At 40.2% G+C, this 64806-nt stretch overlaps 2 protein-coding genes across 2 annotated transcripts; one reads left to right on the top strand and one right to left on the bottom strand.

The window, feature by feature from the left end:
* Positions 1 to 9306: 9306 nt before the first annotated feature.
* On the bottom strand, positions 9307 to 49135 carry ehd4 (EH-domain containing 4). The gene is made up of 8 exons (XM_024800044.2): positions 48636 to 49135; positions 42533 to 42709; positions 39544 to 39641; positions 24516 to 24682; positions 24289 to 24422; positions 23615 to 23726; positions 15865 to 16029; positions 9307 to 12559 (listed from the first exon to the last, which is right to left on the bottom strand). Exons 1-8 carry the CDS (start codon positions 48863 to 48865, stop codon positions 12002 to 12004), a joined length of 1641 nt encoding a protein of 546 aa, XP_024655812.2. The 5' UTR covers positions 48866 to 49135; the 3' UTR covers positions 9307 to 12001.
* A 1759-nt stretch (positions 49136 to 50894) lies between these two features.
* g2e3 (G2/M-phase specific E3 ubiquitin protein ligase) lies at positions 50895 to 64240 on the top strand. The gene is made up of 17 exons (XM_076877561.1): positions 50895 to 51078; positions 52610 to 52678; positions 53013 to 53110; positions 53538 to 53639; positions 54315 to 54439; positions 56428 to 56596; positions 57411 to 57517; positions 57640 to 57756; positions 58773 to 58897; positions 59081 to 59174; positions 59247 to 59417; positions 59506 to 59660; positions 59757 to 59941; positions 60038 to 60210; positions 61337 to 61376; positions 61622 to 61793; positions 61985 to 64240. The coding sequence occupies exons 2-17, from the start codon at positions 52627 to 52629 to the stop codon at positions 62281 to 62283; spliced, it is 2184 nt and encodes a 727-aa protein (XP_076733676.1). The 5' UTR covers positions 50895 to 51078; positions 52610 to 52626; the 3' UTR covers positions 62284 to 64240.
* Positions 64241 to 64806: the final 566 nt, after the last annotated feature.

Raw genomic sequence — 64806 nt, 5'->3', positions numbered from 1 at the left:
TCACCCCTGTAGTAGATCTCGTCGTGGGTCAGCAGAGTGAAGAGAAGGGAGCTCAACACACATCCTTGGGGAGCCCCCGTATTCCGTGTTCTTGGGCTGGAGGTGTTGCTGTTGACCCGTACTGTCTGCTGTCTTCCTGTCAAGAAATCTAGCAGCCCGTTATACAGCAAGGTGCTGATCCCCAGCAGATCCAGTTTGTGAATGAGTTGCTGGGGAATGATGGTGTTGAATGCTGAACTGAAGTCTATGAACAGCACTCTGACATATGAGTCTCTAGTGTTCAGATGTGTGAGGGCTGAGTGAGGGGCAGTTGAAATTCCATCATCGGTTGAGCGTTTTGACTGGTATGCGAACTGAAATGGATCCAGGTTGGGGGAAAGCAATAATTTGATTTGATGCATGACTAACCGTTCAAAGCACTTAACTTAATAATGATGGAGGTGAGTTTGACAGGACGGTAGTCCTTAAAGCAGGAGATAGATGACTTCTTGGGTTCAGTAATGATGGTGGAGGGATCTCCACACACTGTCTGGGGATTGTGTCACCACGGTCTGTAGAGTGGGCTTGTAGTCTGTGATGGTTTGTATTCCTTGCCACTGCCTCCAAGTATCTCTGCTGTCGCTGAAGCTTTGCTGTAGCTGATGCCACGTGACAGGTTTGCCCTTGCTGTTCTTAGACTCACCTAATTCCCGGCTCTGAAGGCTGCATTTTTCAACTTTAGGAGCATTTAAACCTGACCTGTGAGCCATGGTTTCTGATTGGCCCAGACAGTGATAGTCCTGGTCTCTGTGACATCATCGATGCATTTTGGGATGTAGGCAGTGACAGTTTCTGTATATTCCTGAAAGTCTGTGGTGTTGTCGTGTGTGGCGGCCTGTGGTGGAAAAGCAGTGCCTCTGAGGACCCTTCTGGCCACACCTGTACCTGCTTACGAACTGGTTTGGTGACTTTGACCAGGGGCCTGTGGGAACCCATGGCACACCTAGATTTCTGCCTGTACTGACCCTTATGCAAAATAGGTGGAATTAAGACAGTTCCAAAAGCAAACACAACTGATCAGTGCTGAGAGTGGTCCTGTTGCTGAGGTTGGGATGATCCTGTAATCTCTTATGAACGACCTCCAACGCTTCTATGACTGGGATGCAAGTGAAGACAGATGTAACATCTCTCTCTCACTGTACATGTACTGTTTATAAAATTAGGGAAACATAACCTGCACAAACAAAATAATTTGCAGGACAAATGTTTGACATCAATTTTGTTCGATTTGAAGAAGGTAGGGGGGGCAACTTCACTCACGGGTGTTTATAAGGTTGGGGAAACCTGCAGTCAGCTGAGACTGAAGAAGTCACTTGGATGAGTGACGAAACGTTTCTCCAACTGAAAATGTCCAGATGAACAGAATCAACCTTTTGGGATTTACTTACCTGGATGATTAAGCACGCATCAAGACGTTATTTTATTAAACATTTTAAAATGTTAGCAGCACAAACAAACATTTTTGCAGCACAAACCAGCACAAACGTTTGACATCCATTTTGTTTGATTCCATTAATATGGGGGGGCTGGTTGACCTCTAGAAATTTTTGTTAATATCTTTAAAATAATAACGGCACAAACAAAAATTTCTGCAGCACAAACCAGCACAAACGTAGCACAAACGTTTGATACCACTTTTGTTGGATTTGGGTAATGTGGGGGGGCTGGTTGACCTTTTGACCTTTACATTTTCATTAATATCTTTAAAACAGAAGCAGCACAAACGAAAATTTTAGCAGCACAAACCAGCACAAACGTAGCACAGTTGATTGACACCCATTTTTTTGATTTAATTAATGTGGGGGGGCTGGTTGACCTCTGATGACCTCTAGAAATTGTTATTAATATCTTTAAAATGATAGCAGCACAAACGAAAATCTTTGCAGCACAAACCAGCACAAACGTAGCACAAACGTTTGATACCACTTTTGTTGGATTTGGGTAATGTGGGGGGGCTGGTTGACCTTTACATTTTCATTAATATCTTTAAAACAGAAGCAGCACAAACGCTAATTTTACCTGCACAAACCAGCACAAACGTAGCACTAAAAAAGTAGACCATTTTGGCCCGTTTTGGAGCAGTCTGGGGGGATGGTGACCTTTGAATGACCTATAAAATAAAGTTTAATATCTCGGAAACCGTAGCAGCACAAACGCTAATTTTACCTGCACAAACCAGCACAAACGTAGCACTAAAAAAGTAGACCATTTTGGCCCGTTTTGGAGCAGTCTGGGGGGATGGTGACCTTTGAATGACCTATAAAATAAAGTTTAATATCTCGGAAACCGTAGCAGCACAAACGCTAATTTTACCTGCACAAATCTGCACAAACGTAGCACTAACCGCTCCGCCTATTTGCCTTTACGTTTCAAGTGGGTGGGGGGTCAGCTTCACTCTGCTCTTTTAGCTTTATGTGCCGATTGAAAGCCTATACCCGCGCACACGTGCGCGCGCGAACAGTCGCACGCACATGCGCGCACACAAATTACAATGAAACAGCCCGATACAGTCAATACAATTATGGAAATTTTAGAAATTCATTAAAAATCATCCTGAGTAGTTGAGGTCCAACTTTCAACACATTCCTCCTCCGGGACACCTACTGTACCTGTGTGCCAAGTTTCAGCCAGATTTACTGTAGAATTCCTCAGAAATTAAAGTGTACTTGTAGCCAATCTAATACAGTCAATACAATTGGATTCTCTCAATATTCAAAAATTCATTAAAAATCATCCTGAGTAGTTGAGGTCCAACTTTCAACACATCCCTCCTCTGGGACACCTACTGTACCTGTGTGCCAAGTTTCAGCCAGATTTACTGTAGAATTCCTCAGAAATTAATGGAAACGTTTATTCAATCTAATACAGTCAGTACAATAGAATTATGTCAATTTTCAGAAATTCATTAAAAATCATCCTGAGTAGTTGATGTCCAACTTTCAACACATCCCTCCTCTGGGACACCTACTGTACCTGTGTGCCAAGTTTCATCCAGATTTACTGTAGAATTCCTCAGAAATTAAAGGAAACTTATATTCAATTCAATACAGTCAATACAATAGAATTATGTCAATTTTCAAAAATTCATTAAAAATCACCCTGAGTAGTTGAGGTCCAACTTTCAACACATCCCTCCTCTGGGACACCTACTGTACCTGTGTGCCAAGTTTCATCAAGATTTACTGTAGAATTCCTCAGAAATTAAAGGAAACATTTATTCAATCTAATACAGCCAATACAATAGAATTATGTCAATTTTCAAAAATTCATTAAAAATCATCCTGAGTAGTTGAGGTCCAACTTTCAACAGATTCCTTCTCTGGGACACCTACTGTACCTGTGTGCCAAGTTTCATCCAGATTTACTGTAGAATTCCTCAGAAATTAATGGAAACGTCTATTCAATCCAATACAGTCAATACACTACAATTATGTCAATTTTCAAAATTCATTAAAAATCATCCTGAGTAGTTGAGGTCCAACTTTCAACACATCCCTCCTCTGGGACACCTACTGTACCTGTGTGCCAAGTTTCATCCAGATTTACTGTAAAATTACTCAGAAATTAAAGGACATTTATATGCAATTCAATACAGCCAATACACTACAATTATGGAAATTTCAAAAATTCATTAAAAATCATCCATAATAGTTGAGGTCCAACTTTCAACACTTTCTTACTCTGGGCGTCCTACCGTACCTCTGGGCCAAGTTACATCTCAATTCACTGTAATCTTTATCAAAAATTGAAAGAACAATTATATGTCAATGCTGGATGTGTGTCCTTTCAAAGTGACACTAAATAACAGAACTCAGGCACATCAGGGAATAATCCAAAAGGCGGATTTATTAAACAAAAACAACATACAAAATATCTCTAACCCATACTACATAACCTAAAAAGAAACAAAGGGACACTTAGAAGCACAAGGAAACAATACTGAAAGGGCAAGAGACACAGCCCAAACATAATCCACAACTAAAACGCCAAAAGAACAAGTCATCCCACAAAGCAGACGGGTCTTGCCTGGATCTGGTGTCAAGCCGGCACTGCTGGATGACTTCTGGCATGGTAAGATGGCACTGTTTATGTGATGGCATGCCAACATTTGGCCTGATTGGGTGAATGTGACATGTTGTATAGAGCACTTTAAGTAATATGGGTGAGTAAAAAAGTGCTGTATAAGAATCAGTCCATTCACTGTCTGAACAGAGTTTCGTCATGTTACTTTTGCACTATTATGTTCCAGCACATGTTGTTATTACATGGCTTACATGGCTAAGGTACACATTAGGCTGACATCTGGGGCCAGAGCTGAAACTGTTCTGGGCCAGCACAGGGCCAGCAGTGTGTCTGCAACTGGCCTTGTGCTGGCTCATGTGTGGGCCACCTCTGGTAAACCAGATCTGGGCCACCATAGGGCCGTCATTCTTTGCGGTACGCAGGCCATGTGTAAGCACATTGTGTAGGACAGATCCAGGCCATACCAATTTTGCTATGTGGGAGGAATTATGTAAAAATAGAAACATCATAAAAATGAAAATGAACATAAAGTAAAATGTACTGAAAAGAACATCAGTATGGCCATCATTATTTGCTTGGAAAGTCTAAAGTTCCATGGCTTTGAACAGCCAGAGAACGCAATGCCCAGCTTAGAGTGACTAAAAGTAACTTCTTTTAACATTCTGTCATTCTGCCTCCATATCAAACATCCACTAAAAATAGTCATTTGAAAAAAAATATTCGCCACTTTTCATCAGTTTGGGTTCCTCTGTTTATAGCAATTTTTAGAAAAGAACCCAATACCTTTGTCACTATACAGTTGTACAGTGAGATACAGAGCATCTCCTACTCATTGCAAACATGCTGGGAGGGTGGCTCTATCCGCCTTAGTGCAGCTGCTGTACCATACTGTGATGCAGTAAGTTAGTAGGCTCTCAATGGGCGAGTGGTGGAAGGGTGAGATGTAGTCCACAAAGAGCATTCTGGCGTAGCTCTGCCGCTGTTCTAGGTGACTCAGCACCGAGTGGAGGGTGATGGCATCTTCTGTGAATCTGTTTGCACGGTATGCAAACTGGTGGGGGTCGAATTCTGGGGGGAGGTAATCCTTGGTGTGCTGAAGGACTAGTCTCTCAAAGCATTTCATGATTACCGGTGTGAGGGCCACAGGGCAATAATAGTTCAGGCTGGTGATGGGAGACTTCTTTGGTACTGGGATGATTGTGGCTGATTTTAGACAGGATGGGATGGCTGCTTCATCCAGTGAGAGGTTGAAGATTCTGGTGGAGATGAGGGTGAGCTGGTGGGCACATGGTCTTAGCACTTTACCACGTATTCCGTCTGGACCGGCCGCCTTCCTGGGGTTCACTGCTAGGAAGACACATCTGACATCGTGCTCCGTTACAGTGAATGGAGCGGTGCAGGAACCAGGTGAGGATGAGGATGGGAGCAGGGCTGAGGCAGATGAATGCTGCTGTTGTGGTGTTTCAAAGCGGGCGAAGAAGCTGTTTATTTCCTCTGCTAGCTGCACACTCAGGTTTTCTGTTTTCACAGTTCTGCCTCTGTGGTTTATGATGTCTATTATTCCATGCCATGTGTTGTTGCTGGACAGGTGGGACCCCTTTTCAGGTCAGCTCGAGCAGACCTGTACAGAGCTCTGTCAACAGACCTACAGGGAGTGCAGAATTATTAGGCAAGTTGTATTTTTGAGGAATAATGTTATTATTGAACAACAACCATGTTCTCAATGAACCCAAAAAACTCATTAATATCAAAGCTGAATGTTTTTGGAAGTAGTTTTTAGTTTTAGCTATTTTAGGGGGATATCTGTGTGTGCAGGTGACTACTACTGTGCATAATTATTAGGAAACTTAACAAAAAACAAATATATACCCATTTCAATTATTTATTTTTACCAGTGACACCAATATAACATCTCCACATTCACAAATATACATTTCTGACATTCAAAAACAAAACAAAAACAAATCAGCGACCAATATAGCCACCTTTCTTTGCAAGGACACTCAAAAGCCTGCCATCCATGGCTTCTGTCAGTGTTTTGATCTGTTCACCATCAACATTGCGTGCAGCAGCAACCACAGCCTCCCAGACACTGTTCAGAGAGGTGTACTGTTTTCCCTCCTTTGTAAATCTCACATTTGATGATGGACCACAGGTTCTCAATGGGGTTCAGATCAGGTGAACAAGGTGGCCATGTCATTAGTTTTTCTTCTTTTATACCCTTTCTTGCCAGCCACGCTGTGGAGTACTTGGACGCGTGTGATGGAGCATTGTCCTGCATGAAAATCAAGTTTTTCTTGAAGGATGCAGACTTCTTCCTGTACCACTGCTTGAAGAAGGTGTCTTCCAGGAACTGGCAGTGGGACTGGGAGTTGAGCTTGACTCCATCCTCAACCCAAAAAGGCCCCACAAGCTCATCTTTGATGATACCAGCCCAAACCAGTACTCCATCTCCACCTTGCTGGCGTCTGAGTCAGACTGGAGCTCTCTGCCCTTTGCCAATCCAGCCACGGGCCCATCCATCTGGCCCATCAAGACTCACTCTCATTTCATCAGTCCATAAAACCTTAGAAAAACCAGTCTTGAGATATTTCTTGGCCCAGTCTTGATGTTTTAGCTTGTGTGTCTTGTTCAGTGGTGGTCGTCTTTCAGCCTTTCTTGAACTGAACATAAGTTCCCTGCAATTTCTGAAGAATATTACAGTAAATCTGGCTGAAACTTGGCCCAGACGTACAGCAGGTTTCCCAGAGGAGGGATGTGTTGAAAGTTGGACCTCAACTATTATGGATGATTTTTAATGAATTTCTGAAATTTCCATAATTGTAGTGTATTGGCTGTATTGTATTGCATATAAATGTCCTTTAATTTCTGAGTAATTTTACAGTGAATCTGGATGAAACTTGGCACACAGGTACAGTAGGTGTCCCAGAGGAGGGATGTGGTGAAAGTTGGACCTCAACTACTCAGGATGACTTTTAATGAATTTTTGAAAATTGACATAATTGTAGTGTATTGACTGTATTGGATTGAATAGACGTTTCCATTAATTTCTGAGGAATTCTACAGTAAATCTGGATGAAACTTGGCACACAGGTACAGTAGGTGTCCCAGAGGAGGGATGTGTTGAAAGTTTTACCTCATCTACTCAGGATGATTTTTAATGAATTTTTGAAAATTGACATAATTCTATTGTATTGGCTGATTGCGTTGAATATAAGTTTCCTTTAATTTCTGAGGAATTCTACAGTGAATCTGGATGAAACTTGGCACACAGGTACAGTAGGTGTCCCAGAGGAGGAATGTGTTGAAAATTGGACCTCAACTACTCAGGATGATTTTTCATGAATTTTTGAAAATTGACATAATTATATTGTATTGGCTGACTGCAGTGGATACAAGTACCCTTTAATTTCTGAGGAATTCTACAGTGAATCTGGCTGAAACTTGGCACACAGGTACAGTAGGTGTCCCAGAGGAGGGATGTGTTGAAAGTTGGACATCAACTACTCAGGATGACTTTTAATGAATTTTTGAAATAAACATAATTGTAGTGTATTGACTGTATTGCACTGAATATGAGTTTACTGTGATTTCTGAGTAATATTACAGTAAATCTGGGTAAAACCTGGCCCAGAGGTAAAGTAGGTGTCCGAGAAGAGGATTGTGTTGAAAGCTTGGCATCAACTTTTAAGAATGATTTTTAATGAATTTTTGAATATGCAACCAGACTGTCACGATGGCTGTATTGGGCTGTTCCATTGTAATTTGTGTGTGCACGTGTGCGCGAGTCTAGGCTTTCAATCAGCACATAAAGCGAAAAGGCGCTACCGTAAAGACTGGTGTAAAAGCGCAAGGAAATTTATGCGGCGGATAGGAGGCGGCTGGCTTGACCGCGGCTCACAAATGGCGGCTCACAAATGACGGCTCACTTTACCGCGGTGATAGAGCGGCTGTGGCATGCGGGACCTGTCCTGGTCTGGATAGCATGTGGAGCTTCGCTAGCAACCCGGCATTTCATCTCCGACAAAGTTATCCCCGAGAGAAGTAAAGCAAGTGTGTAAGTCCATCTCTGAATGTTTGTAAAGCATTCCTGCGTTAAGCTTACCAAACGATATATGCCTCTTCTTCTGCCTCTTCTCGCTGCTACTTCAATCATGAAACTGCTTAACGATCAGCTGATCGGCTTTTCTGTCGCGAGTCCGTCTCTCTAGTTTGCTTTTGGCCCACTTTGCACCAGAAAGAGGAAACCATCGGCTGAACAACAGCAGCACATTTAAGCTTGATCAGCTGTTGTTAGAATGTATTTAATATTACTTTCTACTCGAGGATCTTTTTCTACGTAGCTGACGGCTGGTAACTGTGCAGGGGCGGATCTAGCAAAGTTTAGCCAGGGGGGCCGATAGGGCATTAACAGGGAAAAGGGGGCACAAAGACATACTTTTCTTTCTTATTCTCATTTAAAATGTCGAGCTTTTAATAAATAATTATCCGAATCTTACACCCAAAGTTTTAATTTGATGTAAAATGAATAGAAGTCAATTACTGTATATAGTGACTATTAAGTCTAATATATATACCCTAGTAAGCTATAGTACTTTTTCCTTTGGGAAGGTACCATCTGTGCAGTCTGCAATTTTGTTGAAGAAAGATGTTGAATCTATTTAATATTTCTTGAAAAATAATTGATTTCTGTGCATTTTTTTTCACACTGCATCAAATTAAGGTTGATTACGTTGATTAAGCATCATGAGGTGGAGCGTGAGGGGTGGTTCCCTATTTTTTATTTATTTATTTTTGTTGTTGCTGGGAGTTGGAACCCTATTAGTTAGGTTGCTTAATATTTACGCTAAGTACTCTTTAAAATACCAGAATAGGGAGGATGGTGTAGGTTTAAGTTTATTAGATTGATCAGTATTGCTGAACTATGAAATTTTTTTTTTTTTTTTTGCATACAGGTATAACAGAATAGCTTTAGTGTAGTTGTTGTTTTAAACTTGAGTATGAACTTATACAAAATGCAGCAAGATATTTAAAAAAAAACAGTTTTGTTGATTAAAAAACATTATATCGGATTCATATCGGTATCGGCAGATATCCAAATTTATGGTATCGGTATCGGACATAAAAAAAGTGGTATCGTGCCATCTCTATTATATAGACAAACAAACTCCAAACAGAAAAAATAACTGTCTGAGAAATGTGGTTATAATAAAGTCCCAAAAAACAAAACACTGGAACCTTGAGTACATGTACTGAATAAACTTTATTAATTTTATTCATTTCCAGCTCTGCTAACAGGATGAGAGGTGGAAATGCATTAGAACAACACTGGAACAACATTATTACAAAATACATCCGGCTGAAAAAGAAAAAAAAAAAACTTTTACATTCAGGTAAATGGAAGTTTGACCTTTTCACTACATGTACAGCTGGACGGATAAAATCATACAGAAAACATAACATGATTCATACATGTTTCACTTTTATAGACAGGGACAGAGAGTGACTGCAGATGTGCCCTTTTGCTTGGAAGATTGAAAGCCTTTGTGTGGCTGCTGAGCAAAAACAGTACATGACACTTATTAATCTAGCAATTCCACCAGTCTTTGCCCCAATAACAGACAGAAAAGACAAAAGCTGTGCTATGCAGGAATTATTATTACCCTCATTAAGTAGGTGGAACCTGTTGCTGTTTGTTCATCTGCACAAAAGAAGGTTTGCAGAAAAAAAAAAAACAAGTTGAACTTCATGAAACTTGGTGGAGAGATGGAATTAAGGGCATTAAGGTTTGACTTTTTAGAAAAATATCTACATTTTTTAAATTATTTATTCCTATTATTACTGAAATAACATGGTTCAGTTTTGGGAAAGAAATCGGATGTCTACATTTTAAAAAAACTACAGAAAATCTCCACAGTAGTTTAAGTCACATCTAAGGAAACCGTCATCTTCCTCAAACTTTAACTAAAGAACTTTTTTGCCTATTGTGACAACTCCTTCCACCCCACCTCCTCCTCCTTTTAAGGGCACTGAACCTTACACTTAACTTACATTATATGATAACCCTGAATTAGATAAGCAGATGAAAATGGATGTTAAAAACAGTATTAGTAACATATGAATATAATTTATTGTAGACGGGCTTGGAAATTAAATGCACTGACAGTTGCATGTTAAAAGCACTGATGTGCAGCAGACCTCCTGTAAAAACCTCAAGGATAACCACAGTCCTGTCATAGGAACAGAGGCCTTTAAACACAACTTAAAAACAGCAACATGGTGACAATGTCAAATTAAAAGAATGTATTCTGACAAACTAAAAGCCTTTGAAATGAAAAGGCACTGATATGGAACGTCTTCCCTTTACATCTGCTGTGGTTTTAAAGGTATAATTCATTTATATATATCAGAAAGTACAATTTCAGACATTTATTTAACCATAAAAACCGCATGAGTTACCTTCTCCCACTTATCTTATCTGTTAAAAATCCTCTATAATTTTATCTAATTGTTTTTCAAACCAATAGTTGGAAGTCACTGCTAATTTTGTTGCTGGGTTTTTAGGTTTGGGTTATGTTGTTGAGTGTTTTATGTCTCAGGTGGGATGCAAAAATGTGTTGCGATATCTTATTTTGTTCTGATGTAATCTCATTTGAAATTTGACATTTAAAAAAAGAAAAGAAGAAAGAAATAACAAGACAACGAACCTATTTCCTGCAAACTCTGTTTCCTGTTTAAAATTTTTCTTTGAATGGTGATGTTAAGACCAGATGCTGAAGTTTTCAGTCTTGCTATTATAAGATCAGAGGTCATGGCTCTCCTCCTGTCCTTTTCATTTTACAATGTCAGGAAACAGAATCAATTGAGCACATACTGACAACTGCATTTCAGGACACTGTCTATCCCTGTGAGCAAATTAGCACTGAGCTGCAGACTATGACCTCTGACCTCACTGTGAGGCCTACATGGAGTGGGAATAAAGTTATGTTACAGCTTCTGATTGCAATACATACTATGTCAGCTTTTACTCCCCAGCTTTAGTTTGTTGTGATGCTGCTGGAGCCATTGCGATTGTGTAAAATGTTAGATTTTATTAATTTTTATTTCATTAACTTATTTTATTTATTTATTTATTTTTTGCATAATGTCATCATCAAGACACATCTTTGGTATTTTTTATCTAAAAGCGTTTAAAGACGAAGTTTCCATAGTGCTACAAATGTTTTTAACAGAATAGAGATTTGCTACAGCCTGGACTGCCAGGTGTTTCAGTCAGTTTAGCAGTGTTTTTCTGTGAAGGAGAATAACTGTCATTGTTGTGTAACTGTGAAGACCTTTTAGGATAAAGCCGGAACAGCTTAAAGGATGGGGAAAAATCCAGAAAGATATTATGAACACCAGCAAGTATGCATTTAAACTTGCATCTAAAGTTTTGTGCAAGTGATGTCCTTTGAAATATGTTGCAGTAAAATGAATAAACTGCACCCTAGCACTAACTGTTACCTTCGGATAGTCGGTTTTCAAGGTTAAACATGAATATATGAATATGAACTTGCCATCCTTCAGAAATTAAAGTGAATGGTGAAACCAGAATTAGGCAAATGTGGCTATATTATACAAGAACTTTGTCACTTTTCTTCTTTAATGCAATTAAATCAGCTGAAATGCTCATTATGTAAAATATTATCAAAATAAAAGTGCTTTGTTTGACTGCTGCCTGAAAATGTCAAGCATTATTGGGCTCTAATGCATCGTCTTAGTGAATGTATCCAACAAAACCTTACCCTTTGACCTTGTGTAGCATTAGGTGGCCCATTTGTTCTCCTGTTTGTTCAACGAGCAGCAGCAGACACGTTCACCTGTGATGGTTCTTTACATTTTTACACCTCTTCTCTGCTCAGTCTCTCTTCAGCAGCTTGCTTGGCGTCCTGTGAGCACTCTAGTCCTCAATATGATTGTACAAGGCATCTGCAGTAGGGTTTTTGCGGTGGGATGGGGGCACCAGGTGGTTGGGGAGCTCAGTGGGCAGCTCGTAGCCCTCCAGTTTGATCTTGATGAGATGCTGAGCGAGGGCAAACTCCTCGTCGTCCAGCATGCCATCCTGGTCGCAGTCGGCCAGCTTCCAGATCTTCCCTAGCACAGTGTTGGGCAGCCGAGAGTTCATCATCTCTTTCTTGGCATTGACGCCAGTTATCTTGCCGTTGATAGGCATCAGAGTGTAGAAGATCTCATCGTAACGGTGCTTGTCCCGGCTGACAATCCAATCTTCAGCGTCAGCCCCAGCACTGATCCCCTCACCGTAGCCCTGACCAAAGGGCCCATCCTGGGAGCCCTCAAAGGCACCACCTGACACCATGGCAGGAGGCTGCTTGGCCTCCTCCTCCCGGATCATCGCCATAAGAACAGCAATCTTTGAGGCTAACATTTTATCCACCTTCTCAATCAGCTTCACCTTCAGAGATGGGAACTTACTGAAGTCATAGTGCTGCAGCATGTCCTGGAGGAGAAGAAGAGACACAGGTTAACGTCTGCTAACTACTTTTACAGCTCACACTCAGAGAAACAACTACAACGATGACAGATAATGAAGCCTTTAAAATTGTGGTATATTTTTGGATGAGGTACTTGAACACATTATCATAACATGGTGGCTTGCTCTTTCTGCTCCAGCTTGCAGCTTTCAAAAGGAATGCAAGCTGGACTCTTTTCTGCAAGGCTTTACTATGCACATTTTCTTTTTTTGCCACAAACCTCAACACAAGATTACAGCAAACTGATATTTGCATGTGGGATTAATGTTAGTCACTAAACTTTTGACCCCCTCCCCCGCCAGTCTGCCATTTATTCCAGATTTTATCGATTGCTTAAACACAAATTTCTGAAATTATATCTCATATTGCCAAAACAGTAAACACAAATCATCTCACTCAATTTCCCAAACATAGTATTGTACAATATTGAACAATCTACACTCAAAACCATTCACTCTTGCTGAAAAATCAAACTTTGCCCACAGACAGCACACACAAGGCCTCAAAAACACACACACAACAACATAGTCGTACACATTGGTGCAATAAATGTAAAACAATATTCCCAAAACTGGTAAGTTATGTTGCTTGTGGTTCTTCCCCTCAAAAACCTTTTCACATGATGAACACAAAAAAATGCAACCAATGTATATACAGTGGCACATTTTTATTCATGTACCATACAGTACAACACACACCAAAAACATTAGTCCACCTCAGCATCCTGTCTGTGGTCTGGGTCAGGCCAGGGTCAGGTTCCCTGTAGTGCAGCTGGAACATATGTTGTCTCAGACCATCAAGAAAAGCAAGGAGCTATAGTGTTATAGGGTCCTAGAATGGCATGCTGGTGGAGTATCCCTCGTTGGCTGATGGCTGCGCACAGAGTGACATTCCCTCCATGCTGACCAGGGACATTTACAATAGCCCGATAGCCAATTATGTTCCTCCACCTCCTCCTTGCTGGTGTCCTAGACCTCCTTCTCCTCCTCCTTGACCTCTTCCTATGCATGTCTTTGGATCCATTGTTTCAAACCTGAGTGAGCTGACTTTGGCCCTTTTGACTATCCATCAAAGTTTCTGATTGGTGTGTGATGCATTTTGACTCCTAGTGTTTCCACTTTGTTAACTGTGTGCTGATTGAGCTAAAGCTGTGCTTATGTGAGTTAACATTATTGACTGCTTTCTTGGGGCGTCTATCGCGTTCGGTGTGAACACACCGGAAGTGACCACATGGTGTCAGCACTGACAAATGTAGGGATTTGTGTGTAGAGTTTTGCAGTAACAGTCCACCACATCTGACTCATATGGTAAAGCAGGGGCATAGTGTTTATAGTTCAGGGAAATGGGTGTGCTTTTTAGAAAGTGGCATTATGGTTTTGAAATTTGGGTTCAAACTGAGGTTTAGATGTTGTTTACCTTTCTTGTTTTGTGTGCTTATTTCTTGACTTAGTGAGTTTGCTGTCATCAATGTAGTTTATTTTAAATCACCACCCAAAACACTGGGATTCCTTTTGTTTTGAGCATTACACCTGTTGTTGACTATACATAAAAATGGTCAGAGATTCTCACAGTGAAGTAAAGCAGACGAACCTTAAACCTGAATTTGTTTTACTGGCCAGCAGGGGTCACCTGATCTCCTAGTTACAGGGTCGTGCTTCACTTATGGTTGGTAAGTAACTACCATATGAGTAATGGATTGATTCTTATTTAATGCTTTTCTATACTACTCTTGAGCACTCACAGCAACTTTGGCCAGGATCAAACCACCAACGTTCTGATTAGTAGAGGGCCTGCTCTACCCCCCTGAGCCACAGCCATTCACAGTCCTTTTACATTTTAATGAGATCCAAGCCTCACTAATGATATATATTTTATTCAGAAGCAAAATAACCACAGCCCAATAAAAAGGCCTAAATGGGCCTTACTAACACGCTGACAGCACGATTGCACATTGGTTGGATTTTCAGAGAGGTAAGTGTGTTTTAGCAATTTTCTGTACAAAAATCTATGAATTTTACACATTTTTGAATGACATGTAAAAGTTTCACTTAACATAATAGGACATTTTTCTGGAATTCTAATTACTAGTACCATATTATGCCTTCATTTTAATTACTGGTGTCGCTGCTTAAAGAAAACTATTTGTAAAATAACTACAGGCTCTTTTTCAGGACATCTCACCAGGGAAGTGAAAAATCTCAAACATTTTCTCTGACAATAATCCAATAAAAACAAAGTTTCGCTGAGGGAAACACACACACACACTTGCTGTGCAGCATCTCTCTATCGGCCCAGCAGAGCAGCTGCAGTTCAGTTCATTCTGTCCCAGCAGCTAAAACCTTCCCTGACGTCAGGAAAACAGTTCTTCTTCTTCAGATCACACGTTGTTCCGCATGATGACATGATGCAATGCTATAATCATTTGTTTATCATTTAAATTCAGGTTTTCTTTTACTAAACAACGATTTTCCTGTATTTGCATAAACAGGGACAGGGATTATATTAAACCCAGTGCTCCAGGTCTATCAGCCAGTGTCCAAGAGTGCATTTGCAAACTCTGCCACTCTAAAGGAGACATACACTTCAGAATGACAATTCCACCGAGTGGGCAAGAAGTATAGCACTACTATTCCTATGTGATGCTTCCTATTTGTCAAATTAAAACACAATTTTCTAGAGTCAGGGAAGAATAATTATTTGATCCACTACTGAATTTTTAAATTTGTTCACTTACAAAGAAGTATAAGGAGTCATGTTTTGCTTCAGAATCAAATACTTATTTCACTCAGTGACATGCAAACCAATTCATGACTTTTAAGTAATGCGCTTTTCTTTTCTGTATATTTGCCATTCTGTCTCTCTCCTTTAAAATAAAACTGCTATAAAAAATTAGAAGACTGCTCATTTCTTTGGAAGTGAGCAAACTGTCAAATTCAACAGGGAATTAAATCATTTCCCGTACGGTACGAGCGGCTTCTGTTTCAAGAAACTGTTACTGTGATATGACTGTGATACAAAAAACTATTCTAAAATTGGCAGTTACAGTTACATTGTCTCTTTTTGTTGTGTTAAAAGTGATTAACAGACTTTATCTGGGTTGAGTAAAAATATTCTCAGGATATCCAGGTCCAAAGTGTGTGTGTGTGTGTGTGTGTGTGTGTGTGTGTGTGTGTGTGTGTGCGTGTGTTCTAATAACCAGCAGGAGATGACTCCTGTCTAATTGCACAGAGGTCTTTGGGAACTGCTGGCTACTGTGTTGGCTTTTACGTACCTGCATCTTAGTGACATTGGGGAAGTCTCCAGGGCTGATGTGGTGCTCTCTCTGTAGGATGGTGTAGATCTCCGGGAGTCTCTGGATCAGTTCGTCCTTCTTCTTTTCCCGTCCAAACAGAGATGGCATCTCTTTCTTCAGGTAGCTGATAATGTAGGCATGCACCTGCAAGCAGGAAAGCAATGGAGATCATAAGCATTTTAAAATGCCGTGGAGGGGACACAGATCTAAATTCTGTGCCTTAAAACTTAAAGTTTCTTTTAATGGCAGCTTTGGCAGCTTTTTTCCTTTGAGACATTTGAGATTGCATTGAAAGAAGAGGAATGAAACTAAAAGTGTTGCATCAGAAAGCTGATTGAAACTGATCACAAAAGTTCATTCAGCTCATTAAATCTTAAAAAAAGCCAAAATTCAGGACAAGTGAGGAAGCAAACAGAGAAGAAGTCTGAGTACATGGCAACGCTTAACTGAGACAAAACCGAAGTTATTTATGACTGATCCCCTTTAACTCTTCTGTGTTACCAGTGTAACACACAGCACGGCACAGAAGACACTACCCTGATAGATCCTCAAAAGGAAAAGGTCACAGCCCTCCCGCTGCCAGAGCTCCGTTCAATAACAGCACTGTTTACACAGAGTTTCCTTAATCACACCACCAACACAGGAAGTCTGCTATCTGGGCTACAGGTTACCATGGAGGTCAAGGAAGCTCATACTCTCATGTGTTTAGGTTAATAAAATGAGATTTGAAAATTCAAACAATCAGAAATTGTGAGATGACATCTCACAAATTTAACTTTAATCATTTGTATTTAAGTAAAGAAAAACAAATAATCTTTACATGGAACAACCACAACGTCGACATTTTGTCAACATAAAAACAAAGAATATTTCACAAAATATTCTTTGTTTAAATCTTTAAATATGATTTTATTATGGAATGAAATGGATAATGCAGAAATCTCAGGCTGTTTCCTCTTGCTGGAATAAAAATATAGCTTGAAGTCTGGGTGTTGAGACTTTGGATGAGAGAGAAACAGGAAACTATGAGATGCTGGGTCAGAGGGGAACTTATGGTGACTGATGGATTAGAAGAGGAGAAGAAACAGGAGGAGAAAGGAGGAATGTAGGAGTGCAGGAGGATCATCGGTTACACAGGCAAAGGCATAATGATGGTGGAAGGAAGGGAGGAGTAACACAGTGAGGGAATGAGGTCATGGGATTTCTGAGGGCAAAGTGCCAGAGTACATGAGTGCCATTTATTAAAAGTTACAGAGGAAGGAAAAACAAAACTAAAAAGACTCCTTGGCATGTTTCTGGGTGCTGAACATAACTACATGTGTGAGAAAACAGCTTAGATTCATTTCATTTTCAAATGTACAAAAAAAACCCCAAACACAAAACTGTCATTTGTAACTGTAACAAAAACATCTACAAATCCCATTATTTCCTTTGCATCAGTGGCTTAACGTTATCACACCACAAACATCACATCGCAGTGTTTCCACTAGAAAGCACTTGTCATATGTTAGTAGAGAGCAGCCAAATCCTTTGTTTAGCTGATAATTGAAATATGCACCATAACAAAGTTGCTAAACCTCACAGGATTGTGTCATTTCAAGAACTTTTGCAGCTAAACACACATCTGTGCTTGGTGTGGATCGCTCACTCAGGACAGATTCCAGCTCATTGTATAACAACACAACAGACCTGATACAGCTGCTGGATGTGCCTCACTATTAAGTTTTCACAGCAGCCTTCGCAATTTCCCACATAAATACCTTATGAAAAAAGAAGCAACCACGGAGGAAGAGGCTGTGACTTCACACTGAATCTCCTGAGATGATAGACGATCAAATCAACTTGAGCGTCATTGTACAACATTACGAAACATTACAGAGATTAATAATATTAATATGATTGATGTTATTAACCTGCTTCTCTTTGCTTGCTCAAAAATATAGTGGTACCTGAAGTACTTGATCTTTGTTATACTTCAAATTAGAGATGGACCGATCCGATATTACGTATCGGTATCGGTCCGATACTGACCTAAATTACTGGATCGGATATCGGAGAAAAATAAAAAATGTAATCCGATCCATTAAATATCACGAAAGCACCTCGCAAAACTTGCAACACGCCGTAACTCACCTCAGAACGTTAGCAGTCGAGCAGTATGCATCACGTGATAGAGCGGCTGTGGCATGCCGGACCTGTGGTCTGGATAGCATGTGGAGCTTCGCTAGCAACCTGGCATTTCATCTCCGACAAAGTTATCCCCGAGAGAAGTAAAGCAAGTGTGTAAGTCCATCTCTGAATGTTTGTAAAGCATTCCCACGTTAAGCTTAACAAGCGACTGCCTCTCGCTCTCCGGCTGCTACTTCAATCGTGAAACTGCTTAAATGATCAGCTGATCGGCTTTTCTGTCGCGAGTCCGTGTCTCTTGTTTGTTTTTGGCCCACTTTGCACCAGAAAGAGGAAACCAGCGGCTGAACAACAGCAGAACGTTTAAGCTTGATAAGCTGTTGTTAGAATTTATTTAATATTTCTTTCTACACCAGGATCTTTTTCTACGTAGCTGACGCTGGTAACTGTGCAGGGGCGGATCTAGCAAAGTTTAGCCAGGGGGGCCGATAGGGCATGAACAGGGAAAAGGGGGCACAAAGACATACTTTTCTTTCTTATTCTCATTTAAAATGTCGAGCTTTTAATAAATAATTATCTGACACCCAAAGTTTTAATTTGATGTAAAATGAATAGAAGTCAATTACTGTATATAGTGACTATTAAGTCTAATATATACCCTAGTAAGCTATAGTACTTTTTACTTTGGGAAGGTACCATCTGTGCAGTCTGCAATTTTGTTGAAGAAAGATGTTGAATCTATTTAATATTTCTTGAAAAATAATTGATTTCTGTGCATTTTTTTTCACACTGCATCAAATTAAGGTTGATTACGTCGATTAAGCATCATGAGGTGGCGCATGAGGGGTGGTTCCTTATTTTTTATTTATTTCTTTTTGTTGTTGCTGGGAGTTGGAACCCTATTAGTTAGGTTGCTTAATATTTACGCTAAGTACTCTTTAAAATACCAGAATAGGGAGGATGGTGTAGGTCTAAGTTTATTAGATTGATCAGTATTGCTGAACTATGAAATATTTTTTTTGTATACAGGTATAACAGAATAGCTTTAGTGTAGTTGTTGTTTTAAACTTGAGTATGAACTTGCAGACTTGCAAAATGCAGCAAGATATTTTAAAAAACAGTTTTGTTGATTAAAAAACATTATATCGGATTCATATCGGTATCGGCAGATATCCAAATTTATGATATCGGTATCGGTATCGGACATAAAAAAAGTGGTATCGTGCCATCTCTACTTCAAATATAATAACATTTTACATGCTCTCAAACTTCGTTCTATGTGGTGTACGCTAGAAGGCTTTTTACAAAATAAAAGCCCTTTGTTTCTTATATGCTTCTACCAGGCTGGACAAGTGTTCCAAATACTGAGCTGAGCATATGCCCTGTATCCCCCACTATGGTGACCATAAGCAAAAATGCAGCTCGGTTAAAGTTAAAGTTAAACCGTTAACTGTTTGATAGCTCTACATTATTATAACCAAATAAACAATAAGGCCCTGATTTAATTTTTTTAAAGCTCATTTTATTTATTTATTAGTCAGACCTGCTCATATCAAATTATAAGTCTGAAACATTAAAACACACCAAGTAACAAATTAACTGCAGTTACATTGTTGTTACATCAATTATTGAGCTGAATTACAGTTTTCCTTTCTTTATTTACTTAACTCCTCCTTGAATCGCTACCTTATCGTGGTGGAGGGGTTTGTGTGTCCCAGGGATCCCAGGGGCTATGTTGTCTGGGGGCTTTTGCCCCCTGGTAGGGTCTCCCATGGCAAACTGGTCCTGGGTGAGGGACCAGACAAAGAGCGATTCAGAAGACCCCCATGAAAAGAATATCGAGGGAACAGTTTACCCTGCCCGGGATAGGGTTACCGGGGCCCCGCCCTGGAGCCAGGCCCGGGGAGGGTGCCCGAGGGCGAGCGTCTGGTGGCCGGGCCTTAGTCCATGGGGCCCGGCCGGGCACAGCCCGAAGAGGAGACATGGGCCCATCCTCCCGCAGGCCCACCACCCGCAGGAGGCGCCATAGGGGTCGGGTGCATTGTGAGCCGGGTGGCGGCCAGGAGCGGAGGCCCTGGCGGACCGACCCCCGGCTGCCAAGACTGGCAATAGGGACATGGAATGTCACCTCTCTGGTGGGGAAGGAGCCTGAGTTGGTGCGTGAGGTTGAGAGGTACCGGCTAGATATAGTTGGGCTCACCTCTACGCATTGTCTGGGCTCTGGAACCAGTCTCCTGGAGAGGGGCTGGACTCTGTCTCAGTCTGGAGTTGCCCCTGGTGAGAGGCGGCGGGCTGGGGTGGGTATTCTTATATCCCCTCGGCTTGCTGCCGGTACGTTGGGGTTTTTCCCGGTGGACGAGAGGGTTTGTTCCCTGCGCCTTAGGGTCGGGGAACGGGTCCTGACTGTCATCTGCGCTTATGCGCCGAGTGGCAGTTCGGAGTACCCAGCCTTCTTAGAGTCCCTGGGGGGGGTGCTGGAAGGTGCTCCACCTGGAGACTCTGTTGTCCTGCTGGGAGACTTCAATGCTCACGTGGGTAACGACAGCGAGACCTGGAGGGGCGTGATTGGGAGGAACGGCCTCCCTGATCTGAACCCGAGCGGTGCTTTGTTATTGGACTTCTGTGCTAATCACAGTTTGGCCATAACGAACACCCTGTTCGAACATAAGAGTGTCCATAAGTGCACGTGGCACCAGGATGCTCTAGGCCGTAGGTCGATGATCGATTTTGTAATCGTATCACCAGACCTGCGACCATATGTTCTGGACACTCGGGTAAAGAGAGGGGCTGAGCTGTCAACTGATCACCACCTGGTGGTGAGTTGGATCAGGTGGCGGGGGAGGACGCTGGACAGACCTGGTGCACCTAAACGCGTAGTGAGGGTGTGCTGGGAACGTCTAGCAGAGGCCCCAGTCCGCGAGATCTTCAACGCACACCTCCGGCAGAGCTTCAACAGCATTCCGAGGGAGACTGGGGACATTGAGTCCGAATGGACCATGTTCAGCGTCTCCATTGCCGAAGCTGCTGCATTGAGCTGCGGCCGCAAGGTGGTTGGTGCCTGCCGTGGTGGTAATCCCCGAACCAAATGGTGGACACCAGAGGTGAAGGGAGCCACCAGGCTGAAGAAGGAGGCCTATCGGGCTTGGTTAGCCTGTGGGACTCCGGAGGCAGCCGACAGGTATCGACAGGCCAAGCGGAATGCGGCTCGGGCAGTGGCTGAAGCAAAAACTCGGGTGTGGGAGGAGTTCGGAGAGGCCATGGAAAAAGACTTTCGGACTGCCTCGAAGAGATTCTGGCAAACCGTCAGGCGTCTCAGGAGGGGAAAGCGGTGCTCTACCTGCACTGTGTATAGTGCTGGCGGAGCGCTGTTGACGTCGACTGAGAAAATTGTCGGGCGGTGGAAGGAATACTTCGAGGACCTCCTTAATCCCACTGACACGTCTTCCGGGGAGGAAGCAGAGTCTGGGGATGAGGGGTGTGACCCACCGATTTCCGGGGGCGAGGTCACTGAGGCAGTTAAACAACTCCTTGGTGGCAGAGCCCCTGGTGTCGATGAGGTCCGCCCCGAGTTCCTGAAGGCTCTGGACGTTGTAGGGCTGTCTTGGTTGACACGTCTCTGCAATGTTGCGTGGAGATCAGGGGCAGTACCTGTGGACTGGCAGACCGGGGTGGTGGTCCCCATCTTCAAGAAGGGGGACCGGAGGGTGTGTTCCAACTACAGGGGGATCACACTCCTCAGCCTCCCCGGGAAAGTCTATGCCAGGGTGCTGGAGAGGAGGGTTCGTCCGCTAGTCGAACCTCGGATACAGGAGGAACAATGCGGTTTTCGTCCTGGTCGCGGAACACTGGACCAGCTCTTTGTCCTCTCGAGGATACTTGAGGGTGCATGGGAGTTTGCCCAACCAGTCTACATGTGTTTTGTGGACCTGGAGAAGGCATTCGACCGTGTCCCTCGGGGCGTCCTGTGGGAGGTGTTGCGCGAGTATGGGGTGTCTGGCCCATTGCTACGGGCCATTCAATCCCTATACAACCGTTGCAAGAGCTTGGTTCGCATTGCCGGCAATAAGTCGGACTCGTTCCCGGTGGGTGATGGGCTCCGCCAAGGCTGCCCTTTGTCTCCGGTTCTGTTCATAATTTTTATGGACAGGATTTCTAGGCGCAGCCAAGTGGCGGAGGGCTTTCGCTTTGGTGGCCTCAGAATCTCATCTCTGATTTTTGCGGATGATGTGGTTCTGTTGGCTTCATCGGGTGAGGGCCTCCAGCTCGCACTGGAGCGGTTCGCAGCCGAGTGTAACGCAGCGGGAATGAGGATCAGCACCTCCAAATCTGAGGCCATGGTTCTCAGCCGGAAAAGGGTGGAGTGCCCACTCCGGGTCGGGGATGAGTTCCTGCCCCAAGTGGAGGAGTTCAAGTATCTCGGGGTCTTGTTCGCGAGTGATGGGAGAAGGGAGCTGGAGATCGACAGACGGATTGGGGCTGCGGCTGCAGTAATGCGGACGCTGCACCGGTCAGTCGTGGTGAAGAGGGAGCTGAGTGTAAAAGTGAAGCTCTCAATTTACCGGTCGATCTACGTCCCTACCCTCACCTATGGCCACGAGCTGTGGGTAGTGACCGAAAGAACGAGATCGCGGATACAAGCGGCGGAAATGAGCTTCCTCCGAAGGGTGGCTGGCCTCTCCCTTAGAGATAGGGTGAGAAGTTCGGCCATCCGGGAGGGGCTTAGAGTAGAGCAGCTGCTGCTCCACATCGAAAGGAGCCAGCTGAGGTGGTTCGGGCATCTGGCAAGGATGCCCCCTGGGCGCCTCCTGGGCGAGGTGTTCCAGGCATGTCCCACCGGGAGGAGGCCCCGGGGCAGACCCAGGACACGCTGGAGAGATTATATCTCTCGGCTGGCCTGGGAACGCCTTGGTATTCCCCCGGACAAGCTGGAGGAGGTGGCTGGGGAGAGGGAGGTCTGGACCTCTTTGCTTAGGCTGCTACCCCCGCGACCCGACCTCGGATAAGCGGATGAAGATGGATGGATGGATGGATGGATGGATGGATATTTACTTAACGTAGGACTACTTTGAAAATTATAGGACCCCTCTGGCTGTATACATAAATACAACCATGTTCTTATTAGCAAGAATATAAAATTAAATTATATCTAAAAAAAGACCCACACCAGCACAGTGATGGCAAAATATAAGCCCTGCATGATATGTGTGACGCATGTTTTCTATCTCATTTAGTTCTTTAAAATATATTAAAAACTCTTCTAAATTGAATTCATGTGGTTGTTGTAAGCTTGGTTTCAGGATTAGGGTCTGATTCAGGCTTTATTTCCACATCAGTGTTAAAATTAAATACCACTTCTGTTTCCTGTTTCCCCAGAATAAAAAACATCTATGTTTCGATTCTTCATTTGAAAGGCTGAAACAACAGCTGACATCATTAGAAACCATTTTCTCACAAGGACACCTCCATTAAACATAGATTTAGCCAGTTGGAAACACTATCCCAGTGATCCTCAGTCAAATATTCCACAGTATTCCTAGAATTCCTCAAAGTCTAGAATTCCTGAAAGTTAACTCCAACCACAACGTGTGACTTCCTGTCTCACCTTGGCCAACCTCGCCCTCTTGATCAAGTCGTTGAGTTTACGGAGAGCAGCATTCCTGGGAAGACTCTGGATGTCCCGGAACAGGTCCTGAGACTCTGCCTCGAACAGACGCCTGACAAGTACCAGGAATGAATCAATGAATGAATGAAGTAAGACACGTATATGGAGAAAGAAATCCTACTCTAACAAGCAAATGAGTAAACACACGAACAAATGGATGGATGGATGAAACAATACATACATCATGGAGAAAGGTTAAATAACTAAATTAGATTATTTTATGAACATATGAATAACAGTTTTCTTCATTCTTACAACCATCTATCATATTATATTTTTATAGTATATTTATTTTTTCATTCAATTCCACTTGTGCAATCAATTCTTTTGAGAAAGCAATAATCAATTTTAATTGCAGCACCTGTTCTACATGTTTTAATGTGTAAACACATGAACTGTGTACATGCTGCATCTCCAAGCTTAGTTTTTCAATTCCATCCAAAATTTGTCTTTAGACAAATGGGGGGTGGGAACTAAAACAAATTGCTTCAGTCAGAGGATGAAATTGATGGGTTGGTTTGGAATTATGAATCATAGATAAGAGGTTCTCATGTCTAACTTCATTAAAAAAGCATCATTCCCTGCGAACAAACAGACAAAGTAACGTATCTCACCTGTTCTCTGTGTTTTGCAGCGGTTTGGCCCAGAAGGAGCCGAGATAAACTCTCACCACCTCTGGAGTGTTGATCACCTTCCCCAGTGACCACATGAGGGCGCCATACACCCGCATGAGCTGCTGGGTGTCCACCTAATCGAACAGGTGAGGAGGAGGAGCTTAAGGTTAGACTGACACAGGTAAGCAGAGTTTAATTTCATGTTAGATTTGTTCAGCTTCTCCTACCTGGTCTGCCTTGTTGAGGACGACTCGGATCTTGTCGTCTTGACCCTTGAAAGCTTTGATGGCCTCTGAAAACTCATCTGAGATGTCCAGCTTGTGTGCATCAAAGAGGAGAATGATCCGGTCCACTCGCTCTCCAAACCAACGCAGGACCTCAGCAAAGTCATAACCTTGCAACAGGGAGACAAACAAAAGGATCAGTCTAGTTCCCATTTCTAGATCATTTCTGGAAAATGAACACTTAGCATAACAAAGTCTAATAATTTTGACTGATGAGAAAGAAAATTACATTTGGCTTGAGGTGTAATTTGTGCACCACTATTGAGTGGAACAGGAATTTGATCCCCTACAACCCAGCAATAATTCTGGTTTACAGAGATTAGAATCAACCAGTCAATGAATGAATGAAATAATCAATCAATCAGTCAATCTGATACTCCCGACCCTGAACCATAAGACTATGCTTGGGAGAAAGCACTGTGGTCAGATGAAACCAAAACCAAGCTCTTTGCCATCAAATGAGGCAGAGTATGACACAAAGGACACCATCCCCACAGTCAAGCATGTTTCAAGTGGAAACAATATGCTTTGGGGCTGTTTTTCTACTAAGGCTACAGAGATGACTCCACCACACTGACGTACCAATGGATGGGGTCGTGCACCGTAAAATCTCAGACAGAAGATGGGTCCTAAAGATGGGTCATGAATGGGGCTTCCAGCATGACCATGACCCAAAAAAATACTGACAAGACAACAAAGCAGATGTACATTATGGTTAGGGATGGGTACCGGTATCCGGTGCCATGATGGCACCGGTTCTGACATAAACGGTAGTAACCAGACCGAAAAGCAGCGCACATTTCGGTGCTTTTTTTTCCTGAGATGTCATACACTTTGAATTCTAGCCAATCATTTTACGTTTCCGAGGATAGTAGGCGGGTCCAGGTACGTACGTTCTTTTAGAGCAGAGCTACAGATTAAAAATGCCCAAGGCGAAGCGGTCAAAAGTCTGGCTGTGCTTCACAGCAAAATATGCAAACTCAGCAGCCTGCAACAAGTGCTTTAAGCTGATACTGTGATACTGTCAAAGGAGGTAACACCTCAAATCTGAAGAAAAACCTGGCGACGCATAGCGTTTTTTTAAAAGCCGAGAAATGCGCCGTATTTGATAGCTTGCTGCGAGACCTCACACCGAGCACATCTACTGCGGGTGTGGTGCCTGTTATCGGACCCGGAGTTAGCAACATCCCCCAAAAACACGAAGAGGAGAGTCCTGGCCCCTAGCCCTGCCAGTGTAGCAGAAATGATGAGGATGATGATGCAGCAGCAGCCGTTCTTCTCTGCGTCAGTAGCTTAATGTTGTTCGTGTGTAATTTACGTTGAGTAGGCTAACCACGTTATTACATTAATGCATGTAAGGTGAACTAGCAAACACCATCGTTGTTACATGCGGCTGTCTTCTTGTTTGATGGCAGATACTCCCTTCACCCTGGCCAAAAAGGCTAAAATGACCAAAGAAAAAAATCGAAAACAGTTAAACATGAGAGGTTTTTGGACAAAGTTTGTGTTTTTTCCATTGTTTAAGCACTGCTTCCAGCCAAGAATGATACCATATATGCCCTATAGCTGCAGAAAAGGCTAACATTGTTATCTTTTTACAAAAAACAGCTGAATATGAGAGGTTTTTGGACCAATTTTGTGTTCTCCATTCTTTAAGCACCGGTTTGAGCACCGCTTGAGCACCGGCACCGTTTCAAAAGTACCGGTTTGGCACCGGTATCGGATAAAACCTAAACGATACCCATCCCTAATTATGGTTATGGAATGGCCTAGTCAGTCCTAAAGAAAATCTGTGGACGGCGCTCTTCAAGTTGCCAAACAATAGCCAAGAAACCTGAAGGATTTAGAGAGTTTCTGTAAAGAGTGGGCAAAAATCCTACCTGAGATTTCTTCAAGTCTAGTGACTAAGTACAAGAAACTTCTTACTGTTGCGATTACAAACAAGGGTTTCTCCACCAAGTTGCCTACTAAGTCATGTTTTGCTTGGGGATCTAATATTATTTCACTCAATGACATGCAACTTAGTGTAAAACTTTTATGTAATGTATTTTTTCTGAATTTTGGGTTGATATTCTGTCTCTGTCAATTTAAATGAAACCACCATAAAATTTAGAGAGTACTAATTTCTTTCTAAATTTCCTTCTAAAACTTACAAATTCAGCACGAGATCAAATAATTATTTCCCTCACTTTAGCATACAGTAGTCCCGATGTAGGTATATTCATAGTGAATTTAACAGCCACAAAACAGTTCTGTTTCTCTCTGGCTCTCTCTGTGTGTGTGTGTGTGTGTGTGTGTGTGTGTGTGTGTGTGTGTGTGTGTGTGTGTGTGTGTGTAAAGTGATATATAGCAATTTGGGTGTGGTTCATCTGAAACTGGGTGACACTGACCTCACTTTTGAAAACTCAAGAGCTTTTATACTCAAACAGGAAGATTGCTGCAGCAGAAGGAAATGTTTCTACTCCTGCTTACATATCTGACTAAATTCTACTTGTCTTTACTGGGTAAATGGGCTGGTATCCAGCACTTCTCTCCTTTTGCTGTGTACTCCGTGCTTCTGCACTAGAAACCATATAAACCCTTCACAAAGATATTTATACAGCATTTTAACTTGAGTTACTTTGTATCTACGGATAGATGCATTGGGGTTAAAATAGTTACCCTCAGTTGAAGGGACAAAAAGTAATTTTGATCTTCTCTTTGTCCTGCCTTGCTTGTCAATCATTTCTGCGCAGTGATAATGGTAACAATAATAATTATAATAATAATAATAATAATCATTGAGGAGCAGCTGAAGCTGAGCAGAAGGTATATGAAGGAGTGTAAGGGTGAAGGAGGTCTGAAACATAAGGAGGACTCTTGCTGCAGAGTTCTGCACCATCTACACCCGACAGAAGAGAGAATGGCATTACAGTAGTCCAGATGAGAGGTGACCAGAGTATGAACCCGGAGTTGAGTGCTGAATTAAAAAAAGAAAAGGGTGAAGCCTAGAAATGTAATGAAGGTGGAACGTGAGACATGACTGATGTGGGCGGTAAAGGAGAGGGGTTTGTCCAAGATGATTCCAAAACCTTTGACACTATGGAAAGCGTGGACCTGACAATAGATACAACAAAGGGTTAGGCCTGTAGGCAGGATATGAGGACAGGAGGGGGAAGAGAATTTCTGGGTTCTGTAGAATAATACTATTGTGTGTCATCTGCATGAAAAATGAATTGCATACCAAAATTGTGGACGATATTTCCAAGAGGATGAAGATAAATTATAAAGGCCGCAGCACTGTTCCCTGAGGGACAACATGTTTGACTGACGTGAGAAGTCGGATAATCTTGCCTTGAATAAATTGTTTCCAGTCAGACAGGTAGGCTGTAAACCACTTGAGTGCTGTGTCCTCAATTCCGATGTTAGCCAGATGTTCTAACAGTAACTTGCCATCTTGTGTCTCACTAAATATTAGTTTAGGACCTTTCCTTTCCACCTTATCTACCTTATTTTAGCTGATGTTGGTAAGCTTCAGACAGTACAGCCACTTATTAAGGATGTGTCATTTTAGGATTTTAGAAGACGAGTAAAGGAGGTAAAAACGTATTTATACTATTTATCATAGGACTGTATAAGAAGGCCTGTGAATTGTATGAAGAAGGGAAAGGGAGATTCCAGTTAGTTTGTTATATTTTTCCATGCAGTGCTTTTAAGATTTGCACAATAAATCAGGCATAAAAAGGTTCTCAGAAGCTCTCCGTAATTCACTGTCCTCCTGCTCACTTTGAGGTTGCTGGGAAACATATTTATTTGTCCAGGTCTTAACAGGTAGAGCTAAAGTGCACAGTTTACACTGAACACATGGCTTCCAGAGCTGGCTGAGTGTGCATAGAGCACCATCGACCACAGCCAGTGTACCCGAACACATGGGTAGTACAAACACCTTCAGCAAACATTCATACTTTTCTTCTAAATGTGTTTGCCACTTCATCAACCTTAGGTCTAATGGATAACAGACATTTGGAAAGTTTTTGAAATACAATAAGAAGCAAATAAGCAAAAATGTACTGCCTAGTAAAAATGTACATAATAATAAAATGTAGAGTAATAAATTAAATGTAATAAAATAAAAAGAAGTACTTGAGAGTGCAAACCACCACGGCAGCTCCATCTCTGGGCAGTATTTAATTTTAAGGGAACAGTATTGTATTTTGAATATATTTATTTTGTTTTCCTTGTTTCCTTTAAACATGCTTTTAGTGTATTAAAAGCAAGGGCAAACCTTCGTTATTTGCCCTGTTGAAACATTTTAATGCACCTGACATAATTTTAAGTATAAATACTTTTTATTATTTTTTTATTTATGGATTAATTCTCTTTCTCTTGACTTCCTTAAATATGTAACCCATCTTGGGGTCAACTTGAAAGAAAGGCAGAAGACTAAAAATGAGATCAGAGGTCAAGTGTGACATGACATTTAGATAAAATTATATTGTGATATTTAGAAGTTTACCAGTATCATTTCCTAAATGCCAATACAAACAATAACAGTAGCATTTTAAAAATAGTTTGAAAAATAAACAATAGACATACCATTTCCTATAGACCTAAATGTTGCCAATACAAACAATGGCATTAAGAAACATAGTTTTAAATAGCTCTATATAGCACTTGTATCACTTTGACCTTCAGATCAAACTATCGACCCTAAAGATGATATCAGAGGTTAAACGTTTATATGGTACTCTCTACATGTTGACAATACACCGGGGTATTTTTCAACAAACAAAATTTCAGCATATAAATCATCAAGTTTGCCTTGAAGACCTCGGTCGACCAAGGCCAATGGGTTGTTAACATGACCCCAGTGTACGCCCCTACAAAGTTTAATCACATTTCATTCAACACTTTTCAAGCTATCGTGTTTAAAAACACAACCTCCTTGGCGGAGGTAAAAACGATCTAGAGGTTGGATACCAGCCTATCAGCTGAATTTCACAAATTAAACACAACAGTGGAGCATCCCACTTTGCCTACATTCACAACATCACTTCGGGGCAACAAACATCTGACTGTTTGTGGACACAACACATGTACAATTGCTGATGATGCATATTATGAAGGTTAATGAGGACTACCATCAGCATTTCTAATGTGTAAATTCCAAAACCTAGAACACTGCAATGGCTTTAGTTAACATTAAAAGCTATTACACACCAATCTTTCTGTTCAACCTGACCAAATTATTAAAGTCAATTAAAAGCCCAACAGGTTGGTCCCAATGTGATCAAGCATCTACCAGATGTGCTGGCACTAGCCCAACTTATGGAGGCCCCACTAGCTGCCAAGAGAACCAAAAAGGGCCACTGCTTTGTCACTCTCCCCATGGCTTCTGTGCAGGTCTCCTGAGCCCTGCAAGTCTGTTTCCACCTCCTGTCATCACCATTCACATTCACCATTCTGGTTCTATTACAGGACAACTGATTATTTCACATGCTCCAATTCATTTAAAAACGGAAATGCCTTCTCCTTAAATGTCTACTTCCCCTGCACTGCTGGAACATAGTGAATTATTACTTATTCCACAGTGCAGAGGTGCAAGCGTGGATGTTGCCTTTGTGTACATGTTGGCAATGTCACAAGTGTGCATTACATGAGGGAATGGCACCAAAAACAATGAGGAAATAGTAATTATTAGGATTTAAAGGAAAACAAGCTAAATACAACCTTGAATGTCAAGCTATTAAAATTCACTCTGACTACTGTCAACCCTGAGGAGCATTGTCCAATGAAAAAAATCCAACATTGGATTAATTATGAGTGTTTTGGTGACTCTTAGATAAAAGAAGACATCTGCTGAAGAACTGCAGGTAAGTTTTTTCAATTAAGCTGTTGTTTAGATAGAAAGACTTAAAGTCTACAGCTGGAAGAGACCAATCTGATGATCTCATATTATGAAGAATCTTAATTTTCAGAATGACTGTAATGATCACATAATTAAACACATACACCCAAGAGCTGTCCAGGTTTACTTACCCTACATTAGCAAATCAAAAGGGTGATTGACTGTGACACAGTTAGAATTACACCCATTCAAAGGACAACACATCATGAAGGTTTAACATTTTTTGTAATGAGAATTTCATGATGTTACAAAAGTTGCAAGACTAAACATTCTGAGAGTTGTGGCCACAAAATTCAGCATTTATAGTTTAAAGTTTAGCTTTGGGAGGAAGTAACAGATTTAATATCTAACTAACCGCAAGTAATTATCACAAGTTCACAAGTTCAACTAGGAGTGATGATACGTCCCTGGTCGAGGGTTACCCTAGGCATAACCTAACGACAATTATCTAACCTGATCTCCTAATTAAAAAGAACAGCTCGATTATGGCAAAAATGATAATCACGATTATTTTCACTGAAATTGAGATCTCGATTATTTGACGATATTTATTTAACCCTTTAAGACCTACCATAGAACCAAGTCTGCCAGAGCTTATATTATTTTTTTACATGTTGTAGTGCCATTTGTGGGAGCATTTCAAGTTGCTATACAACTGTTATATTTTAATAATATGTATGCATTAAGTCCATAGTAACTACATTAATTGCAAAAAAGTGCAATAAACTACAAAAAAATTGAAAATAGTTTTTTTTTTTTTACATATATTTCTACTTGGAGAAATTTAAGAGGCTTATCCCTCAAAACTTTAAATACAAAAAAGTTGCAAAAAATAGTTTACAACAACAGGAAATTTATTTTGAGTGTCTTCATAGTTTTATTTTGGAGATACACAAATTTTTATATATACTGCAGGAAAAACGAAAAAACAATCATATGATGCAAATTTGCAAAGAAAACAGCATGTGCATCAAAATAAACTATTTCCAGCAGTGCAATTTGAGTTCTAAGCATCCCAGAAACTATTCAGAAAAGTCAAACATGACCAGTATAGGTTTTTAAGGCCTACAAGTAAAAAACTACATTTCCGCGAAAATGACGTCACTTCCGGTTTCGGCCAGGAAATGGCGGACATGTGATAGTTCGCGCTGACATCTGTTTCACTGTGGGAAGTGTTACGAACAGCTGATCGGATCGGCAAAGCATGTTTCTGTAATATTATGTTTTTGTTCCTGCAAGCGCTTTTTATGCAATTTTTGCAAAGCTGTATGTGGAAGGAAACCGTGACCGAGGACAAGCTGATGGCATAAGATGTAAGTACAGCTCCTCCGGTTTCATATACAAAACAAATTATTGCGCTAGCTTACACGGTTCAGGTTCTACAGGGATTTAAAAATAGTTACACAAAACGGAGCGTGCTGCTCTGACCGGATTTAAAGGGTTAACAATGACTTTAAAAAATAATATAAAATAGTGTGCAACACCACTGAAGTTTTTTTTAACCTCTCTTTTCAACCAACAGCAGTCACTCTCCTCTCCAAATAACTTCTGCTTAGCTTTCCAAGCTTCCCTCGGGTCCTCTTAATCAGCGGTCTCCAACCTTTTTTGCGCCACGGACCGGTTTATGCCCGACAATATTTTCACGGACCGGCCTTTAAGGTGTCGCGGATAAATGAGGGAGGGGCTAATAATCGGCTCAGTCATTTTTAATGATCGTTGAAAGCCCAGATCGTAATCGTGATTAAAATTCGATTAATTGAGCAGCCCTAATTTGTGGTAATAGAGATATGAGAAATACAATTCAGCTCACACAATAAACTAATGCAGTTCAGTTTATGGTTCTCACACAAACAACTTTACAAGCAGCTGATTGGCTATTTTTAGGCTGCAGAAGAGGCATGCAAAGGGACGAGGTGGCTGTCAGCAGGAGGTCAAGATGCTGCTGTCCATGCAGTTATCCAGTCTGCACTCAGAAACTTATTTACAACAGCCAAGCCGCAGCCTCCACCTGGCTCAACAGCAATTTTTAATGGGCTGGCTTTAGCTGTGTGGCTGAGGAGGTAGAGCAGGTCATCTACTTACAGAAGGTTGGGGTGGTTCAATCCCTCCATGCCAAGTATCCTTGGGCACGATAATGAACCCCAAATTGCTCCTTGCTGAGAAAAAAGGGTGGGTGGATGATGTTATATAAAGTGCTATGAGTGCTCAAGTAGAGTAAAAAAGGTGCTATATATGAATCAATCTACTAACCATTTATCCCCACACACACACAACCCATACACACATCTTTGAGAGAGGACAGAAAGATACAAGCACCCTGATACTGGGAGGAGTCCAACATACAAAGAAGCATAGACCATGGATCATAGGAGGGAAATCAAGATTTCAGTCATTAATCATGATTCAGTCATATGATCTTGGCCAGAGTGCCAACCGCTACCTGCACACATGCTAGCAGCTCAGCAAGAGACAGTCAGGCTCCAAGTCAATTCTCACTCTTGGGGCATGTCGATGTCACACTATAGCATTCACCTCAATGATGATTGAGCAACGTCCATCCACTGATTAAAGGCAGTGTGTGTGTGTGAATGCTACAAAGAGGTTCTAATGCTCCTATTAGAACTCTGTTACTCCAATCAGACTCCACCCACTGATGACAGACTGGCAGGAGATCAACACATGGGACCAGAGCCCTGTGGGCAAACATCAACTCCACCCTGTAGACAATCCACAAGCCAGCGTCTCTGCCAAACATGCAGCTGTAATGTGTCCATAAAACATGCTCTGTGCTCAGGGAAACACTAGACAGGCAGAGCAGACTTTTGTTATAAAATGGAAAGGATGGCAGATATAACTATTGTTTTTCCTTCCAATAACTATCCACTCTATGACATCACAGACAGATAACTCCCACAAACATTTGCATGGAAGTATATTTGAGATCGGAAAATTTTACCACTGCAAAAACTCAAAAGCAAAAGCCATACCACTGACTGCCAACCCCTTCACAGTCGACGTATTCCTGTTTTAAGTGTCCCCCAGCTCTCCTCCTTTAACTAAATCACTCCCTCAATCATTTGAAAGTTTATATTTGCAAATCATACGTCAAATCCATTATTTTGGACATGAGGAAGCACAGAGAATAGAATCAGGGTGAATGGAGCACATGGTGGTAGGTAGTAGACACCCATTAGTTAGCAGATTTCCAATATAAAGCTTTCAGCTGAGCTTTTAACCCATTGCCATCTTGCTGTTTCGAAACTTGAGATGACAACGATGGGTGAATCTCACTGACAAAATGAGGAATTCTGCACACTGTCCTCCGCTCTAGTCATTTCTAATTTTGTCCATCCTGGTCACACAAAATAAAAAATCTTAACATCGTGAGCTCTGCCACCTGCAGCTCTGACTCCGGTCTTTTTTCAATACCACCCTTTCCAAACAATACATTATAGCAGGCCTCACAAGTATCTAGTAAACCTTCCCTTACACTCTTGCTGGCATTCTACTGTCACAAATCACCCCTGACACTCTCCACCCACTCCACCCTGCCTGCACTCTCTTCTTCACCTCTCTTGTGCATTCTCCATTGCTTTGGACGTATCTCCATGTATTTAAACTTATCTATCCTCACTTTCAATCACAGATGCTTCTACCTACTTTCATTCTTCTTCTCTTCACAGAATATCTCCACCTTTCCAAGCTCTACTCCACCTGCTCCCTACTCTCACTGCAGATCAGAATGTCATCTGAAAACTTTATAGTCCTTGGAGACTCCTGCCTGACCTCATCTGGTAGCTTTTCAATCACCATTCCAATAAAGAAGCCCTGATTTAATCCCACCCCCTACCTTGAATCCATCTGTCACTCCTACCACACATTTTCCTTATAGATGCCCTACACTACTGTCACATACTTCTCTGCCACTTCTGACTTCCTCTTGCAGTACCACACTTCCTCTCTTGGCACCAGCATCACATGCACCACAGCAGAGCTGTTTCTAACCTTCTCTGTATTTCTCCATAAACACTGCCAAAGAAAACATCACATATGTAGTGCTCTTTCTCAGCATGAAGCCATACTAGTCCTCACTAATCATAACTTCTCTCCTCAACCAAGCTTCTACAACTCTTTCCCATAGTTTTCCCAATCTGCTCTCTCTTCAAGACAACTCTATACCTCCACAGGTGGAGTGATTCCCTTCCACTCTTCGCTCTCTTCATACCTGCCCTTTCTTCCTCCTTACTAATCCTATTACCCATTGTTATTTTATAAAAATGCACTCAGTCAAACTGCAGAACTTCATTAATGTTAATTAGGCCTCACAATATGAAAGTCACCTTTCATTAGCAGTGATGATGCTTGACAAATTAAAGGCTGCTACCTGCACAAGTTTGATATCCATGCATATGCACACATTCAAGTTGTCAAATGAGATTGACACAGAGTAATCCTCTGAAGCCCTGCTAGTGACACAGAGATGCACAGGGGACTTTCTTGAATCAATTACAGTTTTTTGGTTTTTAGGTGCAGCAAAGGAACTTTCTATTTTATACCCAGAGCAAAAATTGCATTATTGATACAAAGTGTTGAACTCAGAAAAGATAAAATATGTATACAAATACGAAATATCTATATGATACATGTCTAATATACAGGTGCTTTAGTTGCCGAAACAAATCTTAAATGAAGCCCGACTAAAAAAACATAAAGGCCACATGTCTACACAGCAGGAGGTCTGAAGTGGGTCAAAACATGTTCAATGTGCTGGAAGGCAGCTGCAGCACACACACACACACACACACACACACACACACACACACACACACACACACACACACACACACACACACACACAAAGAGCTGTTCAGTCATTTTAAACTGCTCAAAGTAACTTAATCAGATGAAACATTCCTGAGCAGTAGCAGCGGCATGACAGTTTGCCATCAGCATGTGCGCAGTGAAGTTTAATCTATTGCTGATGCTGTCTCTATGTGCGTTCATGTTGAGTCACAGTTGGCCCGTCAAAAGTCTTCAAGAGGAATTCAGGCTCAGCTGAGCAGCCCTAAATGCTTCCAGATGGAGGGAAAGCCCCACCACTGCTTCCTGTGGCCCTCATTCCCTCCCTTTAATCCACCATCCCTCCATTGCTGAATCCATCCTTCCATTTGCCCAGCTGAGCTGTTCAAGTAATGGTGTCATTCATAAGGTTGACTCAATGTAAGGGAATCGGGAATTCTGCAATAAAAGGAGAAACTTGTTTCTACAAAAATATTCTAATATAGATAATAAAAAATTAACACATAGTCTAGTTAATGCACCGAAGTTAGATTGGTAGATTTTTGCTATATGCTGCAATCCCTATTACTAGATCCACTACATGTTAAGTGGTGGATCTACGCCATCATCTAATAAAACTGTTTTCATAAAGCTGATTTTATGATAAACCATTCCTGACTATATACAGCTGAGCAGGAGAATGTAGTTGCCCTAATGTGTGTCTTTGTTTTAACAATGTTGCACTTCAGTGGTTAAAATATTCAAGCAATCTAACTAAAGACTACCTACCCACAACATTAAATGTCAACTTTTGTTGCCTCCAAAGTCGAGTTGGTGCCTTATTTGCAAGTTTGGTAATTCAGGCTTGCACACCTCCTTAACATTTTTGATATCTGGACGCACTGTTGTTGACTCTCACTGTCTCTCTAACCACTCGATTCTGACAGATGATCTTCCACAACAAAACTTAAGTGCAGCTGTAATCAGAATCACATATCCTTCCTGTTCTCTGCTGACTTTCATTTGCCAGATTTGTAAAAATGTCTCATTTATACCAGATGGATCTTCCTCTAGGTTTCCCTCTGGGAGCTCCAAGTACTTTGGACAACTTTAGCATCGGCATTTCTGACAATGTAGCATGCCACAATACATACAACTGTGAAGTAAAGGGCTACTTTGAGGACATACAATTTAAAAGGACTCCCTGCTGGTTCCCTGGGGAACTCCTTTGTGACCGTTTATGAACATTAGCAGGTGTGTTTCCCACTGAATCATACAGTCCTGTGCTATAAGCACGACAGCATTAGAAAGCTCAGTATATGGTCTGAGTCTATGTGACTTTCTGGCTCTCCACCCAACATACCACTGCTATTATATAAAACTTTCAGCAAAGATACCCGTGGGATGTAAAATGTAGAGCTTAGTACAGCACAAGCATCTACTCAGAAAAGAGACACCCTTTCATTTCCTTAAAGCAGAATGATATACTTAATAGCATAAAAGCAATTTTGTACTTTTTACCAATGACAGACTAATTTTAAAGTTTTTCATTATTACAAATCATTGCATGTTGTCATTATTTTGCTCACAGAAATTTAGATGATTGTTATAGATATTAGTACTCAGTTCAGATATTTTCTCAATATAATGAAATATTCTATTCTATTCAATTCAGTTTTATTTATATAGCGCCATATCACAACAACAGTTGACTCAAGGCGCTTTATATTGTAAGGTAGACCCTACAATAATACATACAGAGAAAAACTCAACAATCATATGAGACCCTATGAGCAAGCACTTTGGCAACAGTGGGAAGGAAAAACTCCCTTTTATCAGGAAGAAACCGGCGGCAGAACCAGACTCAGGGAGGGGCGGAGCCATCTGCTGCAACAGGTTGAGGAGAGAGAAGGAAGATGGGATCAAGGACATGCATAATGAAATATTATATTCATTATTTATATTAAAGAACCTCCATGTATTCTGTGGAAGGCTGCATCTTTAGTTCTTCGTTTGGACAAATTTCTAGCAAACTTTATACATATCTATACAATAACACCCTCCTGTTTTTGTTATATCATTGTTCCCATAGACTGTACATGTTAGCCATTATTTGGCAGTGTACCAGTGACCAGTGTTGGGTTTGGGTACTTATTTCTTTTTCCCTGTAGTGAATAATGCAGCACATTTGATTTGCTTTTTATTTTTTAAATGAATGAATACATTATCATATATCGAGCTCCCCAGTGAACATGTTTAGATCAGCTGGTGGAATGTCTTCACATCACGAGGTGTTTGATATTACAAGCCGTTGTATGCCACACTGAATCTTTTTAATCTGTTCATTGAGGGTTGATTGATTCCAGCAAGGAGTGTCATTTTTGATGCCAACTTCACCAACATTTATCTAAAGGCTGGCTGTCAAAGGAGATTTTGTTAGATGTTGTTGGCAAGTGTAGATAGCATCCCTTTAATCCACAGAGCATGAGAAAAGAGATGAAAACAGGTGAAGACAGGATTAGGCATATGGTCTGTGAGAAGACTAAATAAAGCCAGAGTGTTGAAGAACAAAGTATCAGATAGACGATAAGACATGGGGTTAACACAGTTTCTTACAGTTTAAAAAGATGAAGACCAATGTTGGTCCATTTTGAAATATGACTGCTTACGCTGCTGAAACTAAAAATAAGGAAGTTAAATGGAAATTCACATTGTTCCATTTTCTTTCATTTTGATTTTGTGTTGTGAAAGCCGACAGAATTAACCATAACAAAGTGTAATGGGTTAGTGAGGTATGCTGAGCACAAAACCAGAGTCTTCAGTTTCACAAAGGTGGCTCTTTTTATCTGGTTAGACCACTACAGTACCAACTTCAGATAATGTTATGTTCTGGTTTAAAAACAACTGTGGGAGCCACATTTTCCCACATTTTTGACCCAACAGCATGCACTAAAATCAATACAGATTGTTACCTTATGGAATACATTTTTATATTATACATGGTAAGCAGTACGTTAGTAATTCTGGCATATAAAGTCGCCCAGTTACACAAGTGCAAACCTTGCATTCAGTTTACTGTTACCGTCCATAAATACAGAATGTTGTTGTAATTTATCAAGCGTTTAATAAAGGGTGTGTAGTTACTCACAAAAGAATAAATAGCAAAAAAAGAAATGGGAGCCCCGGCTAAAACAACCAAAAGAGGAAGAAGACCATAACCAGCGGCAGGCCCCTGGATTCAGGTTTCTCCCCTAACCTAGTCCTGGGAAACTAAACTAGAAGTAACCAAAACAGAAAACAGTACTACCGGTAACTCCTACTCAGTCAGTACTTAATAAACAGAGCTTTAAGAGATATATAGAAAATGTATGAATATGCTTTATGCTTGGTCCTGCGAAGCACTTTTGACATGGTTATAAAACAAATTGAACTAATTATAACCATTACAACTAATACTAAATTCCCACTGTTAGGGTCATTGGTACGTGGTTCTTGTCACACATTTTCTCCAATAGATAATATGATTTTTGTCATTCAGGACAGAAAACAGACATTTTTAATGAGGAAAAAAAATAGAAATTTCTTAAAATATTTTTTGACAATCACTTGAGCCCTGGCACCAAATATATCGAGTCAGGTCAAGATTTTTCAGATGTGTAACTGCTCCCGTGGGTTCATTTCCTACGAATCAGTGTCTTTGGTTTCAGATCTGCATTTATAAACACACATCAGCAGCACTGATTCACTAGAGGAAACAGACTGTGAGACAAAAAAGGAAGTGAGACAGAAAAGAGAGATACAGTATTTCACAAGAACCTTTTAGGTTAAATGTTAGCGCAGTTACTCTGTCTAGAGGATTGATCAGCAGGTAAGATCCATAAGTTCTAAAGGAATTTTACTCTAAAACACTGGACCTCAACGTTTGATGGAGATTTAGACTTGTTTGTCTTGAGGTTGTGCAAAACTCTGGCCAGTATTTATCAAAATCTTTTTAAGAAAAACTGACTAATCGTTCAGTCTAGAAAAGAAAAGAAAATTCATGTTGCATGAAGCTAATACATTTTTACTCGACTTAGTCAAAACAAAGAAAAAAAACGGGGAAAAAAGACTTTTCCTTTAACAGAAGACTAATTGACAAACTGCCTTAAGATTAAACTGTGGAGGTCAGCTGCTCACTGACTTAATACAATATGAGGAAGTGAAGGAATGTCAAGGGCTATTATGCAACAACACAACAAACTGAGAGTAGGGTGCCTCCTTTAGGCAGCCAACACACACACACAGACACACACACAGATATCCTACCCCTGCTGATTCGTTGTTTCTCTCCAGACAGGATACCAGGAGTATCAATGATGCTGATGCTCTGAAGAACCTGATTGGGCATCTGGGAGCAGATAAACCTGAACAGTGAGAATTGAGTGAGAATTCATGTTTTCAAGGCAGCAACACTTTTATCTCAGGCTAATGAACTGTCAGCTGGTCAGATAGTTCAAGAAAGAAACATTTCCACAGCCCCATCCACCCAACCACGTACTTTACCCTTGAGGTTATCGTACTACAGCAAATCTCTAAGAAGAACTCTAGTAAGATGAACTTTACAAAAAGTAGTTTAAGCTAGTGTGTAAAAACAGTCACATTGTCAGTGTACAAGAAATATTTCCTCAGGGTGAAAATTCAGGGGGGGTGTGGGTTATCTGTGACATGCAGCAGGATGCAAAGGTTACGGTGTTGCTGCTGTCACCGTGATTGGGGTTAAAACAAAAGGTGGGGTCAAAGGTCAAAGAATGTTCAAAAAGAGTCAAAAATGATAAAGAAAAAAAACTTCTTCTGTGGATAATGTGGCATATCGGTTTGCTCTTTGATGCAGCTGCATATATTTAAGTCAATAATCTGGACCTCGTCTATAGTTGTGACATTTGGATACACCCACTTTCTAACTACGATTGTTTGCATTAGCTGATAATTTTGGACTGCACACTATCGTGCAAATACAGTTTCTTGGCTCCAAAAGAACCATTACGTTCGCAACTACAACATAATGCTGAGCCTGCAAAATACAGAAACCAGTGGGGGATGCTACGTTGGTTGCATCCGTCTTTTATAGGCTATACATTACCATGTAGATTTGCTTGACTTGCTAGACTTGCTTTACTAGTTTATTATTACACCTTGGTTGTTATCATTGTTCTCTCTTATGTTCCAGGTTCTGGTCACTGTACTTCTAATCTCCCTGTCACCTAAATTTAGTCGAGAGGCTACAGGAGCTATAAATTGCCTTGACTTGTCAGGGATGCAGCAGGCTGGCAGCGGGAAAAAACAAAGCCACCATATTGACACATGGTGACGCACACACACACTTCCCCTTGGAAACAATAACTTATTTTGGAGGGTCTCAACGGGACAAGACGGGATTTCAAGCTTAAGGAATGTTTCAGGTGTATATTTACAAACAGACATTCGGAGGGTGGACTGTGTCCACTTCCTCTCTCCTGCTCTTAGACATATTTCTGGACAGAGGAAATACTTTTGAACAGGAGTGGCTTTAGCTAAATTTAAATGCCTGATACAAACTCTGGAATCTGACAGCTAATAGTGTTTATATGTCAGTGTGGGGGGACAGAGGTCACTTCCCACGTTGTAAATGTTTTGAGGAAAGCAGTGACAGAAGTGGGAGGAAGTGCCAGTATTTCTTTGTGTTCATGGAGTGGTGTTTGCCAAAGTGGGAGCAAGGTCATAAGAGCGTCGAAAAAAAGAAAAGAAAGAAAAAAAAAAAGCCCATATTCAAAATGTGTATTACACGTGAATGAGAGCTATCTGCTGTAAACATATGTACAGACTTACACATTGACGTCATTGGAATAGTATATGTAAAGTAATCCCATGAGTATGATAAATAGCCTATTCAAAAGTTTCTTCTGGATTTAGCTACTTTGGTTCTTGGGTGTGTCTGTCTGTGTGAAAAGTAGTGAACCAAAGTGACAACAATCTACAAAGGCAGAAAATAAGACCAAACCCTCAATTACATGGAATTATTCTCTAAGATCTTGTTGATCTCTTTGAGGACCGGGTCTCTAATGTCACATCAGTCTGCACCCATCTTATTTATCCAACCTCTCTGCATTCTGTCTGCATGAATATAATCTATACAGAAAAAGCAACAAATAAATCACAGCACATCTAAGAAGTCTATAGATCTGTTGTTCCATACTCCTCAGTCTCTCTCCATCAGGAGAAATCACCAGTTTTCTCAGTTGTACTGTATTTCATCGATGACCTCAGCTGCATGATGAAAAAAGGAATTAAGTCTAATGACCAGCAATTAAAATGATTAATGGTTCTGGAGATCAGCAGGCAAACATCCTGAGAGCTCTTCAGTATATGGACTGATCCACTGGTCGATTTGTGTGTTGCTATTATAGATCAGTCAGTCTGAGTTACATTTTATTTGATTGGCTTTGCTTGATTCTTTGTTTTGGTCTCCATCAGACCAAGAAGAGGAGTGGTCCAAAATCCCTCCTGAAATATGAACAAACCTGGTGACCAACTAAACTAAAGGGCTTACCGCACCGCTCGCCAACAAGGGTTTCTCCATCATATTCTCTTTAATAAATAAATCATAATTTTCTCATGATTAAATTTTGCTTTTAATTATTGTAACAAATTTCACTCAAACAGAGAACCAAAACAGAATTTCAAAATTGAAAAGAAACAAAAAAATGGCCTTGGCTAACGATCCAACTAGCTAGTCTTTACCAGCAAGGGTGCATCGACGTTTTATTTTGTTTTCTTAAAAACTTACATTTTTATCATTTTATAGTAAGGTAGGATGTCGAAAGTCTGTTTTTTGTACACTGTGTTTTGGTTTTATGGGGTAATATTGCACAGTCTGTGGTCTGACACCAAAAATGGAGATTTTTAATCCTCTGAGGTCTACTCTATCATGACCCCAAACCTAAATCTAACCCTAGGCAATCAGAATATATAGTTGGTGTTTTGCTTAAACAGTTTGAAAACAACAAAACACACATAAAAAACTATTCACATCTTGACATAATAGTTCTGTTCTGGCCTAGTCTTAGGGTAGGGTTAAGGTTTGGGTTGCCGCCCTTAATGACTTGGATCTCTGAGGGGTAAATAAAAATTATATCTGAGGGAACCCGATTTTCTCATAAAATACTGTACATCAAATATTAAAACCCTCTTTGAATTCCAGGTTTATAAACATATCTAGATGGACACTGAGGGTTGTTTAAGCTGTGTTTTTCCTTCTTTAATGTGCGCATGCCTTTACCTGTTGAGGAAGGAGTTTCCAAACGCGTTGAGTTTCCTGAAGGGTTTCTTGGGGTCGACGACTAGAGCATTGCCTGGGACAACCCCCTCATTTTCACCATGCATCACTGCTATAAAGCCATCAGTGGTTGGCTCAGGACCGATCCGCATCCCAGGGAAATCTTGTTCCAGTAGATACCTGAGCCAAAGACAGAATATATGTAGTTCAACTTTAACGACTTTCAGGATCTTACTATACTTACAACAATAAGAGTGTTCGAAAAAAACTTTGTTTTAGTGTAGTCCAGAAATTTGCAATCAAGTTCTACATCTGTTAGAATGTCTCGGTCAAATCATTGTTGAAAATCCAGGTCCAAAAACAGGTCCAATAAGCTGGAAAAATAAATGAAATACACAAGTCACACAAATGGTTTACTTTTCTTGGACGTGCTCTGTTTGACACCTTCATTCAGTAGAGTCTGGGTACCCCCACCGTTTTAGGCTTCATAAAAAAGGGTGAATAGAAAGCAGTGTTACAATAAGAATATTCTACTAGGGTCAGCAGTGCCTTGCCAAAACCATGCCTAATGTCCAAACTGAAATACTTTCTGAAGTTTTATTGAGTACACTGAGGTGTTTCTGTTAAGTTTTCAAACATTAAAATAAAGGTATTTATCTATAAACATCAAGGCTCTAAAAGTTTTTGGAGGCTTAAAAAACAAGGAAGAATTAAAAAGTTGAAAACTTCGACCCAGAAAAAAGGTTGTTCCATCGTTAATTAACAATTGGATAGTACATTAGGATACAAGGGACCTGGACTTTTATGGATGTTATGTCACAACAGTTACATTAACACAGCACATTATCCTGCTCTTAATGAGTAATAATGTAAAAAGTGCTTAATTTGCTTTTAAATACAACAGGTAACTATACTGAAAATAAAAAACAGGATTGAGCAAGATTAGGGTGGTGCAGGCCGAAACTAAAGCATGGGCAAGAGAATGGAATGCACATGTTAGATCCTGCATATGTTGGCTAACATAAACTTTATGTGGTTGAACACACAACTCATGTGGTTCACACAATAATATCACCTTCCAAAAGATTGCATAACACAAGACTTTTTTAAATAAAACAAAGGTTAAAAATGAGTCTACAATTAGCTCAGACAGCTGACAGCTCAAATAAGGGTGTTTTAAGTAATGGTTTATTACCACAACCTTAAATAAAAACATTAATAATTAATGAGACTTCTTTTAGCAGTCTTGTAGGAATGGAGACCCCATTCCTACAAGACTTTAGACCAAAAGACACAATGATGTTTTAGAGAAAGACTTTTTTGCCATGAACTCAATGATTGCTAGAAAGAAGAGTCTAAGTAAATATCAGCAGCTACTGACGTCGCTGTATATAATGATACATCTGTGTTTACCCTATGACAAAAAATTGTTTTAATGGTTAACATTTTATTTGTGAAAGTTAAAGTTAAAGTACGGTTGGCCCAACAGAGCTCTGACTGTGTGTCATTCGGGCTACAGTCCTGAGAAGAAAGCTGGATTGTTACTGTTTTCCTTGAACGATGACAAATATATTGTTAATCTATTTTTTCAAAAACTGTAAAGCTTGGAAATCTTACTATTTTTTCAGGCCTAACAAAGATCTTCTTAATGAGTGCAAAGCCATTTCCTCTCCAGCTTATGGATTATCTGCTTTAAGCTGCACATTTGTGAGTTATAGCAGGGAGTCAAGCATGTCTTACTTGTTGCCTTCCTTTTTAAGAAACCACAGAATCCAGGGTCATATATAGTGATGACGTAACACAATAATCAAATAATTTACCTCTGTGGGAGTAAAGTTTAGGTAGCTGCTCTGCATTGCGTTTGCACATGGTAGAAAATAATAGTGATACTTCTAAACCTCATCAGCCACTTGAATCTAATGAGACTGTCATTTTCAACATCTGCATGTTAAAATCACCTACAATAATTACTTTGTAAGCACAAAATCATATGAAAAGTCTATGAAATCAGATAGAAACTAAGTGTTAAAACAAACAACGTAACAACTAAAACTGTTTTTTGACTTTTCCAAGGCTAATAGTCAGGCTTTCAAACTGTTAGGTCTTGGGTTAATTAATAAGCCAGAGTTTACTGGCTAACAGGGAGAAACCCAATGTTTGATACATTTAATTATGAACTATTGAAAATCAGCTTCACATCGGTCAGACATCAATACCACTATGTAAATTTGTCCCAAAACTGTTCACCCATTATCACTGACTGGGTGTTTAAGAAGAAAAATATTCAGTTTATGATCAGGTTTGTTACAGACAAGAAATAGATAATCACACATTTATGATTCTGAAACAGCACATTTTAACCTTTTTAGTCTTTAAAAAAAAGAGACTAAAAGGGCTAAGTTGATCGTTAAAGCTATTCTTAATTACTTAAACAGCAGTTTGACTTTTAATTTGATGCCAAGGGAAATCCCAGATCTATTGTCACAAAAGCAGGCCATTGGCCAGTTTCTGAGGTTCAGTCACACAGGGCTCTGATCTCTGTAATGGAACAGCTGTGTTTGCACAGACTTTGAAAATAAATCTTTTTCCTTTCCTTTCATCTCAACACTGACCTTGTCTACTTTTCCACTTGCTTTTCCTTATAAAAGAAAAGTGAGAAAGGAAGGAAGAGAGGGAAGATGGCTCTTTCTCGTCATCTCCTGTCTTTGTGGACAGTGCACACTTCAAAGAGTGTGCAAGACCCAAGGATGGAAAACTACCGTGCATGCCCCTATACTGAAATGTCAGAAACGACAGCCCCTTTAATGTTACATGTCACGTGGCCTTACAGTTTAGTCATAATCTTCCCTCATGTTTTCATTCAGCTGCTGATCCACAAGAATTTCCACCTCTAGCTGCAGTTTGAAAAATTGTGGAAGATCCACTCTGATTGTAGTTGTTTATGTGCATTTTTATCTTTGTGCAACTTATGAAAAATGTGAGAAATATCTTTTCTTCTCCTTTCTTGACAACCGCTCATACAGTGTTCTTCAAACTTGGCAGGTAAAATGCCGAGGACCAACGTTAGCACACCGCTGACATATTTTGGCTAAAAGTAATTGTTGCCTGCTGCTTCACTAATTTGTAAGGACAGGTGGACAAATATATTACAGCAGTGGTTGAACATTCATGGATATTAATGCATTCCCAACTCTTCACACAAAGACACCTGGAGATGTTTATAATCTTATTTTGTTAGGCTTTAGTTTCCTATGAAATAATTACTTCTGTCATTCATGCAGCGATTTTGGAGCTTCCACCCATAATCTTCCCATTTCTCCAAGCATTTCCTTATAGCTGTGTAACAGTTACACTGTTTGGTCATTTGTGTTCAGTTAGGAAATTGTGAGTTTTAGTGGGATTATACATTATAGAAAATATGCTAATAGTTATCATCAATTAACATAGATGCAGGTTTGGTCAGATTACTACTACTGTCCAAACAGAATGCACTAAGACCTGTTCGTGTCTATCGAGCCGCCCACTGGGCCACAGCTTACGCCAGGGTTTCAGTTCACCCTTGTGAGACAAGAAGAAGAAGAAAATATGTTGACTCGGCAATTTACTGGCAACATGTTCCCATGATTCAGAGCATTCCGGCGCAAGGTGGAGCTTCGGTTGTGCCCTCACCACCCCCTACCCCACAGACACACACACACACACATTACTAACTGCCAAAGTTTCTCTGCAGCTTGTGTAAGACTTGAAGGGATTGCAGGTCAAATCTGCTGGTCTGCCTTGTTGCCAAAACAACTGTTTTCACTCATCATTCACTCCTTACTTATTCAGAGTTATGAATGTGCCTTATTTGTTTACATTACATCAATGACGTTCTGAAAAAGGCTCAGACACATTCACACATGAGACCTTCAGTGACAAAATCTGCAGGTGCATGTTGGACTTTCAATTCTTCTGCAGGAAGCCCGGCTGCAAATTCATGGAAACTAATCTAACAGCTTATCCGAGAGGTGGTTAGACTGTTACAACCTTAGTGATTAACTCATTAAGATTAAATATGTCAAAACCCTAAAGAGAAGAAGTAATGCAAAATTCCTTTGGAAAATTGGCCAATCTATTTGGTAATTGCAACATTCATTTCTATTATGGGAAAATGAGACTCTGCTACTTTTGGAAACTGTTTCTGATTCTCAGCAAAGCTTGGGTCATACAGAGAGAACAGGTTCCTGAGCTTTTTTAAGGAATATTGTCCCCACACAGCTCAATACTAAACTACTCTTATTAATGGCATGGTAAGATTAAAAGCAAGCTCACACATAAGGCCCTCTATGGCTAGTTTAAGCTAGTGCTATCAGGGGTGCAGCAGGTAAGACACACAGAAGGAAGTTTGGTTTAATTCCAAAAGCCATTAAAACTTTGTATGAAGTGAAAACTCCACTGATAATGTTGACCTGCATCTTTAACTGAAAATAAATATTAATTGCGCTCACTGTAGTCTTCTTTTAGTAAAGACATTTTTTAAATGTTTTTTAAACCTGTAACTATAGACCTGCTAGTTGGATTGGATTTTATGTGACCAGAATTTACTCTGAGACTGCATTCACTTGTTTGACATGTTACAATTTGCTATGATACATGTTCATGCCTTTTTCATGAACATGGAAGGGCTTTAAATTGACATAATTTCACATGAAGTCCTTCCAGTGTAATAAAAATCACTCCATCAGCACGTGGTCTCCAAGCTGCCTTTTTATTCACACCTAATCATCTGGAAGTTTAACCAGAAAACTGAAAATGTATTATTAAGGTTTATGCAACAGGACAATTCTACTGTCAGTTTGCCCATAAAGAAAAGAACTACAGACTTTTAATCTGGCCCTTACATATTATTTCTTTTGCAGCTAAATTATTTATTGAGCAATTGTCCAATATTGAAGGAGGAACCTAAACTGACAGGGATCCTGAACTGTTCCAGTTAACTTTTACCTTATTCCATGATTGCAGGTTATAGAATTCACACACAGTGTCAAAACATAAACATGATGGCAGTGTAATTACCTGTATTTACCTACTCAGCTGCATGAACCTTTAAATCAAATTTCAGATCGTTTCAGGGTTTAAAAAAAAATCAAAATTTAATTTTGAAATTGAATTCTAAGGGTGACTTAGTTTCTCCCCTTCCCTAAAATCTTTTAGAGGCACACTTTTTTTTCTCTTGCTGTTTGTTTCATTTTACTAGTGAGAGGTAAGGGATAATCCAAAAATGCCATCATCTCCCAGCAGCAGTGCAGTGCAGTTCATGGCACCACTGACAGAAATATTGACTTTTCACTTTGAACACAGTGACATAGCACATGAAAAGGTGACTTGTCATGTTTCCTGCAGGTTTTGCCCATGACACATGCTTATATGTGGTTTTTGGTTTGTTTGGTGATTATTTTTGTACCCTGATGACCTTTAAAAGCAGACTGTATTTTTGGTTCTGTTCCTGATATGATGTCACCCCACTTACATAGCAATTATGTTTACTTTGGCCTATCGCACTTAACTGAGGTGGTCATGTCATTTTTTTTTCTCTGTTTCTGAAATAGTGGAACAGAATAATTTAAACTTCGATTCATTATCTAATAGATTCAAAGGGTTGGCTGTGTTTTCCTTGTGTGTTTGTCCACTCTGACTCTGATGAAGGCACGGTAGTGTTGAAATCTCACTCTGTTTGCATAAGTCACGGCTGTGAATTTAACTTGTGTGCTTCCTGTCATTCATAATGCCACAGCTCACTCCCAATGCCCATGAGCCTTAAGATGTGTTGTTTTCAATAGCATGCCACATATTTTTCACAGTATAGAAAGAAAGGATAGTAAAAGTCACTTCGGCACAAATTTGGGATCCCCACGGAGTTTGTCTTTCAATTATATTTCGAGTTGAGATGAAATCAAACGCGTCTTCAACTGTGATATTTTAACGAGATATGACACGAGGTCCCAACAAATAACATTCAAGTGATGCAACAAAAATAGAGGTGGGCTTTTCCCCCTACATCTAGTACAATTTCCGGCCCTTCCAGACTCTTCACAGACAAGAACACTAGTCAGTTGTAGGTCAGTACCTGATGAAGGTGGTTTTCCCAGTGGAGTACTGGCCGACCAGCAGTACCATGGGTTTACTCTGGAAGTCAGCAGGCTCTAGGGCCGGGGAGTGGAAGTCATGGAAGAGATAGGTCTCTTCCAGCGGCAGCAGCTTCTTGGTGTAAAGAGTCTGCAGTCCCTCCGTAACGGTCTGGTACATCTCTCCTTCTTTGTTGCTGCCACCCTGCTCCTGTTTGACCCAGCTGAACATGCTTCCCGCTGTGTTCTGTATCCAACTTCCTTGTTTCGATGTTTCCAAATATTGCGGCTGTTTTTGCCTCCTTCTCTGTGAGCTCCGTCCTTAGCCTGAGCGGAGGGAAGTGTGTGTCTGGCTCCAGGGAGTCTCGGCTACTCTCAGTACTGTGCCTCCTCTGTGTGCTGCTCTGGGCGTGTGTTTGTGATGTGGAGGGTGCTGATGTGCTTACCTGGGGGCACCGCCCTTCGCCCCGTGACGACACAGACTCTCTCTCACACACACACACACACAACGCACATACGGGGACGTTTCAAGAATGTTCTGACAGGGTACCACGGGAGGCTCAGCAACAGCACGGGAGTGCTTTCGCCACATCTAGCGGCAAAACTGAATATTTGCTCACAAACAAATCCGGTGCAGACATTAAACACATGGATAGTTTTTTAGGCCCTCATACAGATGTATGACATGAAAGTAAGTAAAAACTAACTGTAGCCTAATTAAGCCACGGATGGAATAGTACGGAAGGTTTAACTTGAACTAAAAGTGCTCATTATGCAGACTTATATAAATGAGAGTAGCGATTAGATCATAATACTGATTCATTAATGTTTCTATTCCTTTAGTAAAGCAACAGGAGATGGTTCTAATGAATTTAAGCTTAATCTGTAATAATGCAGTAACATATATTAGTAGAAGTATAATGATAAGTAGCAAAAGCCAACATACGGTTACTTCAATCAAACTATTGTGAAGTAAAAAAACTCAAAGGACAGTAATCAAGTAAATATACTAAGTTACTTTCCACCACTAAACTGTCCTTTAGTGGTGGAAAGTAACTTAGGACAGCGAAGAAAGTGAGACAAGTGCAACAATATATGTTAAATAGTGCCATGAAAAAATATTTGCCTACTTCTTGATTTGTTAGTTTTTTAAAAATATTTGTCGCATTTAAATGTTTCAGATCATAAATTACTTCTACTATTACTACTATTAATAATAATGGTAATAAACAAAGATAAACTGTGTAAATACAGTTTTTGAATGATAATGTGAAAATAGAGCTGTTGTTATAGGGAGATGTTGTCCTGTAGCACCCACTATTATTGAAAAACCACTGCAGCATATGTGTTCTATAAGGATTAAATTGCTGGAAGTTAAAATAGCCAAGGGCCAAAACAGAAATTGTCATTTTAGAGATATTTATTTTTTGGATGCTCCTGGTATTGTATAGTTTAAAAGGGTGTACACCTTTCCTTTCAGTGGATCATGCAGTAGCAAAGTTAGACCAAGCACAGTAGCAAATCTAAAAAGAAAAAAATATCACGGTGTTGCAGCCAGTGAAAGTCCAGACATCAACCAGACTGAAATACTGTAGTGAGTTATTAAGAGAGCTATTCATAAAGGAATATCTGTAAACATCAATGAATTGAAGCAACATTTTTTTAAAGAAAAGTTGACTAAAATTCCCCCACAAGTGATGTGGGAGAAAATTGGACAAAAAATCTTCAACCTTCAAGTGACTTATTACTGGCAGAGGTGGTTCCTTAAGTTACTGAATCTTATTAACTTACTTGCTTTTTCACAAACTGTTTCTGCATATTTGCTTAGTGTTTATTAATAAATAATAACACTGTGTATTATGTCATGTTTTGTAGTTCATCTGAGGCTGCATTTACCTAATTTTAAGGCCTGCTAAGAACCATATTATTATTATTATTATTGTTGTTGTTGTTGTTGTTGTTATTCAAAAGTCCAAATAATGAGATCCTGTGTCAAAGTCATAACCTTTAACTCATGTTAATTTTGAAATACCAAGTGTGTATCATGATTACCAAAGTTTCATTTTAATAAAATTCTGAAAACTTTACCTACCTTAAAAATGTAGTTTGTGTATATATTATGGAGACACTGTTTTTAATCAGGATTTATTTCCTCCACATATCTTAGTTTTTCACCATCTGTTGAGATATTTAATATTATTGAGAGCATTATCAACACCAACCATCAGGGGGCGCGCATGTAGGCAAATGAGAACCTAGTGCGAAAAATCCTCTAAAGCAAACGAAGAAGAGGCGGAAGCGGAAATAAGGTTCTTTTGTTTTGAAAGAGGGAAATTTAAAAACTCGACGGTGTTAGTCGGAAATAAACAAAAGCATTGGGAGTAAGCCTTCAAAAAACGACAGGAAAATGGACGCAAACTAACACTCTTCGCCCCTGAATGTAAAGTAGGTCACCGGAGAAACATTTTGTAGTGTTTAGGTTGCGTTTGAAACCGAGCCTTTCTTTGATGTCAGCGTCTCAGCTGAACGTGTTCAAACTCCTATTTTCCTTCTTGCACTTAATGTATTTTTCCGACTAAATGTTTACAGATAGGAGTATAATGGAGTAGCTATAACGCAATGTTAGGCATCATGTTAGGAACATTTGGTCGACTGTAGGTCTAACAGAGAGAGCTGTCGATCTTAGCACAACGGAAGCTTTTAGAGCTGCCACAGAAAATAATTTGAATGCTTTTATAGTTAAATACTAATATTAGTTGTAGTTAAGGAAATATCAAAAGAAGAATCTTTCCAGGCATAAAGATTACTTTTTTATTGTTGTTGTTTTTTTTTTTTTATTTAGCTGATATTATTATGTGTTTTTTTTTTTTTTTTTTTTCGGTGTGTGTGTGTAACAAAACAAAACGAGACATCACTGTAAGACTTTCAGGCTCGATTAACCTTATGAGAGGCCGTCAGTGACTTCCGGTATACAACTTTGTTTCTAATAAAGTGAGACCTCTTTGTAAAATGTAAATAAAATCAAAAGAAAATATTATTTTTGCTAAAAAATATACGCTTGTTCAATTCAATTAGTATTTTAACCATATGTATTTAAAAAAAAAAAAAAAAAAAGAAGCTTCAAACAGGCTGAATAAAAAATGAAAAATGCAGATTAATCTGAAAGGCTGCCTAAATAATTTAAGAGCATTGTTTCTGCCTAAATAATTGCCTGGAGTTGACACCAGGATGGTTGCTGAAGTGAAATGGATAAAACAGTCCTTTTGCCTGACTAATAAAAACGTGACATATTTTTTGGAAATGTAGGAGCAACTGTAGGCATGTCCTCCCAGGTAACAAAGAAAGAGCACGAAAGCACCTGAAAGGAGGCTTGTTTGTTTTTTAAGCTATTACATCCGTAAAGGCACCATGAATGCTAAAGGATACATTACGTTAAAATAAATAGCGTTGTCTCTTCAATCCTCAGACATTCTAAATGTATTTTATTGTTAAAGTTTACGCTGAGGGGGAGTTTTCTTTTAACTTTCTACTCTTATTTGTTTAATTAAAAAAATATATTTTGTGATGAGTCAAATTGTTCTTGTTATATAATGTAATTTTTGTAATATCATAATGACTTTGCTTGAAATATCTGCATATGTGCAAGTGGTGCAGGCCTTACTCTTAGAGCTTAAACAAATTTGAGCTCTAAATTTTATGTTGAACTTTAGCTTCACTTTCAGTTTAATGACCGTACAGTGACAGGTATTTGGGGCTAGAATATGTCTCTAGATTCATTCCAAATCATTTTTATGAAAAAACTAGTAAAGATGGGAAAGCTTAGGAGTTTATCGTCAACCTGGAATTCTTTTCAGGGAAGTCAAATATGGTCAGGTTGGAAGCATTTGTTCAATAACCCACTGCGTTGTGTAGTGAGCATGTTGTGATGACAGTGTTTGTAAAAGCTCAGTAAATGTGGTCTTTCATTTTCCTGCAGGGTTGATTCACACAAACATGAAGAAAAAGGCAAGGAGGTCGCAGGAGACACACAGTGTCCAGGAGGAGTGTGAGTGACTTTCACACACAGTTGGAAGTCAATATCTCCTGCTGCTGTTTTTTTTGTTGACAAATGTGTATTTAAACCACCTTTTGACTGCTAATTCCAGCCATTGTGTGTTGTGTGTTAGGCTTGACTTTTCAGCTCTGTTGTGTTGTCGCTGTGGTTTTAGATATAGTGCTCTTACTGTTAAAAAAAGAAAATCAGCAACTAAAGCTATATCTTCACATTTCTCCTTACATACGTTAAAAACTTAATGAGTGTTTATGATGATGTCTTTTGGGGCCTTGAGAAAGCTTTTTTTAGTTGAATGAAGGTTTGCATATTTTGTGTGTATCTGCAGGCTGTGCTTTGTGTAGGTGCAGTGATGATGACCCAGCCATGTTTGGGGAGAAAGTCACACTCAAAGAACATAAACTCTCTGTCCACTACTTCTGCTTGGTAAGACAACGCCTGCAAGTATTTCTGTTTTCACAGGAATATGTATTTTTCAGCCTTCAAGCATATTTTATTGAGACTTGCTTTACAAGTGCCTGACCAACAGTTATAGCATTAAAAATATTCTTTCTGAAAGACTTGTACAAACCAAGTCACAATCAATCGAATATAAAAATAAATAAATAAAACAAGCAAACAAAGAAGGAAATGATTTATTCTATGACCTCATTATGATTTAAGTGAATTTATTTGGTGGTAAATATTAGAGGAGGGAGCACAGTCACCACAGAACAAGAGGGCTCATGGTTTGTATTTTTCTGTCCCACAAATAAAGTGACAATGATGTATTTTCTTAGATTAAAAATGCTTTAAAAGGGTCTGTTTGTTAAGAGTGTGTCTTAATAATATTGTAAGCATGTGTTTGTCTCAGCTAACATCTTGTGGAGTTTATCAGCGAGGAGAGGACGACGAAGGCATCTTCGGTTTCCTGGTGGAGGACATCAAACAGGAGGCCCGCCGGTCAGCTCGACTGGTGAGCAGTTCAATATTATTACCTTGCATATATTAAGAGCTCTACAGTATCTCACAAAAGTGAGTACACCCCTCACACTGCATACAATGGGTCTGCATGGCACAAGAAAGCCCACAAACAGTTTGCTAAAGACAAGCAGACTAAAGACATGGACTACTGGAATTACGTCCTGTGGTGTGATGAGACCAAGATGAACTTATTTGGTTCAGATGATATTAAGCATGTGTGGTGGCAACCAGGTGAGGAGCACAAAGACAGATGTGTCTTGCCTACAGTCAAGCATGGTGGTGGGAATGTCACGGTTTGGGGCTGCCGGCACAGGGGAAAAAATGGTGGCCACAAAAAATATTGACACGTTGGACACAATTTGGACATTTTCATTTAAGGGCGTACTCGTCTTTGTTGCCAGCAGTTTAGACATCAAATTTATACTGTTATATTATATCAAAGTGTCATATCTTCAGTGTTGTCCCTTGAAAAATTATAATAAAATATTTCTTAAAAAGTGAGGGGTGTGCTCACTTTTGTGAGATACTGTAGAGCAAATACAACAAATAAGATCCCAACACCCTTCTACATTTGGTCAACAGCAAATCCTCTAGGTGTGATTTGTGATTGAAGTGTGCGGGCCTGTTTGTATTTACTGTTTCCTTGTGTGCTGTATATGTGTCTCAGACATGTTTTGGCTGTAAGAAGAAGGGAGCATGTGTCGGCTGTAATGTCAGGAGCTGTAGGAAGATGGTTCACTTCCCCTGTGGGAGGAAGCAAATGTTTGTCTCCCAGTTCACTGGACTCTTCCCGTGAGTGCTGACAACACATTAAATTCTTTAATTGTATTTGTAGGTTGGTTAAAGGCATAAAGCACTGTTTGCTAACATGAAATACTCCTGCTGTGGCCAAACGATAGTCATAAAAGATATACACAAGCTGATTTTTCAGTGTTTGCCACACATAGGCTTTACATGCATGGGTGTTAGTTTCTTTCTATGTCGCCCTAGTATGACAAACGTACTAGGGCAACATACTAAGATTTGTCATGGATGCAACCCACATTCTCATCTCTACTGCTTAATCCACAAATGCATTTTGCTTACAAATGTGGCAACATTTAAGAGAAAATAAACAGACTTTCCAGTGGTATAAAATTTATTGCCAACAAACATTGTTACAGCAAAGAAACAACTGACCAAAAGCAAGTTACTTTGTGTGCTAAGGTACATATAGGGTTCTGGGCAGTAACTTAGCTTTTTGTAGGACTGCTCTCTTCTGGACAGAATCATCTGATGTTGTGCTGGGAATCTGCAGGAGCCACTCTTCCAGTTTTGGGGTTATAGCTGCTAATGGTGGTGGTCAGAGGGCCCGGTGGCGCCAGTGTCCGGCAGCCTCGCCTCTGTCAGTGCGCCCCAGGGTGGCTGTGGCTACAATGTAGCTTGCCATCACCAGTGTGTGAATGTGTGTGTGAATGGGTGGATGACTGGAAATGTAAAGCGCTTTGGGGTCCATAGGGACTAGTAAAGCGCTATATAAATACAGCCATGTAATGCTCCTGATTACTGATCTCAGCTCATCTTCGGGGGTCATCTTCTTAGATTGTGGGTCTGACACTCACTAATCTCTGCCCTTCCTCTTTCCATTGCTCACAGAGCCTCAATGATGGAGCACCTGTCTTACCTTCTGAAGGTATTTGACTTGTTGACATTCAGGCATCTTTATCATTTTTCCTTCACCCTGTGGGACACCTAGGTACTTTGGTTGTCCAGTATATCTTTTAGTCTGACTTCTGGTGGCTCCATCCCTTTAGTTCGAATCACCTCGCCTCTATGAAACCATTTGACCACACTGGGAATGTCTTCTGGTGTTATTTCCAGTGCCTACTCATCTTGTCATGATGTGGAGAGGCTGGATGAATGAGTATTTGCTGTTAGCAGCCCATTTATTTTTGTTGCAAGGTGGTCATGGAGTGCATTTAGCTTCTTCAGCCAGTAGGCATGGCTCGTGTCAGGTCTTCATGGTGTACAGCTCTTCATTCCAGAGACTCATTGTTGGATGTCTGTCTTTGACTGGCTGTTGACTGGCTCTTGTTCTAGAAAGCTATGGTCTGCTCTGAGTTCCACCAGGCACTTGGCTCTTTCTCCAAAATGTTCTTCCAGTATTGCTTAGTTTCAGCTCTCGGTGGGTCTCCTCCTGTGCTATTATTTCTTTGAAGCTGATAGTACATCGTGGATCTTTCTTTGGAGAACACACCATTTATTTTCTTGGCCTATTACTTTGTTGCCTCATCAGTTCTATGGTTAGACCTACTCCAGCTACACCATCTCAGTCTGCATCTAGAAGTGGTAATCCTTACTCTGTTGCTGCAGCAGATCCACAGATGTGATTTAAGAGTGGAGTCTGTCAGAGAGGCAGGTGAAACTGTTATTCATTTATCACCAAGTACTTTGGGAGTGATGTATCTGTAAAGAAAAAATTAAGAAGTAGATGTACCTCTTCTTTGTGAACCCATAAAAAACTGTTTCTGCCACAAAAAGAATCTAATTCTACTGAAAACTGAATTACAAAAATGTCCAAACTATCATAGAATTTAAAACTTAAATTCTTAAAACTTAAATAAACTGCTGTAAAATGCTGTCAAAGTTCAGCTTCAATAGTGTTGGTTCCTTTTAAAAAGTATATGCACCAAATTGCAGAGAAATTGCAAAACTCTTCCAAGCTGCAGCTGCATAAAACTGCTAAACTATAATACTGTAAATATAAAAGATAGTAACTGCCCCTCTGTCTGTGTGTCCAGATCTTACTGTCCAGATCATAGTCCCTCCCAGTCTCTGTGTACTGGGTTAGACATCAGTCTGCCTCGATCCTGCTCCATCTGTCTGGACTCTATTGATCCCGTTTTGTCTTACTCCATCCTCAAGTGTCCATCCTGCCATACCAGCTGGTTCCACAGAGACTGTGTGCAGGTACCATGAGTGTGCAGAGAGCCCTGATTTTATATGTTGGGTTGGCTATTTAGTACTATTTAGAAAGGTTTACAGGAAATGCAGCTCGACTTTGCTTTCATGGGAGCTGAATGTTTTGAAATATTCCCTGAATATGTGGTCCTGCATTTTTTTTAATGGTTTATATGGCTGTCCTGCATACTGGACTCTGCTGAATTGATTATCTGCAGTTCTACCACCAAACTGTGTCCATTCAGTTTGAGAAGATTAAATTCATTTTTTACACTCCATATTACAGTGGTCCCTTGTTTATTGTGGGAGTTACATTCCAAAAATGTGAAATCCACGAAGTAGCAAACTTAATTTTTTACAATTATTATAGATGTTTTAAGGCTGTAAAATCCCTCACTACACGCTTTATACATTTTTCTCAGACAGGCATGAACATTTTCATACTTGTATCTTTTGTTTAAACACTCTCAAAGTTCAAACCTTCGTAGAAAAATAAGTCCAGTATTATAGAATGAAACCAAAGGCACCCGCGGCTGCCTTGGACAGTGTAAAATGTTTCGTTGACGTGTAAATTTGACAAGCTGAATGCATTCTGTACTGTACAGGAGACACTGCACAAGATTGATTGACAATGTTCTACAGCCAATCAGGATGCAGAACACAATGCGCTGTATGGAAAATTGCTCAAAAAAAATCTGCGAAACAGCAAGGCCCCGAAAGGTGAACCGCGTTATAGCAAGGGACCACTGTATATAAAAAGTACAATGCATGTGTAACTTTTTGTATTTCTGTGTATTTTTATTGGCGTGTGTCTGTGTGTTAGCGTCAGGCCCACAGTGCAGGCCTGTTCTTCTTTAGATGTACCCTGTGTAACAACAAGGAAAACTTCCAGGAGGAAATGCTCAGAATGGGAATATACATCCCAGAGAGGTAACCTTAAATTATATCTGCAGCGTTTCAGCACTTGTTTGTCCAGGAAAAACTGTTATTTGCTTTGGTTTGTTTTTGTTTTTTGCCCCCCCACCTGAACCCTTTGTCTGGGCTTCCTGCAGAGATGCCTCGTGGGAGTTGGAGGCAAATGCATATGCAGAACTGTTGGAGGTTTACAAACGCTGTGACGCTCTCACCTGCCTCTGCAACAATGGTTGTACACACTCTGCCAAGAGCGGGTATGGCATTTATATTTTTCTTTCATTAGTTTACAGATTTGTATCTTTCGTATCTAAGGATGCTTGTAAAAACAACATTTTCTGTATATTAGTAATGTATGCACATTACTAATATGTATTCCAAATATATGTGTGTGTGTGTGTGTGTGTGTGTGTGTGTGTGTGTGTGCGTGTTTATACATATATGTCAAATATACAGCGGTCAGCAGTTTGAATAATGTGCAAAAGGAATAGCAATATGAATGGACTGTATGTAATGGACTGTATAGTGTTGAAGTTCCGGTAGATGAGGGTGAGGTGTCTATGAATGTCACTGTTCAGCAAGCGTTATTACATTAATAAAGTTTGGCCTATTTGAATTAAAGAAATACAGACTCTTAAGTTAGCAGAGTTTCTTAAGGTTAATATCAGTACATAAGTGGAGAAACTATTGAAATCCATCAGATTTCAATAGTTTTTCCATTCAATTAATGTTCAGACTTATTGGAGACAGTTTCAGATTTGCTCCTTTAAGTGGTGTTTAACAGTCTGAGATTAAGAAACAAGAAAAGAATAAAAACTAAGTACAAAAAAGTATTTGTTTTAAGGTCATACGTTATTTCTTATAGAACATTAAAAATGTTGTAAAATTGTTTAGAGCCAACAGGAAAAATAGTCAAGAAGTAAAGTTGCGTCTAAGGATCTATATTTATAACTGCTGTTTATCAAATAAAGACATTAGTTACTGTTAAAAAAAAAACTTAAAATCCTTTAAACAACAGAACCACATTAGCACAGGGGCAGCTGTTTGTGTGCTAATGCTGTGCTTTACATTATGTAAGGCATCAAGACTGGCAAAGTGTAGCAATAAAATGAGTGGAATAAAAAAATTCAGTGCTGTTGTCTCAGCGGAGCAGATCTTAGTTTCCTCAGCTGTGTGAAGCATAATCATTAGTGATATTTCTCTGGCTTTCGTCATCTAGAGATTAGGAAATATTATGGGAATCACTTTATAATTCTGTTTTTGTGTTTCTCAGATGGTTTGAGGTGATCCGCTGCCGACTGTGTGGCTCTAGAGGGACTCACAGGAAATGTTCGGGACTAAAGTTGGACACTAAAGACTGGGCCTGCACTGACTGCACACAAGCGACAGATGGGAAAGGTATGGGTGGTTAATGATGGCTGGTTCCATGTTTGTAAAACACTGGCTAATCCTACCTTTTCCATTTTTTTTCATATTTGACAACGTCTGAGACAACATGTCACTCAGCTCTGCCTCCTCTTTGCTTTATAAATTGATGGAGAGATGACTAAACACTCTGAACCGTGTTACCTTGTTCTCCAGCCTCCCTTGTTAGGTCTCCTCAGGGAGGTCCGAGGAGAAGTCTGCTGTCCAAACGCCACAGGCCTTCAGTTCACTCCTCCATCAGCTGTAAAAGGTACAAGTTAACCTGCCAGTACCTCATCGAGGATGCAGGATTTGTTCTTAATTGTCACTCTCTGTCTCTTAGACCATCTTTACCCGAAAGATCTGGATCGCCTGAAGAGCTCCTGCAGTCTTTGGTCCCTCAGCTTCATCCCCCAAGTGTCCAGGTGGAGGTGATCGGGGACCAGGCTCTGTCAGCTGGTCTCGACTTAGTCAGGAGGGCTGATTTTGACCCCACACAAACCCTGTCTGTCAGGTCAGTGGCGAAAAGCTTTCCTGAGTTGTGCTTGTTGTTTAGACTTTTTGCTATTTGTCTTCTTTACTGTGGGATGTTATTTGTCCAGGTTCAAAGACATAGATCAGACTCCCCTTCCCAACAACCTCTGGGACAGTGACACAGCCAAGGAGTACTTCCTGAAGCTGCTGATGCAGCAGATACAGGAGTGTGTAGTGTTCGAGGGCCCAGATGGATCCAAAAACTTGGCGCTGGACTCAGAGGGTACTTCCAAAGCTTATTTTTGTGTTATAAAGCCATTATGCAGTTGTATGTAAATGAAAAATTTGAACAAAGACACTGACTGTGTATGTTATTCAGCTCTGCGTGAGGACCTTTATTTTGATGTCGGCTGCCTGCTGGCCCTCTCTCTGGTCCATGGTGGTCCACCTGTTGGCTTCTTCTCGCGTGCTCTCTATCAGTGTCTATTCAACTACCCAGCCAACCGTCCCCTCAATGTCACACATATGACCCCTGACACACACTTCACCCACCAGGTCACCAGGGTAAGAACAAGACAAACTTTCATGGAAGGCACAGTGGCTAAAAACGTATAAAATAAAATTATAGGTAGTTTTAAAATAGAGATCGAATCATTTCAGATCACAGAGGCAGAGTCTTTAGAAGAGCTAAAAGAAGTCATGGCAGTCAGCTGGGAGTACCTGGAACTAGCTGGCTGTAATCGACCAATCAGCAGCCTGAAGGAGAGAGAGGCTCTGGTGGAGGATTTGGTGAGCTTCACCATAATCACCAGGATGCAGCTGCCACTGCAGAGGTAAGATAAATAAACATGGAAGTACAGTAGATGGCTGTTTTCCTGCATGCACTGCAGTCCTGATCTTTTCTGAATGTCACCTAATAGAGGTGCCCATAAATGTGTATGAAATCAGTCTTAAATAGTTATAGCAGCACCCTAGTGCATGGCCCGTGTGATGTTTAATCGCTCCCGTGTAAGAAAAGTGAAGGTAATTCTCCAGCAAAGTCAGCGTAAGCATGCCAGGACCCCGTGTGCTTTATCCTAGAGGAGAAAGGGCTGCTGTGGCTTGAACTGGTGCTTATGTTATTTAGACCGTTGTTCTGAATATAAGACGCAGAGTATAAAATGACCCCGGTTTTCTTTATGGACAGCTAAAACTCCATCACTGAATATAAATAAAGAAAACAAAGAAAACAACAAAAGCTTGTCAAAATATAATTCTCCTTTTCTAATTTACAAAAATATTACCACTATGGTCATCAGAGGTGTACTGCTTTAAGTCATTAAATGTAATTAAACCTATTCTTTGAATGTGACCTCAATCAGACCTACTCTCATTAAGGAGAATCCTAATCCATCCATCTCTACAGTAACACACAAATATTATTTTCCATTTATATATTAAACTTTGTTACATACAACTCTGGGCAGATGGTGGTGCAATAGTTCGCACTTTTACTCACAGGCAAGAAGGTCCTGAGTGTTATTGATCTTAGTCATTTGTTATTTTATGAATAAATACTAAATGAGTTGGGGAAGCAATGCTTAAGTGGAAACTGATGTTGCCGTACACACAAAGATTACTAGTCTCATCCTCACAGTGGAAAATCCAGTTATTAATTTAACACAGTTATGAGATCAGTACTTGGTATCAGCAGATGCATAAAACCAAGACATCGTAGCATATTAGAACGGGAAAAGCCTGGATTGGTGCATCCTAGTTACTAATTGTAGTCCTAATAGTAAAAGAAACCAAATTAAACAACACTTCCTTATAACAGCACCTGCTGATCTTCTTTAGGTGTCTTATTTTGTATTTTTTAAGATATGCTTTTTCCATTGTAATGATTGTGGTGATAACTCTCCTGTTTTCCTTGGTCTTTCTTGTATTTTCAGTGTTTACTTTGCTTATTTTCATCCTCAGGTTTCGGGAAGGTCTACAGACTTTGGGTGTCTTTGATCAGGTGACTGAAGTTTGAAAAGAAATTTACCCTTTTCTAAATCAGTTCAAAAATGTCTCAGAGCTGTTTGTAACCCTGTTAACACAAATGGGAATATTTGATGGGAAAACAAAGACTAAGTGACTTAAACTGGACTGATTAATATAAAAAGCAGCAATTAATGTTATTAAACATCAAGATAAAGTATTCAGAAGTTGAAATGAAGAAAAGTGAAGCTAAAAACTCTAATTACATTGTACTATGATCAGGTTCAGCTCTTCCCATCTGTCTTCTGTGGAGTTTTCTGCGAAGCTGGTGATCATCTCACAGCTCAGAAGATTGGTCAGCTCTTCACCATCAACTTCTCTGAGCAGGAGGAAAAATTGAAACGAGAGACGCCCGTTGTCACCTTCTGGAGGCACTTCCTGCTTGAGTGTGAAGGTGAAATGTTAATCCTATTTTTTATTATTATAAATAAAAAATATTGCATTAGGATGGATAAAAGTGGTAGTGGGTCCTTTTCTAACTCTCTGTTTTATGTGTTGATACGTTTTCCCAAAGTGTCCCACAGAAATGATGATGATAATATTTATGCTCTAAAATGTTTATACTCCCTTTCTGTTTTTCCTCAGTTGGAAGGAGCTCCATCTCCCTTCAGGACCTCCTTCGCTTTGCCACAGGAAGTGCCAAGCAACAAGCTGTCAGTGCCGTCTCTTCTCCCTCCATCTCCTTCCTCCATCCTCTCACACCCTCCCCATTAGGATTCAAAGAAGGGAGAGGTGTGGACTGGAGGGATGAGGGACTCTTCCCTCAGAGTGAGCCTGAGTCCAAACACCTCCTCCTACCCGTCACTTCCTCCTACCAGGCTTTTAAAAGCTCCATGGAGCAGGCCATCAGCCACCATGTGCACCTTCTCCCCTCAGATGGTTAAAGAAGTAGGTGGGGTTGGCTCTGGTCTGGTTTGGGATCTGTGTTTGAAGATAAACTCTGATTGTTTTTTTGTTTTTTTCCAAGGGGTTTCTTTGTGATTGACAGAGAGAAATTTGGGCAATGTACGCATTTAAAACATAATGAACAAGGTTTTTTGATGTTTTGTTAAAGAAATCACTATTTGCTTCAGCAAGAAAAACTTTCAGTATCGTAGCTGGTTGAGTGGTATTGTTTACAGATACCATGACACGGTATTAATGTGTAGACCTTAGTGTTTTCTATATCATTTATACTGAGTTAGCTGGTGTTGTATACCTAGAGGACCGACAGTGTTACGTAATACTCTTCTTTTTTCTGACATATGTATAATATTCTTTAGTAGAATGCTAGCGCAGCATGCCTTCACAAGCTCGGAAGAGTGCAAACTCACAAGCACTAGGCAATTCCTGTCAATAGGCTTCTTGGAGTTGGCTGATAAGAAGAAAGAATGTTCTGTATGTTCTTTTGAAGATGTAAATCTAGATGCAAATATCCATCCTTTTATCTATTTACTTAACTGCTTAAACAAGCACGGAATATGAATTGAACCACAAACCCTTTCCTTCTTGTGGCGCTCTGCTCCAAGCTCAAAGGTTCCTGCTGAGGATCCAAGCTGTTAAACGCCTCACAAATAGTTTGATCTTGACGGCAGCATCCGTGGATCAGTCCTGACTTGAAGCTGTCAGCGACGGGTGTTTGGGTACATTGAAATTTTGTCCTTTCGAAAAAGCTAGACTTCAATATTAAAACACTTCTTGAAGGCTGTAGTTACCTGAAGTGAAGCTACTATCGTATCTCTGTTATTACAACCTTGCAAACACATTCTGAGTCATGAGAGTGGTGCATTATTGTTGTTGTTTGTTTGTTTTTATCTATGTTTCTTTTACAATAACACATTTGACCAAATAGGCTTCAGTTCATTTTTAATGCTTGTCTCTCCATAGAGCTTGTCTCTCTTTTGATTGTATCCCAGTATATCTTAAATACATTTATGCTTATGGTGATTGAGGATTTTGTACATATTGTTTGTAGTTGCCTAATGATTAATCCTGCCTCATGTGTTGTTTTTCTGGGTTTGGAAGTGTGGGGAGATTTTTTTGGGGGGGGAGGGGGGCATTTTAGAGACAGAAAACATTGATGGCCAAAACGTAGCCCCTCATCCTGGAATTGTCCTTGGAATCCATTTAGCATTAAAAGGTCTTCAACCGTCGTCACTTTCTGTTATGTAATCTCAACATCTTTTGTGATACGGTGCTGATTTTGTAACCTTGACTTTTAGTTCAGTCATACTTTACTGTACATATTTTTCAAAAACCTCTTTTAACGAGCTGTCCTTGCTTTCCTTGTACTTTGTTCATATTTGCAGATATAAAGATAAAAAAAAAAACTCTGTAATCATTATATTTTATCCAAATGTAAACAAACAAGGGGTCTATGTGTTGACATTAAATGATGTTTCGGAAGTGAAATTAACTTTACTGATTTAATATTCTCAGTGATAAACAGATTTTTTTTTTCTGTGTTGTGTCAGCTATTAAGCTAGCAATGTAAACAGAGTTGGCAGCAGATTAGGATCAAGCATAACACTTAACATTTCATTTCTGTATGAGAATCTGAATACATTTGTCAGTGGCATATTTTGCACTGCTGTAACTTTACAACAGGACTTGTAGAAGAAAGTAGAAATGTACAAACTTTTACGCTCATTAAATTGAAACTACATTGTCATTTCAATTTCATTCATAATTTTGGCCTATAGCTTCAATAAAAGCTAATTTTCATTTAAATAAGATGCCCAGAAAGCTGCAGAAGAAGAAATGTTAGCTGGAGCTTTGCCAAATAAGGAGAACTGTGGCTTTCCTGCAACTTTTTACCTTAGTGTCCTGTTTATCACACATAATAAAAAGCATTTACTGTCTGGTTGTGGTGCTCTTTGTGATAGGGCAGCATTTTTTCTTTTTTTTTTCTTTTTTTTTACTTCAACTTCTTAACACATTGGCTTTTTCTCAAAACGAACCCAACAACAGCAGTGCATTTTGTGATGAAATAAATTGTGCCGTCCTTATAGCAAATTTGGTTTTCCACTTGCTGTGGAGGGTGAAGCAGCGCACAGTTAGATTAAGACTTGCTCGTTTATCAAGGCAGTTCATAAATATGTAAGCTATAGTTTAGATGTGTAAAATGTGTTAATTTCATTTGGTTTAAGTGTTTGTGTATAGGCAAATGTTTGTCATGCTGAGGGCAAACTGCAGTTTCTGTTTGTAGAGTTCAAAAAACTGTTGTTGATTCATTCTGATGATATCGTATTTTTGTGTCTGTAAATTCAAACTGGGTCCTTATGCTGCTAATGTCATTTGAAGTTTAAACTGGTGTTAGGCAGCCATTCTTCCATAGCATGAACAACAGTAATATTCTAAGGCAGTTTTGGACTAGTAATATTAGTTTTTGAATTATTGTTAGTTTTAGAAATTTCAGGTATTTTTTA

This window comes from Maylandia zebra, linkage group LG19 (genome assembly GCF_041146795.1).
Source record: "Maylandia zebra isolate NMK-2024a linkage group LG19, Mzebra_GT3a, whole genome shotgun sequence".
Lineage (NCBI taxonomy): Eukaryota > Metazoa > Chordata > Actinopteri > Cichliformes > Cichlidae > Maylandia > Maylandia zebra.
The sequence above is the reverse complement of the archived record's forward strand: the minus strand, read 5'-3'. Positions and strand labels throughout refer to the sequence as shown.

Bases quoted from the DNA above. Each gene is read 5' to 3' on its own strand.
- ehd4 (XM_024800044.2), bottom strand. From the start codon at position 48,865: ATGTTCAGCTGGGTCAAACAGGAGCAGGGTGGCAGCAACAAAGAAGGA. The intron at 24,683-39,543 runs GTAGGATATCTG...CCCTGTTGCAAG, and splicing joins GAAACAACGAATCAGCAGGG to GTTATGACTTTGCTGAGGTC. The intron at 24,423-24,515 runs GTAGGAGAAGCT...CTGTTCGATTAG, and splicing joins TCCTCAACAAGGCAGACCAG to GTGGACACCCAGCAGCTCAT.
- g2e3 (XM_076877561.1), top strand. From the start codon at position 52,627: ATGAAGAAAAAGGCAAGGAGGTCGCAGGAGACACACAGTGTCCAGGAG. The intron at 58,898-59,080 runs GTATGGGTGGTT...CTTGTTCTCCAG, and splicing joins ACAAGCGACAGATGGGAAAG to CCTCCCTTGTTAGGTCTCCT. The intron at 59,175-59,246 runs GTACAAGTTAAC...TCTGTCTCTTAG, and splicing joins TCCTCCATCAGCTGTAAAAG to ACCATCTTTACCCGAAAGAT.